The 69,146-nt window shown below is 41.6% G+C and overlaps 4 protein-coding genes across 10 annotated transcripts; 2 read left to right on the top strand and 2 right to left on the bottom strand.

Annotated features, from left to right (window-relative positions):
- Positions 1 to 10,216: 10,216 nt before the first annotated feature.
- Positions 10,217 to 15,650, bottom strand: mzt2b (mitotic spindle organizing protein 2B). Of its 6 annotated transcripts, none has more exons than XM_062413450.1 (5): positions 15,554 to 15,650; positions 15,154 to 15,363; positions 14,883 to 15,043; positions 12,240 to 12,377; positions 10,217 to 10,964 (listed from the first exon to the last, which is right to left on the bottom strand). In XM_062413450.1, the coding sequence occupies exons 2-5, from the start codon at positions 15,327 to 15,329 to the stop codon at positions 10,816 to 10,818; spliced, it is 624 nt and encodes a 207-aa protein (XP_062269434.1). In that variant the 5' UTR covers positions 15,330 to 15,363; positions 15,554 to 15,650; the 3' UTR covers positions 10,217 to 10,815. The 6 variants fall into 6 exon arrangements, with proteins under 6 accessions (XP_062269434.1, XP_062269436.1, XP_062269433.1 ...); XM_062413452.1 differs by having other exon boundaries at positions 12,240 to 12,374; positions 15,449 to 15,585; XM_062413449.1 differs by having other exon boundaries at positions 15,449 to 15,585.
- Positions 15,651 to 16,206: 556 nt separating this feature from the next.
- Positions 16,207 to 23,526, top strand: trim23 (tripartite motif containing 23). 2 transcript variants are annotated; one of them, XM_062412620.1, is made up of 11 exons: positions 16,207 to 16,346; positions 17,098 to 17,260; positions 17,916 to 18,037; positions 18,113 to 18,391; positions 18,470 to 18,652; positions 18,728 to 18,943; positions 19,811 to 19,945; positions 20,064 to 20,193; positions 20,313 to 20,423; positions 21,586 to 21,710; positions 21,797 to 23,526. In XM_062412620.1, exons 1-11 carry the CDS (start codon positions 16,248 to 16,250, stop codon positions 21,974 to 21,976), a joined length of 1,743 nt encoding a protein of 580 aa, XP_062268604.1. In that variant the 5' UTR covers positions 16,207 to 16,247; the 3' UTR covers positions 21,977 to 23,526. The 2 variants fall into 2 exon arrangements, with proteins under 2 accessions (XP_062268604.1, XP_062268603.1); XM_062412619.1 differs by having other exon boundaries at positions 18,470 to 18,943.
- Positions 23,527 to 23,633: 107 nt separating this feature from the next.
- On the bottom strand, positions 23,634 to 27,818 carry ppwd1 (peptidylprolyl isomerase domain and WD repeat containing 1). The gene is made up of 11 exons (XM_062412618.1): positions 27,653 to 27,818; positions 27,424 to 27,526; positions 27,017 to 27,120; positions 26,704 to 26,824; positions 26,148 to 26,595; positions 25,875 to 26,065; positions 25,393 to 25,582; positions 25,122 to 25,303; positions 24,949 to 25,030; positions 24,676 to 24,858; positions 23,634 to 23,845 (listed from the first exon to the last, which is right to left on the bottom strand). Exons 1-11 carry the CDS (start codon positions 27,783 to 27,785, stop codon positions 23,702 to 23,704), a joined length of 1,881 nt encoding a protein of 626 aa, XP_062268602.1. The 5' UTR covers positions 27,786 to 27,818; the 3' UTR covers positions 23,634 to 23,701.
- A 468-nt stretch (positions 27,819 to 28,286) lies between these two features.
- cwc27 (CWC27 spliceosome associated cyclophilin) lies at positions 28,287 to 58,199 on the top strand. The gene is made up of 14 exons (XM_062412949.1): positions 28,287 to 28,486; positions 28,817 to 28,913; positions 29,190 to 29,302; positions 29,458 to 29,601; positions 29,722 to 29,820; positions 29,909 to 30,012; positions 30,211 to 30,280; positions 31,253 to 31,332; positions 31,416 to 31,452; positions 31,575 to 31,750; positions 44,732 to 44,835; positions 51,007 to 51,116; positions 51,224 to 51,330; positions 57,667 to 58,199. The coding sequence occupies exons 1-14, from the start codon at positions 28,445 to 28,447 to the stop codon at positions 57,827 to 57,829; spliced, it is 1,446 nt and encodes a 481-aa protein (XP_062268933.1). The 5' UTR covers positions 28,287 to 28,444; the 3' UTR covers positions 57,830 to 58,199.
- The last annotated feature ends 10,947 nt before the right edge of the window (positions 58,200 to 69,146 follow it).

The raw sequence follows: 69,146 nt of genomic DNA on the forward strand, positions 1-69,146 counted from the left end.
CATACTTTGCACTCTTTTATATAGCTCTTTACTCTGCATAGCAAATTCAAACAATGCAATCTGTGTTTCTCTCTACTCTACCAAGATGTCATTCAGTCCTTCTAATCGTCACCTTGAGTTAAAAGAATGGCTTGAATTGATATTCTGCACTTTTTCGCACCACAGAATTCAATATTGTATCTTTTCTTGAACATAATAAATGGCATTGGAAAACATTAATCAAGCCCCAACACTGTGCATTGTGCCGAAATCATTGAGGATGAAATGCAGAGTTTTCTTCTATTACTGATGTTGTATAGTTGTATTTACAAAGAAAGCATTGAATAGTGGTGGGATAAAAACATTTAAGATGTTTTGCATTGCACATATAAAATAGTGAACGCCTATTCACAAAACATTACATACAAATGGAAACATAATTTTAGTTGAAAATGTGAAGCAGCAAGACAAAATCCTCATAGCTGTCACGGCAGCTCGGAGACCGCTGTGCGCTCATTAGCGCGTATTGATCATGTGAACCAAACATGTTTACCAAACACTTTAATGATACTACTGAAAACTGGAACGCAAACACAGAGATTGACATGGATTGGCCCGTGTGTGGGATGGAGTGACACTCCACAGAGAGGGGGAGAGCAGAGAGAGGAGGCAGGAGGGGTGATGGCGTGATAATGGAGGCGGTGGAGAGAAAACACTCGCACGGGAGGATATAGAGACGATGGTGGCCCTGCAAGTATTGGACAGAGGTGCAGGTAAAGTAAAGCTGCAGGTGAGTGGAAGAGGGGAATTGTGGGTGGGTGAGTGTGTGTGTGTGAGAGAGACAGAGAGAGAGAGAAATAGAGGAGGGGGGAAGGCAAGCGTATTAAAAATGCAGCAGTGGGGAGCAGGCCGGGGATTCACAGTAATTAGATGACAAAACGGCAGCGGGCTGGAGATGAGAGAGAGGGGTCACACACAATGCCACTGCCGCCGGGTAATTTGTAAGTGTCAATCACTAGCCTGCCAGGGGAAAAGCGAGAGGGAGAGAGGGAGTGGGATGGTGGGGAGAGGAGAAGGGGGGGGGGGGGGGTTGTATAGTAGGGGGGTGGGGTTGGTAGCTGCTAGCGTGCTGCAAGAGACAGGAGGGAAGGAGGTTTTTTTAGGGGGGGGGGGGGGGTCAGGGGAGAGAGGAGGAGGAAGTGAACATTTTAAGATAGAGACAACAGTGTGAGAGGAGGAGAGAAAGAGATGAGCTGACATGTGGGTTTTATTTTCTGAGACTCGGCCTGAAAATAAGTAAGTACAGAGGTAAAATAATGTTATCGCATGAACGTTAGTCACAGCAATAGATTTAAAATGTTGAGACATGAGATTCATGTCACTCCTGAAGATGCCCTTTAAAATCAGAATCCGGATCAGCTTTATTGGCCAAGTGTGTGCGCACCTACAGGGAATTAGACACTGGTTCAGCATTGGTCTCAATGTTCCCACAAAGTGAATGAGCATAGGCCTACAGTGCACATTAACAATAGACACGTTATACAAAGAATGATGATTGAAGAATTGCGCAAAATTCACGGTCAACATTGTTCATGTAGTCTTCCAGTAGAAAAAAGTGCGGCCATAGACCTGGACATAGTTTTAGAAAAGGATAAGCGTTTAAAAAACATATATTTGTTTTGATTTTCTTCCCCACTTAAAGGTTTGCTTTTTAACAGAGACAAATGAAATCCCATTCACCTCAGTTATGTCGACATGCAGGCCGAAATCTCTCCAAACCTGGTTGGATCCTGCATGAAAAGATAACACCTCAGGGAAGTGAGGAAATCTGATTATGATTCCTATTACCTATTATCTTTTTATGTATGTATTTGGCAATTGGGTGAACATAAAAACAAGAAGCTGAAAGATGGATGAGACATCAGTGAACGACTTGCATCAAAGGTCCCAGGCCTGATTTCAGAAGCACAACACTGCAGTTGCTCAGCTCGTCCTGCAGCCGTGAGAGACACCGAGATGCCACCACCTTCATTAATAAACTGTCAAGTCTCAATTTAATTGCAGGTGCACCGGCATGGACGTGTTTAGATCACTGAGGCACAGAGAGAGCTGAATGGATCTGGCATTAACCTTAACAGGATCAGCAATGTATGTAAATATTCATCATGTTATAGGGTAATTATGTGGCTTTTGCCGTGTGGTTTGATGGACAAGTGAATGTGCATGTGTGTGTCTGAGAAAGAGCCCTTTCATTCTTTTCACAGTAGGTACAATGGGGTTGGTTGTTGGCATATTTCCAGAGAAGCTGTGTGTGAGGTGCCAACACAATGGCCGAGCAGACAGCAGTCTGCTGGGGTGCACGGCCAACACATACACAGGACAGCCTACAGTGTAACCCTGATCCTGGGCACATGCATGCAAATCAGTGTAGATGCACGCCATAAAAAAATGTACATAATCTGTCTTTGCACATGCAAAATACTGGTATTGTGTCAGAGAGTGATGACATGACATGACATAATGCCACTGACATCCAGCAGATTCCTCAGGGAAACACCATCCTGCAGGACCAGTTGGCTCTTTATCTGCAGCCATGCACACACCTGAAGAAGCCAGCTCCTGCATACATGCATTCACAATCCTATGGAGATCACTGTGGCTGTGGCTCAGGAGGGGGATGGAGTCGTCCGCTCACCATTAGGGTCTGCGGTTTGATCCCCATTCCATGTTCGATGGGCAAGATATGCACTGTAGGAATGTGTGTGTGAATGGATTAATGGTAAAAACAGCTGAAATAGAAATACAGACCATTTCCCAAATGCTCACAGGTGAAGTTGTAGAGCCAAAACCTAATGATATTTCATTCATAGCTCTCAACCAACAAATTGATCAAAATGAACATAAGATATAACTTGTAATAAATATATAGAAATATATACTGTAGGCTTCATGTTTTTCTTCTCCCATTGATTTGCATCCAACAAGCCAACCCATGTAAAACAAACAGAAAAAGAGAAATGCCAGAAAACAATTCTAACTTAAAAGTTTGTAGACTCTAAACTGGAGGTGTATTAATTAAAGATGCATAATTAAAGGATATTAAAACCTTCACAGTTGAAATAAACAGAATGGAACATTTCTGAAATACAACCTAGACAAAGACAGACTAGTAACCCTCTGTTGGTGCCTTAATTAAAAGGAATTTGGAGCACTGTAACACACACATGCACACAAAACACCTTTGGAAGTGTCTTAATTGGGAAATGATTAAACTCCTCTTTTCTCCCCTGTTTATTCTTTCGTCGACAATTAGCACCTCATATCTACAGCACGATGATTGTTACCTCTGCTTCTTGTAGCAGCTCTCCTTCCTTTTTCTTCCTGGTGTCACTGTTCCCCTCGAGTGGACTTCATCCACGGCAAACAGCACGCCAGGACCCACGCCATAACCAGAACTCAAGATACAAGGAGATTATGAGACACAACAACTCACCTACTAACACTGTGTTATGACAAGGAACCAAAAAACGTTTTAGAACTTTTTTTTTGCTTGGATATTTCACATACTATTTATTCAGTTAATCGCTCAGTTTCACATTTTGTAAAATTATACTTTAATTACATTTTCAATGTAAGTAGGTTTTTATTTGTAGAATATAAACACTATTCGATTCATTGTTATTATATGTTCTTTTTTAGAAAATGTGAGAACCCAGGACGAGATCTAGTTGTTTAAAAGTCCTCTCAATTCCTTATGTACTTGCTGTACTATTAGATTACTACAAATGTATTTATGTATAATTTATTTATTGTGTTGGCCAAGGTCACAGCTTCAGGCTTGTTGAGTAATCTAAAAATAAATCTATCATATTTGATACGCTCATCATTTTTTTTTTTGCTTTTATTGGTAATGTTACTGTTATTCAAGTGACACAATAATCTCAGTATTAAAGACTAACAATAATACAATGTATCTCTTTGAAATGTAGTGGAGTTAAACTCGAGTAGCATGAAGTGGAAAAAAACTCAAACAAAGCTTCACATTTTTACAAAAGCACATAAAGATGATAAATGAAATCATTCAGAACTTTATGAAGATCTCCTAAATATAAAAGGGAGGAATCTCAGTCTGCCTGTGTCTCTCACGATTTTCAAAAACAAGCAGTCACCTGATCCTCTGCAAACTTGGACCCAAGGAAGTGCAGAGTGGACTGTGCCAGCCGTGCCATGCAGGAACACATTTTTTTTAAAGCCAATGCAATCGTTTGCATTCTCCTCACTATATTTATTATTATCCCTGATTTTCATTTGCATAAGAAAAACATTATAATATGGGGCCTTCTCTTTATCAGTTATTGTTAGAAAGACCACAAAATCATGCACACCACTGCCGATCATGGAACGAGGAACAAGAGTTAATTAGGCAGAATAAAAGGTAGCTCCAATGAAAACTGTTTTTTCTGCTGTGACAAACAGAAACAAAATGTTCCCTCACCTACAGGGAATTGGGTTGAAGGCAGAAAACTCAGAGGCAGAGGTAGGTACATCAAAACATGATTTTTGTTTTAGTTATTGTTAGGGTTTTAATAACTTTCTCCAGAAGTAAATCAGAAGAGCCAGCAGGACTTCTTTTTTTATTTCATTATTCTACAAAGGTCCGATCCTGCACTAGAATTCCAAATAGGCCTCAACATTGCAGCGGATCAAGGGCTGATGAACATAAATTTGTGAAAAGAAAACATGCTAGTTGATGTTAAGTCCCCCAGTTAAACAGCAAAGTTACATGTGGCCCTAATAGCAGGGGCTGGCTGTTTGACACAGCTTAGATGCACCTTCCTCCTGTAATCCTGAACTACAGGGAACGCAGTCATTTCACAAGAATATTCATCCACGATACAACTCGCAGGCAGCTGTGCAGACTGTCTGTGGCTGTGTGTGAGGCTGTGTGTGTGTGTGTGTGTGTAACCTGACAGCCTGCCACACAATAGGGGTCCAAGTGAGTGTGAACTCTATTCGTTCCCACAGCTGCCATTAACAGACGGAATGAACAGCCTCTTGCTAACAAAGTGAATAAATAAATAACGCTTAAGAGGCCATGTTTACCTCCTCAGTCTCTGTCGATTAGCGCTACTTGACAAAAAGCAGGAAGAGCTTTTAGTTTCTTATTCTCTATGTACGTGTGGATTAACTCTTTGTTGTCAGTTAGTCTCTTTACACTTAGCCAAGTAATTACGCTCACTCTGACAATGATGTTTCCTGGTGGGGACTGTTTTGGTAAATCAACAATAACTACGTTGAAGAAACTTACTGTCAGACCACAGACAACAAGACAGCAGCCAAGGTATCGATACGCATCCAGACAGGTGTAAGACCAACTTCACCTCTTCACCACTAAATCAAAACAACATGAACTCAACTGAGGGAGCCGGTAACTTTTTATAAATTTGTTATTGTCTACAAATCCCATTAAGATATTTAATAAAGTTTCATTCAAATATTAGCGGTTCATAATTTCCAAGGAGAGCCGGACACTGAAGTGTTTATCAAATGTTGCTCAAACACATGTTAATAGTGCATTTAATGAGGACTTTTTCTGTTGTTCTGCAGCAGGACGGTGTGTGTGCGTCACTAAGTCCAACTAAACTTCAGTGTGTGTGTGTTCATGGTGATCAAGCGAGATGTGTGCCTCATTGCTCTGACTACACAGAGCTCTCCGGCACAGGGGGATAAATTATCATGTTGCTTTGGATACACTGACAATACTTGTTAGTTCATTAATGGTTTTAGTCTTTTTGTGAGATTTGTTGCCAAATATAGAATATTACCAGACAATGCTTATTTTTTCCCCAAGTTGAAGTTACAAATCTTGTCAAATAAATGTCTCATCGAGGGTCTGTTGGACAGTGCAGGTGACGCTAACATTATTAGGAAAGTCTGGATTCCATTTTGTTTTATTCTCCCATTGGGGGATTGAGAAAATGTATAAATGAGATTTAGAAGATTTTACAAAATGTATATATTTCTGATTACCACAACGAGGCAGCTTTGCAAGTGAGGCCTTGAAGGTTCAGTCAAATTACAAATGTATGTTGTTATGCATGGGGTCTTCTAGTTTTTAATTTATTCAAGATGTCCTTCACTGAGATTTCCTTCTGAGAGCAGCAGCTATAACTGAGAACACTGAGGTTGAGTCCTTGGTATGTTTTCTAGGAATTTGAGGCCAAAATCTAAAGAAAGATTTTCATAATTTCTATCTATTTTTCTAGACAGTTCCAACCTTGTTAGACATAACGTTTTGGCCTTAACTAAGTAGCTAAATAAAGGGTATAATATTTCAGCATGTTGAGTTGTTTTTTTCGCTCTCACACAGAACAGGAAGGCCTCACATACAACTCAAGGTCCACCAACTGTATTTTTCAGAGCCTTCAACTGAATTGCAGTTTTGGTCTCAGCATCTCATGCTTATTTAGCAAAGCTTTAATTGCAAATGAGTCCTTAGCAAGTTTCCCTGAGAGAAGTACGTACCGTGATTACTCTACCTGCAGAAGACACAGAGACAAAGCTACTTGTTTTAGTTTAAGTAAGGTTATTTCTGCTGTGTTAATAAGCACTTACAATGATTTAAGTTCCATACAAACTACTTGAAACACACAACTGAAGAAATAAAATATGAAAGATTTAAGCAGTTAAAATATTTATAGACTTTATGAGAGATTTCAAACCATGAACTGAGTATCAATTAAATGTCTTCACAGCAAGATGTTTGGATTATCCAGACTAACAGACCTACTGTTACTGGAAATAGTTGTTTCTGGTGAGTTCAAACTTCGTTCGTTAGTGCTATGACCTGCACATTTTTTTGTCCGTTGTTTTCAATTTGCCTGCAGAAATGTCAGAGGTGAATATTTAGAAAAAACAAAGAAATATCTGCGTGCGTGGTTAAATACAATATATCACTAACAGTATGTGGCCATGATTGCTTTTGGAAGAAATAAGAAGTAATAATGAAGTGGCATCCGTGGTGCTTAAGATGCTGATCCAGCTGCGAGCGAGGAGGGAATGATGGAAGAGGAGGATCAGCAGGAAAATGTTTGGCTGAAAGACTGTAGCGTGCAGCCGAGAGTCAATGGAGATAGAGACAGTGAGTGGAGGGAGGTGGAGGGGACGAGCAAGGGGGCGGAGGGGGGGTGCAACAAGATGGAGAGAGACTGCCTGCACACACTGTCAAGGCAGTTAATATAAGGTGTGGAGATAAGGCCCCACAGACAAACATTGACCAAATCAGGCATTTCAGCAGCGCAGCCCGGACTGTCAGTCAGCCTGAGAGACAGACCAACAATCAGCACTCTGCCTCTGATAAGGGCTCTGCTGGGCGGCGTGCAGGAAATAGCCAATCTGCGGCGAGCCTGGCAAGGAGGGTGATGGCGAGGAGCGTGGGGGCGGTAGAGGAGGAGGCGGAGGACGGTGTGTTTGATGATGGAGAGTGACGGGGTTAGAGCAGGGAGTGAATGTAGAGAGACAACAAGTGAGGGGGAAAGTGGCCCATAAATTTGGAGAGAAATGTGGTCCAAGGGTTCACGGGATGGGATAATACCCGGGAGAAAGGGGGATGACAGAGAGAAGAGGGCCAAAAGTGGATGATATTCCTCCACACAGCAGCCGAGTGCTCCCACAGAGAAAGAAATTCAGAAGGGATTATAAGTGATGGGGGGGGAGAAAAATAGAAAGAGAGGTGTGATACCGGCTCTTAAAATAGTGTCTCTTCCCAGTTTTTTGTCACCTGGGAACAGCTTGAACAGAGAGTGTGAGAACTTGCTTTAGACCAACACCTTACATTAATGATTTGCCAGCAGCTCATTCTTCAATGTGCTGTTCACCCTGCCTCGCGCACAATAGCATCATTTCATCGTCCCTGTTGATTAATGGCGCGTGTGGTGTGTCCATGCCCGAGCACAACTTCACATGTGAGCTGCATCTGAGTGAAGGATAGCGCTCCCCGGTTTAATAGAAGAGTCTGCCTATGAAATTCCCTCATAAGAAAATGAACACATCCCAGAAAAGCTGGACCCAGATGCTTATGGAAATCCGAGGCAGGGGAAGGCCGTGTCAGGAGCTCGGATCCACACTGGCCCCTGTGGGTCGCCGGGGGAAGTTCAGTCTGGCAGTGAGTTTGAGGGAATAAATTCCCAGCCGTTTACCTTTGTCAAACACATTTAGGTTCCTCCGAGCAAAACAGTGGAGAGCACAAACAGCTGGCGAGTATTTATTTTCGGAAGTGGAGTCAGAGGGGTGTCTGAGCTTCCTTGATCATGAACCAAAATGCCAGCACCATGACCACTGATAACAGTGGGAGTCGTAAACAAGCTAATCACAGTAGGGCCCATTTGTATTCTCGTTTGGGTTTGCACGTGTCGATGTGCAGGGGGAGGGCGCCGAGGGCCAGGGGAACAGGCGAGGGCGCCGGCGGAGAACGGGGACGGGGACACGGATGGAGGGTGGGGCGGTGTGTGAAGGGGTTAAGTTCCCTCCCTGGTTGCATGCTGCTTTCCCTTGCTCTGTCAAGCCCCATTAAACCTGCTACACCACAGCAATATGGTGCCATCAATTACAGGCACGCTGCCATCAATGCAGAGCGCAGAGGAGAGGCAGGAACATATAAACAGGACAAACGGCCACATAAAAGCCCTGCAGCTACATAAAGCCCTGCAGCCTGCCTGCCTGCTTTTCTCACACACACACACACACACACACACACACACACACACACACACACACACACACACACACACACACACACACACACACACACACACACACACACACACACACACACACACACACACACACACACACACACACACACACACACACACACACACACACACACACACACACACACACACACACGCTCCTCTGTCTGTCTCGGCATCACCTCTGAGGTATAGTGTGTCTGTGCATGAGTGGATGCTTTGTCTCAAATGCACCGAGTCGACATATACAAAACGCATTCCTCTGAGATTAACTTTCATTGACGATAGCTATCAGCTTTCTGGAAAGGCTGAGAAAAGCAGACTTGGGCCCACTAAGGGACAAGCTCAATTACAGTGTGCTTCTACTGCCCCCATGTGATGGAAGTGAAACAATTCAGAACAACGGACACGCAAGCCTGAAGATCCAGATCTGCTCGCTGAGTTTTGTTGCTGAACATGTTCATCCTTTTATGGCTCCTTCCTGCATGCCTCAAAGTAAAAGCCTGGTTTTATGAACATGGAGATTGGCAGCATGGATGCGTAGTCTCTGCAGAAGTGAGGAGTCAACGTGGAGAAAAATGGCAAAGTGTCCACCATGCTGAGGAATCCATCGCAAGAAGAACTGAGGATGCTTGAGAGCAAAGGGAGGAATTACCTTGTGTTACTATAGAGTATGCAATAAGGTGCTCGGCCGGTGTATCTACAACACTTCTCACTATCATGGGCCAGAAAAGAAAAGAAAAATCAATGAGACCATGAGATTAATAGTCGGATCAATAGCAGCGAGCATTCCTCGAAAGGGACACTTACAGATGGGTGTCTCATCTCCATCACAGAGTAACCTGCCTCCCTCAAGGTTCAGAGCCGATTTTCAGCCATTCAGGAATAGAAAGACATAACAGCTGCACTCATCCGGCGTCTGAGAGGAGAGACACTACCACTGCACCGAGATCTGTGAAGGTAATTGTTGAAGCCCCATCTTTCTTTGACTTTTGCTGTTGGGGTGTAATAATGGAAAATTACATATTTGATAGTTTAATAGGCCAAAACAAATATTAAACATGCCAGATGCATTATGGGTAACAGCTCAGATAAAATCTTGACACGACTTGAAAAATCCACATCAAATACTGTTTTGGCAACCAATTCAATTATAAGTGCCCCAACAATCCCTGACCTACATTTACATTAGGTTTATGTGATTCCAGTGATTTTCACACAATCACTTTAATTATTGACTTGGATGTTACACTCTCTCAGATAATATAGAATATACACAGAGTTTGATGAAAGCTCCATAATTCTCTGTGGAGCTCAGCACTACAGGGATAGTGTCGCCAAACAGTTATTATTAAGGTATTTTTCCTTAAAACTTGTCTGGAGTGTGTAATAGTATCAGAATTGGATTCTGTTGAGTTATTGAGTTATTCAGGGGGATTGGTGCATCTCTCACAAATAAAATAAAAAAGAGGCATTTTAGACATTCAGAATGTTTATCATTTATTGGATTTATCAAAGATTTATAGAATTATAAAAAGCAGCACATTGAATAACAACATTATAATTTTTCTTTAAGCCTGTTGCATGTTAGAAGGCGACAAAAGGCTTGGCTCACTTAAAGTAGCAACAGCCATAACAATAATGAGTAGGAGACACTCAAAACTTTCTTATTTCTTATTATGTTAGAATTTTAAAGGATGGGTTTACCCAAAATGTTCCATATTTTCTCACTTAACACTATTATCTAGTCCTGCATTTAACATTTTTGAAGGTTTTTAGTTATCTGTGGCTATTCACAGACCTCAATGTGAAGCGTTATCATTGGAACTATGTTGAATCAGAAAATGAAAAATGGCACACTGAGATCTGAGGATTAATCTGGTGATTATTTCTGAATATACAAATGTTTTAATTTCTTAAATTTCTAACTGTTCTGTTCAGCTCCATTGAAATAAGGCAGAGACAAATAAACCAGCTTCTTATGGTTGGGGTAAACCAACCCTTTAAACAGGTTACACAGTAAAAAAGAAAGTTAAGTTAAACACAAAGAAAGGTATTTACAAATGGTCTCACATTGAACTGGGTCTCATGTGGAATTGATCTGAGAGGAGGAACTGCTGCTGCCGGAGCTCTTGGTCTTCTGCCCTCTGGTGGCGCTGGGCTGCCGCTGCACTCTCTGGCTTGGGCCCTCTCTGCTCTTGTCGCTGTGGCTCGCTCCAGCTTTACTGCGCACTGCTGACAGGAAGAAAACATATGATGAGATGAAAGATCGGACGAAGGAGGAGTTATTCTTACTGCAGCCTTAACTTTATTCCAAGCAGCAAGGCACCTTCGAAAATGTAAAGGACAATGGCGAGGAAAACAGATGAGAAAATATGCATTTCACATAAGACGTCAGAGAAAATGGTTACAGATTCTTTACCTTCTCTTAACATAGCACATCTACATTGCACACCTTAATCTAGCATGCACCATGAAGTGACTAGAAAGTGGTTTTAGCAATTATGCACTCTGATGGCTGAGTCTGAGGAGATTTATCTTGGATCTGTATATCTCTTCATTCAGTATGTAATGTCAAGAAGGCTTAGTAAAAACTATTACTCTTTTATTACAGTAAGTACCAAGCAGCAACAACCAGACGGAATGGGGAGTTTTTAAGAATTTTCCAACTTCATATCTGGTGTAATAAATAATTTTAGATTTTAAAATTCTTGTTCAGTTCAGTTAAGACACAATCACAAAAGTTTAGATGATTTGTCTCGAGTGAAATCTCTCATTTCCTTCATCTTCTTCTAGTTTTCCGGTGTGCACCGGCCAACAGAGATCGATTATTGCTTTTTGTTTTTTAAGCCCCATTATTTATCTTCTTCACTCACACAGACAGACAACTCCACCTCAGAAGGAAAGGACACTTGGCTGCCAAAGAAACATTTAGCAGTCCAGTGTGTTAAAATGTCCTAACGTTCAGAAATTGGAGCAGAAAAGTGCAACTGTCCAAATACTTTTCTGAAATTTGTATTCTCCCCAGGAGATTTTTATATCCAGTATATTGTAAAAGCCTAGCTTTCACTGAAAATCAGACAGTTGAATTCTATTTTCCTCAATTGCTGTGAAATATTCAAGGAATTCTATTTTTTCTGTTCTGTTCAACATTCATGCAGAGAGACGAATTTTGGAATTTCTACATCAATTCAGAGTCCCACAAATAAAGCTTTCCGAATATAATGTCATTTCAACCATTAACTGGTATCGGAGGATTTCTTTTCGACTTCCTAGGCACTTTCAAAACAAAATAAGAATGAAATGTGCAAACATTTTCAATCCACACACACACATGCAGGTACACACACATGCATACAACATTTTTCACTCTGCACAGTTATGAGATGGGAAGAGCAGTCAAAACACAGAATTAAGTGTCGGCACAAACCCCGACATTTATAATAAGAAAGGAAAAAGGGCAAGCAAGCAGACAGATGGAGGTGAGGGACACAGTGCACCAGAGGGGACCTTGAGAGTGAGGAGAGCTAGAGTCTTGGGGGCCGTAGACCGCAATCTTAGTGTTGACCCTTGTGGCTCTGAGGCCAGACGCTGAAGGGGGAGCGGCAGGAGGCTTAGGGCTCTTTCCAGAGACCAAAGTGTCCTCTTCTTCAGGAAACAAAAGGGACAGAAAGAAAAGGGGAAAAAAACAGAATTCATGGGGAATAAAAAGGAACTTAGAAAGCAAAGTGGTGCGCACACAGTGGTGATCATCTTATCAGACCTTCTACTGTATAACCTTGGTCTTCAGTTCACCGCCATTCAAGTGCAAAAGCTCATTATGGGGTGAAGTGAAGAGGGAATTTAATTAGTTGGGGGTGTAGGCGACGCAGAGTGAAGGACAAGAACCCTCTGCTACAGTACGTACTGTACTTCAACGGAGGAATGTGAGCGTTTCACATGCCTGAAGAGGGACGGGAGAAGCAGAGAGCACAGGGAGAATACAAAGGTTAAGTGAAAGGAAAAGTTCGTCAGAAAAAAACCCTGCATTAAAACATTCCGAAAGTTGGGACCGTTACTTCACAGGGATCCACTCCCTCTGCAGCACATACCCAGTGGTGTTTCAGCCATTTGTAGCCGGGTCAGATATGAAATGACAATGGACTGAGAGTTTCCAGTTGCTATAGTTCATCTAGTGGTGAAGTTGCCTGTTGCAGCCGAATCCCCCTCACCTCACCCTCCCCCATCCAAACATGAAAGAAAATCTGTGGCAGCTTCAGTTGTCATGAAAACTCAAAAAGGTGTTTAGTTTGTCCAGTCTGTAGAGAGGACCTGCTCCTGATGTAAATATAAAGTATTTTAATATAAAGGGCCCATTCTAGGGTAAAGAAAACAACAATTAATACAAAATAAATAATTACACCCAGGTGAAAACATGACTAGGATTGTTTCATATTAATTTTCAGCTAATAGATCCCTTTCACCTAAATCTTACACACTGGACCTTTAACTACGTCCGGTATTATCATTCCACCATCTCGAGTGCCAGAAATCAATAACCCTGAGTTGCAGTTAACAACAGTCAAAATGAATTCTGTTCTATATGGGAAAGTATGAACAATACCAGTCTCCTAGACCTCTAACAGGTTAAAGAGAAAGCAGCCGCCATTAAAGCTTTCAATTAAACCTATAAAATTGCGCCTCTTGACTGGGAGAGGGTGTAGATGAGACCTTCAGTGGGAAGGTCTGAAGGTCTCAGTTTGGCAGTGGACCAAAACGTAGTCACTCATTTGCTCTATAGAAAGTAGTGAACTGATCCAACATCACATCTCATCATCATTATTTATTCATTATCATCATTATTTTTGCATCTTCATATCTATAAAATGCACTTAAATAAATATTGAGTTATTTTGAAATAAGTCTTTTGAATGTGATGGCGTAGTTTGAGCATTATGGAAAGAACAGGAAACCTTCACATTACTCTGACTGGGAATGTGTTCACACATTAAATTATAACCAGGATGATGGCAGCCCTGCACTCACAACCTTTCAGCCGTGTTGAATTTGAGCTTTGTAATCAGATTTACATCCTACATAATTAGCTGAATTGATTGTGTTGGGGCCCAATACTTTAAATGATCTCTACATGAATTAGTCATTAAGTAATTGATTTGACATAACTGCCAAGTGCTTTAACAGCTTTTGATGTGATGTCATGTCTGATGTTTTTTTCAGTATCACAGTATCAAATAAGTCACAATTTCTCCAGCATGGATTTACAACTACGCTACTTCCACCTGTGTATATTTATATCTGCCGCTCGTAAATAGGGCTAGTAGTGTATACCATGTATATAAAGAGGTTAGTACAATGACACATTAACGCAGCAGTTGAGATGTCAGTGCCCGAAATGCACAGTGAATGTGAATAATGAATAGGTTCCATTTCATTTTACCAGTGAAAGGTGGTGCTGTGTCGTTTTGACAAGCGGTTGTTGCACTTATTAGTTCCACTTGCTATGACATGATATTTTTTTGTGAAACCCCGTCTGTGGTATATATTTAGAGTAAGTACATTGACACATAAGCTTCAAGACCTTCAAAATCACCCAGTCAAGACAATTCAGGCTTCAGCTGGGATATTGGTACATTTTGTTATTCAAACACAAAGGTCTAGCAAACCAACACCCCACCCCCACGGATATTTAAACTGTGAATACTATAATAACTACTATATATGAATAATACAACACAAATGATCCACTAGCGAAATGGCTCTGCTGCAGGGCTTTAATCAGGATGACGCCATATCGGTTTTTGTATTGAGTTTAATGAAAAATAACATCCCACCCAAAGCCTTTATCACTATCAATCATGTTTTGTTTCTTTACAATTGACGTTTATAAGTAGCCAAAATATTTTTCTGTAATCCCCAGCAATCCCCATGTTTCAGCAATCGGCCCCTTTTTTACAAGTAGATATGTGACTTAAATGTTCTGATATTGATGCGCAGCCCCGGATCAGCCCCGGAGCAGTTTACAGCATGAAAAGCTTCAACCTGAGCAAAAACCTCCTCCGCCACAATACGGAGAAACACCTTCTGGCTTTCCACCTGCGATGCAGTCAGTTAATTGCCACTGCTCCCACTGCTCCCAGCTATCCAGACACTCACCTCTGGGCTCTGTGGGGGCTGTGGTAATGGTGGTGTGGGAGGCAGCTGAAGTAGACTCTCCGCCGCAGCTGTCGGCCACTCTCTGACCCGCACACATGGCCTTCAGTGTCTGGCAGACTGCTTGAGGAGCCACGTTCATTTTCAACAGCTCCACTATGATCCTGCGAGAACAAGAGGAGGAGCATGAGAAACAGACAAACAGCCTTTCGCCTCAGTGTATTCCTCCACACACACCACAGGCAGCTTTCCTCCCGGGTACCAGTGCGCTTACTTGAACACCTCTTGGTCAATAGTGAGTCCTGCAGCCTGGGTCAGTTCATACAGCTCCGCTTCCTCGGGACTGAGCACCTTCTTCTTCTTGATGGCATATTTCTGCACGTTGGAGGTGACCACCAGAGCGGGGGAGTCAGGGGCGGAGGGCAGAGTCTGCTGCGGTTGTTGAGACATCAGTGGTGGATGCCTGAGAGCAGAGGACGTGTGGCTGTACACCAGGCACAGGGAAACACGGGTTTAACGTTGAGCACAGTGAGCTGGGCGCCCAGAATGTAAACATGGAAGAGATATACCTCAACCCCCTCAACGAGTATCATCAATCACATGAGAAAAGACCGGAAGCACATTGTCATAATCACAGTCAAAGTTGTTTTAAGTGAAAATGTATAAATACGCACTGAGAGACTTGCGATGAGTTTCCACTCTACTGCTGTTCTTGATCAGGACGGGGGGACGCGCGAAAAATACGTCATAACCACATGACCAATCGCGCTGCATGGTGGGACTTGTAGTTCGTACTGGTGATAGGGGTTCAAAGAAGTTATCGTTCCTTTTTACTCTTTAATATGTCTCTATGGTAACCACAGACTGTGATGGTTTCGTATAAAATTAATGTTCTGTTTTCAAAAAATTGAATATAAGCCCTTTAATAAAAAAAAAATATCTGGACTATGTGATTCTTTAGACATTGATTATTCATTGCTCCCTTATTTCTATTATTTCTATGAAAATTGATTATAAATAATTTAAGCTGATGAATTGACACATTCATCAGGACGTCAGCTTATTTTCGCATATTTACGATTTGCTTCTTGTTAGCGTCGACACGACTAGTTTGCATTGCGAATGCGTAATAGAAGAAGCTTAGAGCCAAAATTGCAGTTTCTGGTTAGGTTCCACTTATGACACCATTGATATAATACCAAGATACAATAAAATTTCACATACAGTAAATTAAATTTTTTCGGGGGGGGGGAATAAACTGAGTGAGATATCGGTATTGTACTGTGATGGGGCTTAGGGAACGAGACCGGAAGTCTTTGCGGGATTGTGCTATTGGCCCTGCTCAGTCCTCTGCGCTGTCGTCCAAGAATGGCCGCTGCCGCAGCAGGAATAAACAAGCAGGGCGCTGTGGCGACGATGGAGACATGCACCCGACACGGGAGAGCAGCGCATGGAAGCACCGTCAAGGTTGTAACTCCTTCACTAATGCTCACAGCTAGATGGAGGAATGTGATGGCCATGTTGTTTTATCATTTAGACTCGAGGGGTCGACTGCAGGCTGCCTTCGTGGCTGCTGGATTTGGGTGAAGGCTGCTGCGTTGGCGTTGGTTGCGTCGGATACAAAAACACTCATCCGCAGTCGATCTGAGCTGTGTTAGTGAACATGTATGACCAGAAGAGCTCTGCGTGTATCACCGCGAACTGATGTGCGAGCAGTGTTAACCCACGGGCTGCTGTTTGAAGCTGCTGACACAGGTTCATCTGCACTGACCGTGCCTCACCGCAGCTCCTCAGTAACGTGATCGGTTTGAGAAGTCGCTGCTCGGTGTGCGTGCAAGTTACAACCTGCTTCTCTCTTAATAGTCACATGCGATTTATTTAAAGATCACAGCAGAAGGGTTGTGGATGCAGTTGACTGCGAAGGTCTCAGATCTTCTCTGATCACATTGAAGTTCAGTGAATTATCTCACCGTGATCCATCTCAACACAACTCACTGTAGATGAACTGAAGATTCCACCTATCAGCCATCAACCTCACCGACTGTCTGTTAATCACAACGGGTCCATGTAAGGGTTGTGAAATCCGTGCCAGCTATTAAAACACTCCTCCCCTCTAATGTCAGAACTGGTTCTACAATAGTAGCTGATAAACCCACACAGACCTAAGATAAGAGGGCTTCTCTGGAATTTAACCACGTTGTGTGTATTCATTTCCCAGGTGCTGGAGTGTGGCGTGTGTGAGGACGTCTTCTCTCTCCAGGGGGACAAGGTCCCTCGTCTTTTGCTCTGTGGACACACAGTGTGCCACGATTGTCTCACCCGGCTGCCCCTTCATGGCAGAGCGGTCCGCTGCCCCTTCGACAGACAGGTCACTGAGCTGGGTGAGAAAGAGGATCTCCTGTTCCTATAGTAACGTGAAGACATATTCATGTCCTGTCTGAAATACATGCATGACCTTCATACACCTGTCATGTTGAACAGGATCATCTTGACCCATTGTTTCCATATTTAGAAGTTATTGTTAATCTTGTAAAGACACAGAACAATAAAGGCACAATGAAATGTATAATGCTTATACATGGAAGCTAAATCTGAGATTGTTTGTCTACCAGGAGAAAGTTCGCAGGATTTGTAGTGCATCTCTCCATGACTCATCATAAAGTTGATTAAAAGGTGCCTAGAGGATCCAACTTGGATGGAATTAATATCTGCGGGTTAAAGCCAGTTCATTCATGGTTTTACCAATTTTTATGTAAGGATCGTTCTCTGGAATCAACAGACCCATGTTGGAAAACACCAGTAAATTAAGAGAAGAGCAGAGCTCATAACAATGTTGTAAAGGGGTTTATTCAGTACTTGTTCATGTTTTAATAGATGTGTTATTGCACTGGATCCACACCGGAAAAAAGAGCAACTCTGCACAAAGGAAAACTTCTACATTGCAATTTTTTCACCCATCCTTTTCTCTGAATTGAGTGTGAATACCATTTTGTCCTTAAGTCAGTGTTTTATTCTCTTCCATCTGTTTTTTTTTAGGGGACTCTGGAGTTTGGGGCCTGAAGAAGAACTTTGCTCTGCTCGAACTCTTGGAGCGGCTCCAGAATGGAGCGTCCAACCAGTCTGGGATGGCGGAGGATGCTCTGAAAGGCATGGGAGAAGTAAGGAAAAGTCACCAAAGTCCCTGAAAGCTTTGTTTAAGACACCTTTCATTCCCAATTCCTCTTTTCATCTAGTGCATTATACGGTGTGATGAGGACGAGAGCCACACGGCCTCGATGTACTGCACCGTGTGCGCCACCCACCTGTGTGCTGAGTGCTCACAACTCACCCACTCCACTCGCACCCTGGCCAAACACCGCCGGGTGCCGCTGGCGGACAAGCCTCATGAGAAGACCTTGTGCCCACAGCATCAGGTCCACGCCATTGAGTTTGTCTGCCTGGAGGAGCCCTGTCAGACTGGGCCTCTCATGTGCTGTGTGTGTAAGGAGTACGGCAAGCACCAGGGACATAAGGTAGTTGAAAACATGCTCAAAACGAATATTAGATATCATCACACGAAGACACATCCTCATCCCCAGCTTTCTTTTCAGCATGCCGTGCTTGAGTCTGAAGCTAATCAGATCCGTGCATCCATATTGGACATGGCCCACTGCATCCGCACCTTCACAGACGAGGTGTCCGAGTACTCGAGGAAGCTGGTGGGCATCGTGCAGCTAATAGAAGGTGGCGAGCAGATAATAGAGGACGGAATTGGCATGGCACACACTGAACATGTAAGACAGACAGCGGCCTTCTCAAATATGAGCGATTTAGCTTCTTTCCGGTATTTATGTAATTCTCTGCATCAGGTCCCCGGCACAGCAGAAAGTGCACGCTCCTGCGTGCGAGCCTACTTCGCAGACCTCCACGAGACTCTGTGTCGGCAGGAGGAGATGGCTCTGAGCGTGGTGGACGCTCACGTCAGGGAGAGGCTGATCTGGCTGAGGCAGCAGCAGGAGGACATGACCATCCTGCTGTCTCAGGTGTCCACCGCCTGCCTCCACTGTGAGAAAACTCTTCAGCAGGTAGGAAGCACAACAAACGTTTTGTCAGCGCAAGAATTAAGTATACAGTCTCGGGTTGATGTCTAGTAGTGATGCACGAGTCGACCCATAGAACATGCATTGACCTTCAATGCTAGGCTGTGATTACTCCACATCTTTCTTTCTCTCTCTCTCTCTCTCCCTCTGTCTCTTTTATACACACACATATGCACTATAGGGTGCAGGTTAATAATCTACATTTCTAAAATATAAATCATATATATTTTCTCTATTACTTTGAATTGGCCGGGGCTCTTGTCAATGGCTGAAATCACTCACTACTCTCTGTATGGGGAGGGCGGCACTTATAGCGCTGTACAAATGTTTAGTGAGACTTTTTTTCCCCTATATATCGGATTCATTGTTTCCCACAATGCATCTGCGCTCATGCTGAATGAAAGAAAACGGCCAACAGATGAAAAGAGAACTTTTTGCTGTGAAAATACAATTGTGCGATGTCTGAGTAAAAAGCATCAAATGTGACACAATAAGAGGAAGTGGCATCTCCCTTTGTGTTCTAACATCGGCTCTCGGACATTTGGGGTCACACATACAGCCTCTCAGGAGTTCAGTGCATGTCTGAAAGCAGCTATACAGTATTCATAATATAGTTAACCTACATGTTTTTTTCCCTTACCTATTATGCAGAGTAATTGTTTATACATTCCTGCCAACTGTTTTTGGTCATAAAGAAGAGGCTGTTACTAATGACACGGTGGACTTTTTCATAGAAAAGTGAAAAACAGGGATAGAGGGTTGGGTTAGCTCTCATCAGGTGCAGGTAACAAAAAACCTTGACCCCTTCACTCCCTCAGTTCACGTTCAGTCCTGATGTCTTTTCTGTCGCAGGACGACTGCAGAGTTGTGCTGGCAAAGCAGGAGATCAACTGTTTGCTGGAGACACTACAGAAGCAGCAGCACCAGTTCACCGAGCTGGCGGATCACATTCAGCTGGATGCTGGCATCCCAGTCACCTTCACCAAGGTACATGCCGTCCACCACTCAAGATCATCCCTGTCCCCATCGATCAGCCAAGAAATCCTGTTCAATGTGAGGGGCTTGAATTGTACGCTATGTAACAACCTACTCCAAATGTCTCCAGGACAACCGGGTCCACATTGGTCCAAAGATGGAGATCCGTGTTGTGACGCTGGGGCTCGATGGAGCGGGGAAAACCACCATCCTCTTCAAGCTGAAACAAGATGAGTTCATGCAACCCATCCCTACTATCGGTAAGTGCATTTGCAGCATAATGAATATGTATCAGTGCACTTGTTTAGAAATGTTGTGTTATTTTTCAGTCAAATCTCCTCAACATTGTCTAAATCTCATTATTTCCCCCTTATTTAAGGTTTCAATGTAGAGACAGTTGAATATAAGAACTTGAAGTTCACCATCTGGGATGTGGGTGGAAAACACAAGCTCAGACCCCTCTGGAAACACTACTATCTCAACACTCAAGGTACTGGATGCACTTTACGTTCTATAAACATAAAGTTATATATTTGGTTAATGTTGCACAACAAATGCAATATATTCTGCAGCATTGAGCACATGGAAAACAAACATTCCTGTTGATAGTTGACTCTAGACACATTTTTCTTGAATAAAAATCCACCCTGGCAGTTTGTGAGCTCAACACGTGTAGTTTTTTTTAAACTTCATATATGTCTTTCTTTTCAGTAACAGGAAAACACTGTCAATTAGGTCTTAATAATGCTGGAGCGTGTAGTCTTGTCTGAGAGCAATGGCTCGAAGTAGGACTGAGCTCACTTAGTCAGCACAATAAATAAAGCAGTGTCACCGTTTATTCAGCGAAATGGAATGCAGCACACGATTTTTACAGCAAGATTAAAAAAAATGCAGTTAGAGGATGTAATACCTGGCACATTTCAGTGAGTGATCTCAACATGTCTATTGAGTTGTAGACAGATTGGTGCTGCAGCTTCAAACTTCACATTCACAGTGAATATGAAAACGCACCGGCTCAAGCTGTTTTCTATTATACTATGTCCCTGACTCTTATTATATTATTATTATAATTCAGTGTATGCGGAAAACTGAGAGGTGTAAAAATACTTTACCTCATTTTGAAACGTACAGGTCAAGGGGGAAGTCAGCTGAGTAGGGGGTTCTTCACATGGAGCCGAGAACCCATTTGCGTTAAAAGAATGTGGCCACGTGATTGAATCTCAAAATGTGTCTGGTGTGATTTACAGCTGAACTTAGCACTGTTCACTTTAGATTGGATCAATGGATACCAGGTATGAACAGGGTCAGTGCCGATGTTAATGGAGGTGAATTAAGTAAAATTTGAGATATTTCAGAAGATAAGTAACTTATACGTTTGACCTGCTGGTGGCACTAGAGGAAAGGGGGAGTTAAGAAAGTCAGTAAGGTTGTTTTTTCTGGGTATCATGAATATTTGCACACGTCACAGCAATCCAAGAGTCATTTAGATATTTCCGGCTGAACCAATGTGGTGAACTCAGCATACATTACATACTAGTAGCTAAAGATCTTAGTTTGGTATATTTTTTCATATACAAATGATTTCAACCACTTGAAGATGGTTTAAAAATGTGATCTGATGAACCCTAACTTTTCTGTATGTGCGTGTGCAGCGGTGGTGTTTGTGATCGACAGCTGCCACAGAGACAGACTGATGGAGGCTCACAGCGAGCTGGCCAAACTACTGACAGAGAAGGAGCTGAGGGACGCCTTGTTGCTCATCTTCGCAAACAAGCAGGTAATGGACTTCAGACTCACAACCCCCGTGTGCCTTTATCCTTTCTTCTGAGTTGATCCTCAGTTTTTATGATGTTTGTGTTACAGGATGTTCCCGGCGCTGTCTCAGTGGAGGAGATGACGGAGCTGCTGAGCCTACACAAGCTGTGCTGTGGGAGGAGCTGGCACATCCAGGGCTGCGACGCCCGCAGCGGGATGGGCCTCCACGAGGGTTTGGATTGGCTCTCCAGGCAGCTGGTTGCTGCTGGTGTCCTGGACGTAGCCTAACTGTCAGTCCCATGCCTCTCCTTACTGACTCTCCCCTAAGCGGCCAAACCCCCGCCCCTGAGCTCTCTCCATCAGTTGTATAACAACCTCCGAGCATTCACTTTCAAGAAGACACCGTGGCTTTAAGCCTTCTCTCATCATCTTTCCGTCTTTGTTCACCGCCGTGAGCAAAGACAACAAAGATGTTAATACTCTCGAGGCTCATTTAATGGGAACACTGAAACTATCAGCTATCTGAAAGCCTGTCCAACCTTGCACCAGCCTGAGGAGTAAACCCAATGGGACAAAAACCTGAGTTAGTACTCCCTCTTATCCTGCTTCAGTTCTAAGGCAGCTTAGGCACATAGTCTAACACATGTTACTTTAGCTTTTCTTTGTTCTAACCCTTTTATCGATAGCTAGTTGACTTAGGTCCAGTCAAATGTTAGAAATGCTCCATATCCTGACAGAGTGCAATGTATCTCTGTTCTCCATGTCACATGTTACTCATCTCGGCCATCACAGTGCAACAGTAATCTCAACAAAATGCAGAGTCGTCCTTATTATAGTGACAGTATTGATTACTCCTGGGAAATAACAGCAGCGCCCATTTTTAGTTCAAGGGTATTTGCAGGTAAGTGAGATGGGACAGAAAAGTTCACTTAAGGCCCTATCGAGCCCAGAGGGCCTGCAGCAGCTTCGAACTGACGATCTAATGTTTTCCGATTTTGGCCGAGTGCTCGCTTCACCTCGTCATCTGATGTAAGCAATAGCTGTCAAGTGTTTCTTGAGTCTTTCAGATGCGTGGGCATATTAATCTTTTAAGTGTTTGAACCTCTTTAAATGCCGCAGCTGGTCTGGAAATGGCGCACCAGTAAGGGTTTTGGTTTGAATGTAGTGTTTACTGTTACAAGAACAAACTGTTTACTGAACTTATTTATGAGCAGGAACAAGTTTTGGGGGTGGTGGGGGGGGGGGGACCGTGTGAGAAAATCTGTTTTTATGCACCGACTCTGCCTGTTTTGTGAAGTGTCTTGCACGCAGGATTTGACAGATGCACTGTCAAAAAAACCAGCTGCCTCACTGGTTTTCGGTTGGAAGCAAATGAAGTCTCTGCTGTTTCTTAGTCGACCCTTGAGTATTAAACTCAGAGCAAATCAACACGTCTTGTGAAAATATTCCTATTTAAACATCTCACGAGTCCTGATCGTGTGTCTGGAGTGCTTAACAAGATGGTACACCTTATATCTGCAGCCTTCAGGAATGTAATGTGAAACATTAAAACCTAACACTGACACTTGTCTTATTATTGAGGAACCATCATTTGAGTTTTTCATTTAATCTTTATTCATTGCTATGTAATGTTTACTACTTGTACCTATGTATAAAAAGACAAATAAAAAAAAATGCACGTGTGAAAAGCCTTTCCACATAGTTTGTGAAAACATTGACATTTGTTTTTGAACTGTAGAAGCACAACGCGCATTAAAACCTTTGTTACCAGTGGACTTAATGATGGCTTTTGTAAATTATTCATAATGTTCTGCTGTAAAATAAACTACTTAACCTTATTCTTCTGGCTGGCAGATGTTTTTCCCTTCTTTAGCACTGTAATCTGTTTCGTTGAGCAGGTGAGAGACTGATGACGGACCTCTAAAACATAACATCCTGACCACAATCGCGTTGAACGTCTTTAATTAGTCAATCTGGTAAAAAAAAAACATGTACACAAATATGGACGTACAATCACTTGATGGTTATGTTGATGATGCTGATGTCTTCGTATGGTTTGTCAGTCTTGGGGTTAATTTTGACATTGGAGATCCTCTGGACGGCCTCCATGCCTTTAGTACATCTCCCAAACACAGTGTGCTTGTTGTCGAGCCAAGGCTGCGGAACAGAAATAGTGGCACATGAAGAAAACATGGACTCATTGCTGGATTCATCTAGGTGTCGGTTTAAGCAGTATTCAGACAGAGCAGGAGAATAAGGCACAGAATGTGGCAGCTGCGGTGAGACATGGAAGCAGGGGCACAGCTTGACACTTCATCCTGGATACATTTATGTTCCAACACATGAAAATGTATGCATCAAGGGAGATGAGTTCAGTGGAAACCTAGTTTATGGCCAAATTAAGGATTAATGACAGTCAGCATGAAGAATGCTCACTGCTGGCACCCCTATACACTTACTGCTTCGATTTAATCATTTATTAGCATCAAAACAATGTCCTGGAGACCTGTCCAGTGTATACGCCACCTCTCAGCTATAAGAGTGGCTCCAGGCCCCGGCAACTGGCATGAAAAATTGTGGTGTTGGATCTATTGCCCATTTTTTATGACATTTTTACAAACTGGTCTGACATAATGTTCTGTTTACATCTGTATTCAGTCTTCATGCTAAGCTAAGCTATCTATTTCCTGGGTGTAATGGAATGTTTTAATGGACAAACATCATCCAACTCCCAGCAAGAAAGCTAATAAGCATGTATCCCAAACTGTGGAACTTTTCCTTTAAAAGATCAACATATTTCAGTGCTTAAAATAAGGATAACACATACTTCTTATCACTATGTACATATTACACTTTAAGTTTTTATCTCACAGTATTTGATCCTGAAGGGTAATGACCTGGTCTTCTTATTTTAACCTGTGGCTAACAGCCTGTACAGATCCAGCACATTATGCAAGAGGATCTATTGTGAACTACTAACAACTTACAGTGGGTACGACAGTGATGAAAAACTGGGAGCCGTTGGTGCCGGGGCCTCCATTTGCCATACTGAGCGTGTACGGGCGGTCGTGCCTTAGCGTGGCGTGGAACTCGTCCTCAAACTCTCCTCCCCAGATGCTCTCTCCTCCCATGCCTGTGCCTGTTGGGTCTCCTGTCTGAATCATGAAGCCCTGTGCACAAGAGAGACAAAGATTAAGACACAGCAGACAATGCAGAGATGGACACATGAGTGTGTTTGGCCTGATGAACAGAGGACTTGCCTTGATTACTCTGTGGAATATGTGACCGTTAAAGTAGCTATTCCTGCTGTGAACGCAGAAGTTCTCCACGGTTTTTGGGCATCTACAAACAAAAGACCAAAGTTCTGTTAACAACTGGTTAAATGTAAAGATAATTTCCAAATAAAACCATCGTGTGCGAGCTGAAAACCTACTCTACAGGGAAGAGCTTGATGTGGATGTCTCCCATGGTGGTGTGGATGATGGCACTGTCAGACACTCTCTTGGGGCCCTCGGCCTGAGTCGCAGCCATAACCTCTTCCTTGGAAGGTTTCTCGTTAAAGATGTCTCGGTCTGAGTCTGCGCCCTTTGTATCCTCCGGTTCTCTTTTGGAGAACTTGAGAAAAAACGATGCATTGACATAAATACTAAGCAGAAAAACAACAAAGCTTTATGATCTTGGAAGTGAAGGTCATGTAATCTCACCATGTAAAAGCGGTTCTTCTTGAAGGCTGTGCAGAATATGGTGGGGTCAGGCGTTACGTTATCTAAGGCAGGATTATCAGACGCCTTCATCTCCACAGTGGGGGCCACCTGCGAGGCCTTTGCGACACCCTGAAACAAACTCAGCTGGACCACACGAATGTTCTCCAGCTTCCCGAGGATCCGCACACATCTGGAGAACATGATTCATGAGACTTAACTTCACATTTGATATCCACTTGGTACTTTACAACAAGATGGTGGAAAAGACAAAGACTTTACGGTTTAGTCAATCAATTTATTCAACTGCGGTAAAACTCTACTGATAATATACCCATGTCAGCGAGTATTTCTACTGAACCTCCTTTTGTACTCTTAAATCAACACTTTTTACTTTTAAAATCAATTGCCACACATTTAATGAGAATGGCTAATGCTTAGAACATATGGGGAACTGGGATGCTTTTCATTCTATTACTTCCTACCTGTTGGTTTCCACATTGATGACCTTGATGCCCAGCATTGTCCCGTAGAGCACAAAGTGGCCGGTCTCATCAAAGATGATATTTGTCAACCGGATACCATCCACTTTCTCCAGCTCTCTCTCCGAAGCCATTCGTCGCCCAAACTCCATGTCAGGCAGCTGCTGCCTCATCTGTTGCAGCTCTGTGAACATCTAACATACGAAGAAGCATGTGTGATGAATGTGTGAATACACATCAGTAAAGATTCAAGCTGAAACGTGTTTTAGAGCTCACCGATAATGATTCATCAAACACCCTTGTCAGTTTTCCGGTCAGAAAACGGAAGATCCTGACTTTCCTGTCAGTGGCAATTGTGGCCATCTTCCTTCCATCAGAAGAAAACGCCAGGCTGGTGGGGTAGGTTTTGTTTTTTGCAAATTCATACAAATCTGTGTCTGTTTTGAATTCCCAGTCCACATGTCTGGGGAACTTGAAATCACTTGGAAGGCCGGTCCAGTACTCCAGCATCCCTGCTTTGTCTGCAGAAACGATGACTCTGAATTTTGGATTTAGGCGCATTTGGGCCAGCGGCGAGGAATGCATTTTGTCGAAGACATGGAGGACTTCGCTGCCTCCCCGGCCGTCATACACAAAGATCTTCCCTGTGGTTTTTTCTGAGCAGGCCACTGTGGAAATGGCATCTCCGGGGTTATAGATCCACTCACACTGACCTGGATGAAAGCTTCCAAGACAAGAGAAAAATCATGTATTAATAAGAAGGTGTTATCACTGTGCCTTCATGTGAACTCATAACACCTGAGTTACACTTGTATTTTGAATTTAGACTCACCCCATCTTCAGCATATTGATCATGTCAAAATTGACAACATCAAATACTTTCATGGCCTGATCATCACCGACAGAACAGAAAAGAGCCCCTTCAGAACTGACTGCAATGCACTCCAAGAAACCTGCAGAAAATGTGACGATAATACCACTGCTCATTAGGGCTGGACTACATGACTTCAAATAAATACCACCATTTCCCCCCCACACACACTTTTACCTAAATTACGATTTCATTCACAAATTATATCATGTCAATCCTTTTAGCCCATTACATGAAGACTGTTAAAAAAGTGACAGATCCATTCAGTTCATACCGAGATGACTCCGGAAATGTTTGACAAACTCTATTCCCTCGTCCTCTCTCTTCTTCCAGAACTTGACATGGCCGTCCTGGCTTGCTGTGATGATGAAGTCTGTCCTGAAATGAGAGAGATTAAGAGGAAGTCCTTGTAAATCTCTTTGAGGAAAATCTGTTATTATAGCCTTTATAAATAAAAGTGTCTTGACCTATGTTACTGTGACAATTGTATGGCTACTAACTTATGTAAATATTAACAAGAACATAAACACTATTGCATGTAAGCCAGTGCTGTGCCCCTCCTCTAGACAGCTCCATATAATGGGTAGATCCAGAATACTATGGAAGAGTGCATCGTGAATGAGTAAAGGATCTGAGAACTTCTACCAGCACAGAGCTAAAGTTGACTGAAGAGTGACTTACTTAGTGCAAACTATGTGCGAGATCACGTCTCGGTGCATGTAGCTCCTCTCGTACATGGCAGCTGAAGGCAGGTTGTCCAGGTAGACGCGCTCATATTCCAAAACTGAAACGCAAAAACAGAGATATTCCACAATAGCCGGGGAGCTCTGGTTAGCATATACTAGCTTCGATTAGCGGGAGTGTGACAAGAACGCAAAGTACCGAGATAATAAACCACCCGCAAACTAACCTTTCCTTTTCTTGGGTTGTGTGGCTTCGTTGGGCATCGGCCCAACCCATTCTTCCTCTTCTTCATTTCCTTCTGCCACCGGACTTTCATCTGCTTTTCGTTTTAAATCCACATTGTTTTCTGACTCCGCCATCGCTTCAGATCCTCAGCGCGGTCCTATCACAGTTACGGTACTTCCGCCCGGACGTACTTCTGAATTCTGTCTTATTGCTGTCAATAGCCTCCCTTAATTTCTCACACAGTTAATTACAGCCCAAAAAATATTTTCACCATTTTACTTATAATCATTAAAGGATTTTAAAAGAAAGTTTGCATCAAAGATCATCGGACAGATATCGAGCGGAACAAACTGCTTGACTGTTTCCTAGGGTTTGTTATCGTGGAACACATGGGTCCAACCAAAAGTCAATTATAGGGGAGTACGCGATATAGTTTGGGATTTACCTGTTAGTAGCACGTTTAAATAGCGATACTCATGTAACAAAATAATTGAATAAAAATAAAAAATATATTTATTTTGGTTTTGGTTTAGATTATGACTGTTGTAAAGAAGTACGCATGATAAATGTTTGTGATCGTTTTCCTTCCGACTCCCCCGTTATCTCAGGAATAAACAATAAGCTCACTTCGGTAGCCAACATGGCTGTAGACAGAAAAGTGTGAAGTGTGACACTTGTAAACCAAACTAATCCAACAACAGTAGCTACCGTGTCATATTTTCAGTGTCTGTGAGAAGCAGCAGAAAACCCACTATTCTCCGGCATCAACGGGAAACGCCGCCGAAGAGTCAGAATGAGCAACATTTACATTCAAGAGCCTCCAACGAGCGGGAAGGTGAGCGAGGCTTTCTCATTTTAAATGCAATAGCTGTCTTGAGTGTGTATTTTTAAGAACTACAGTAAATATACTCTACAGCTCGTCACGTTCAGGACGTCTGTTTTTCTAAATGTAGCGACGGGCTATAGTCCTGAAAGTTTGAATTGTAATACAATCACTGGGACCCTCAGCTCATTACCTACAGCCAACGTTCCTTGTGTCTGATGGGATGTTTTGGTTGTACAGCAGTTGATTTGTCGTGTAGACCACGTGCAGATTGGAAAATATAGTCACGATTTCCTCCTGAATTCACCCACCGACTTCTCTCTCTCTGTGATTTTTCCTCAGGTCCTGTTGAAGACCTCAGCCGGTGATATTGACATTGAGCTGTGGTCCAAGGAGGCCCCTAAAGCATGCAGGAACTTTGTGCAACTGTGCATGGAAGGTAAAAATGAACTAATGTTTAAATCACTGCCAGACAAATGACTCCCTTAATTTTCTGAGGTAAAGCTGCAGCAAAACCATTCACCCTGCAAAAACCTGCCGTCCCAGTTTGGAGAGGCCAGATTTGATACTAAACAATACTGCACACATGTCAACAGTTATTGCTCTCCAAATTTAATTACATTTCACATTGTCACATTTTCTTTTCAGGAAACTCTTCAGGTATTATGCAAAAATCATGTGTCTTTATGAAAATGATAATCTCTCTGTCAACTAGGTTACTATGATGGTACAATATTCCATAGAGTGGTGCCTGACTTCATCGTTCAAGGTGGAGATCCGACTGGATCAGGGACAGGTGGAGAGTCCATCTATGGACGGCCATTCCGGGTCAGACTGCTTCTCTACTTCATGTTCTATTTATTATTCTCTATTATAAATGATAACACTCACAGATTCATGAGTGTAAATCACTCGTAACACATTAATTTGCTAATCCTGATGATCAATCACACATCAACCTGTAACCTTTTTGTAACTTTTAGGATGAATTTCACTCCAGATTGCGCTTCATTCGAAGAGGTCTGGTTGCCATGGCAAATGCCGGGCCTCATGATAATGGCAGTCAGTTTTTCTTCACCTTGGGACGTGCAGATGAGCTCAACAATAAACATACCATATTTGGCAAGGTAAGTCTCAAGAACTAAAGTGATTCACATAAATGTTTCTGTCCTGAGATAAATGTAATGCATTTTTCAACAGCTTTGTCCGATTCTTGTAAATTATCCATTATCCAATTCCAACCACAGGTCACAGGAGACACAGTTTATAATCTGCTCAGATTAACAGAGGTTGAATGTAACCATGATGAAAGACCTCTAAATCCCCATAAAATAAGAACTGCTGAGGTATTTTCTTCTTATTAACTTGATAACTTCTTACTTTTGAATCTCCGTGCGTGAAGCACTGACACACAAAATTGTTTGTCTTTTCCAGGTGCTTCATTCTCCTTTTGAGGACATTGTACCTCGTGAAACTAAAAAAGGAAAAAAGGACAAAGACAAAGAGGAGGCAAAGAAGTCACAGTCGAAAGCGACAAAGTGAGTGCTGAGATTTCATCTGTCTTTCGGTCTCTAACAAAATGTTTATGCTGCGGCTGCTTGAACAACAAGCAACAGTGCATTATTTTGTCAATTTCAAAGTGTCTTGATATGATTTGCTACATTGTTATTTTTACAATATATTTAAGCATTGTTGTTATTTATGCTTCTGTTCAAAGAGTGTTTTGATGTTTGTAGGAACTTCAGTCTGTTATCTTTTGGAGAGGAAGCTGAAGAGGAAGAGGAGATGGTGAATCAAGTCAGCCAGGTACTGAAACACAACAATTGTCTGTGTCAGACAATAAAACGTTGTCTTCCTCTGCAATTAACATTTATGACAGATACAACTTCAGGAAATGTCTGAGTAATATAATTACTGAGTAAACACTCTGAGCATATTCATTGCTTTGGAAATACCAGTTACTTTAGAAACTGTAACATTTGAGAGCAACCACACATTTGACAAAAATACTTTTGGACATACACACATTTAAAGCTTATTTAAAATGATTGAATTGTTGTTGGTGCAGAACCTAGGCTGTAAACTCTGCGCAATGAAGCACGTAGGTTTCATGCAGTTATTGTAAAGTTTAGTTAATAGTTTGAACTTGGTCTACATTTCCCTCTAAGTCATTTGAGGTCCTGATTGATTAATCTCAGTTATTGGCCAATGATGGTGATGATCTGGTGATAGAGGGATATGCAAATATTGCACAAGAAGAATAATTATGTATCAACCCCATTTGATGAGTCTAGCTGGGCGATTTTATTTTATTGTACGATCCATATAAGTAAATAAAATGTCATCAGACAAGACAAGCCTACTACTAAGACAAACTTAAGGCAAAGGTCACATTATGTTGTCTCTGCTACTCACTAATGGGAATTACAGGTGCTGAAAATAACCTCACTCATTATGAAACCACATTTAAATCCAGAAGATACCGATGCTTATTTTTATCAGAACCAAATTGCCTAAACTCATAGTTATCAGTCCTCTAAATATAGAGTTAATATGTAAAAAACACGCTCTATCTCACAATGTTAGAGAAAGTGACCCCCCCCCTTTCATTTGTATCTGTGCTGAAAATGATGGGTTCTTTGTTGGCCCATTTCCCATACATCCACCAGTTTCCATGGTAATGAAACAGGTTTTAAGGATTTTATGTTTCATTGAAATTCATTTCTTTCTTTCCAAATGTGTAAAAACAAAATCACTTGCTCACCAATGTCTCATAAGACATTAAAGGGGAAAAGCAAAAGCAGCCACGACCTTCTGAAAGATGATCCAAGACTGAGCTCTGTTCCAGCAGTTGATAAGTATGCACAATCACTAATTGATTAATAATTATGTTAGCCCTAATTTTTCCCTAAAGCATTCCTTTATATTCATTCTTTTAAAGGAAGAAAAAGAGAGAGACAACTGGAGATACTCCTGAGGTGAGTCAGACATTGATAGTAATGATAACGTGATATCCCATTACTATGAAAATGTTAAAATGTCTGGTTTGCTCCACCAGTGTCACTTAAATTGTATTGGGCCTTTTTACATGTTCTTGCAGACAGATGACGACGAGGATGAGGATGCTGTTGAAGGCGACATGGACGCAGATGAAGAGTACGACTCAGATAAGAAAGAGAAGATGAGGGAGCTGATCAGTAAAAAGCTGAAGAAACTAAAAGACGCAGAGAAAGCGGCAGATCCCGGTGAGGAGCGTGGGAAAAAGACCAGTCGCAGGTAATGACCGCATAATTCTTTACTGTGCTCGAACTCTTAGTCTGAGTCATTCTGTCCCAGGTTTTGACCTCACAAAGAAATATAAACTACGTAAAACAGATGGGATGTTTATTGAATAGTCTGTCTGGCCACTGCACTGGCCATACAGCACCAGCACTGTCATGATGTCGCTCTTGTACTTGTAATGCAGCATAACAACCTGACAGGGGCGGTGTTGAACTGTGCAATTCAGGGAAGTGAGGAAGCACATTGAGAAGCTCTCCGGTCTTATGTTACAACAAAACCCTGAAAATAAGTTCAGAACAAGGTGGTTTTCTCGACAAGCAGAGTTTGTTTAATAGATCTAGATCAGATGTATCATGCCTGAACAATAATCCAAAACCCAAATATGTTCATATATGATGAGAAAAAGCAACACATTTGAACTGGAACCCAGACAGTGTTTGGCATTTTCTGCCTGAAAATGTTGAAGAATTAACCCTTTCAAAAGTAGCTGATTTTCCCTAAATGGTCAATTTTCTCAGCCAATCATCTCAGCTCCCCACTGAGTATATTTAATAGAGTTCAGATACACTAGAACACATCTAGAAGAGATGAGAGTGATTTGTAAAATGTTCAGACAGCAGTAGGGATGAGACAAACCCAAAACAATCATTAACATGTATTAATTGCTGCTTCTTGGTGCAGCAAATCCTCCCAGAACAGCCATGTTTTGTCTGCTGGTTTCTCTGATAAGGTCGCGGTTGGATTGATGCGCTTTCTACCATTTAAAGAAAAAAGTAAGCATGTACCACCTCTAATCTAGTTTGCTGTTCATTAACAGTCACATTGGAGAAGTGTTCCGATTATATTGAATTAAAAAAACATCTGATACATTGGTTGACACAAGTTGATTGTGTTGATACGCACATTAAAAACTAGAATCACAGCTTTGTAGATATGTCTCCATCAACGAATGTAGTTTCTGTCTACATCATTTTGATTTCCAGATTAATATAAGGTCACCATAACCTTTGATCACTGTAATCTGATCAGCTGATCTGTGTTTAGTGACAACGGATCAAAAGTTGAAGTAAATCCCTCCAGTTGGTCTTGAGATACCACATTCAAGAGGTCACTGTGACCTTGCCCTTTGACCACCAAAATATTATCAATTAATCTGCGAGTCCAAGTTAACAGGTGTGACAATTTTGAAAGAATTCCTTATATAAACAAAAACCCCATGTTGTGTGATTTAGTTAACAAGATGTCCGTTAAACTAGTTAACTAAACACTGTTTCCTTGATCTACGTAAATTGCCAATCTACAGAACAACTTCATTCGCCTGATACTGGTCAGTGCGCACCAACCTTCAACTGAGGAGACCACAGCCCTCATTTGTTAAGATAAAAACCCTCAATTACAGCTCAGACGATAGCTAAGCCTTTGACAATCTTTAGTAAAATGTAATGAAGAAGATGGACCACTCTCTTTGCTACAAATCTGCTTCCTTTGCTAACATGGACACTGGGGAAGAGTGTGAGGACATATGTGAAACACCAGAGGCAAGTCAGGAGCTGTCTGAGGAAGAGTAGAGCAGAGAGCTGGAGCTGCCTCAGACCGAGGGAAGATGCAGCGGAGAGGTGGAGCATTTAGAGATGAAGAAAAGTGTGAAAGTGGAGGACAAGACAGAGGAGAGTGAACACGCATCTTCAAACAAGTAAAAAAAGAACAAGAACAAGAAGCAGAAGCATCAGCAGAAGAAGAATAAGCAGAAGGAGATAGGAGACAAAGACCTCACGGTTTCTACTGAAACCATCCTATGTCGTGTTAACAATTCTCTTGAATCCACTGGCTGTCGCCGTCACAGATGAATAAAAAAGTGATTAATCAAACCTTAGTTTAAAAAAAGAGGAATTTACACGTCCAATATGTTACTTCTTTTAGGGTTCTCTTATTCAAAACAATTTAAAAAAAGACCTAGTTTGATGACATTGTGAAGCAGTGTGGGATCATGGGACATGACTCAGGTTTAAGTCATGTTCACTGATAAGTAATATATAAAGTTTTATTCACTTTACGCAAACAACAATTAGAATTTGTCAGAACCAGCTAAAAATGTCCTCACAATGGGCAACAGTACATACTGTTTTTCCAGATTGAAGGTAACTTTGACCTTGGACCACTGAAATGTGATCGCTTTACCTTAGTCCAAGTGATAACTGATCAAAAGTTGAAGAAATCCCTCTAAGCAGTCGCTAGATATCATTCAAGAGGGCAAAAAACAGTTTTTGAGGTCACCGTGACTTTGACCTTGACCTTTCACCATCGAAATGTTATCAGTTCATCTCTGAGTTAAATTTTTGATGCGGACCGCCAAACCGAGATCAATAGAAATAACTGAACTCATTACTGCTCATCTGTAGTTATTCGGCACATTTTCAACATATAAGATATATATATATATTTCTAATTCATTATGCATAGATGGACTGAGAAACCGTTTATCATATCTTGTTAATCCTTTAGTCTAAAATATGTACCCATAGCAAGGACAACTAATCAATATTTTCTTTAATTTAAATAGCCAGTTATTTGGGTCAAGTTCAACAAATATGGATCTTACATTTCCCATAGTGCAGCTCAGCTGCATATTTCAAGATGACAGCATCCTTTTAAAACATCACCTCAAGCTCGTTATACACGCTTTCTGTAAAAACAAATCTAGGGCTAAAGCCCAAGCAGAGATAACCCCCATGACATCACTATGACATAATCAGGATTATTTTCTCAGACTCCACAAAGCTCCTCCAGAGCCACAGCAGAGTTAAACAACAGTTTTCACAGGCTAAACAGTGCTAAACTCAACTTGCATGTCAAAACAAGACTTAAGCAGTTCTGTTGTGTAAACGGTAACCAAAGTTCACACCAATCGGCAAAACCCAATTAATGCATGTATACGTCCACCCTTATTTTATGAATACTAGTTATTTCATCAAGATAGACACTCTGTGTCCCTATTTTTCCAGTGTATTTCAGTGTCATTAAACCATTGAGACAATGTTATCAAAAGAACGGCAATAATATTTTTACAGTGTTTAAAGTTGGAAATATGGAAATATTTCATGTATTTATTAGAGGAAGATGATATCCTCCCCATCACTCCACTGATGGTGTTGCCTGATGCTACGATTTTTTTATATTTTCAATGGATGAGAGTCTTCAATATTAATAACGTGCTTCATGTACCTTATGATTCAAGACATCCATTTGCACTTGCAGTTCTTTGCAGTTTTGTTTTTCCACCTGAGCCGAGTTTGCTTTATGCAATATTTTCCTATTTTTGTCTGAATTTCCTGCAATTCCACAACATTATTTTACGTGCAATTTGAAAATGTGCACATTACATAGCATTTCATTTAGCTGACTCATGTATCCAAAGCGACTTACAATAAGTGCATTTGAAGGCTGGGGTGTAAGGTTTAACCATGTCCTGGATCTAGACTGGGCCCGATCCATTCGCATTACAGTACGCCGCAAGTGCTAGTGTCTTGAAGCGAATGCGAGCAGCCTCTGGTAACCGTTGAAGGGATAGGAGTAGTGTGAGCGAACTTAGGTAGGTTGAAGACCTGTCAGCGATTCTGGATGAGCTGCAGAGGTTGGATTGCACCAGCAGGTCGACCAGCCAGGAGGGAGTTGCTGTAGTCTAGGCTTGAGATGACCAGAGCCTGGACCAGAACCTGCGCTGCCTTCTGAGTTAGAAGAGGACGCATTCTCCTGATGTTGTGCAACATGTATCTAGGAGCGGGGTTGTTGCAGTAATGTTGACGGTGAGGGAGATTTGACTGTCGAGTGTCCCACCCGGGTTCCTTCTGGACTGGGTGGGGGCTACCAAGGAGGTTTCGATAGTGATGGTAAGGTCATGGGTGTGGGAGCCTTTCCCTGGAAAGAAGTGTAGTTGGGTCTTGTCAAGGTTGATGGAAACCCACCTACAATATTGTCACCCCCACTTGTGTCTCCACCTCTGGTTCTGTCCACTCACTTTCACACATGCACACTCTCAGTTGTATCTCAGTTGTGGCTCACTGGACCAAAATCTGTGGACCTGCTATTTGAAACAAGAATGGTGGCACCCCACGCAAATTACGTACTGTGCTGAAGTAGAAGCAAACAGTGGCTCTTTCTAGGGCAGCAGTGTTTGAAATGACTGTGGGAGTTGAAGGTGACGCTGTGGGTGATGCAACATTAGTATGAAAATGACCCGAGCAGAGCAGAGCTTGTCTTTCATCTCTCTTTGATGCAATGCGTTGGCCAGTTATCTCTGATTCATATCCTCTTAACATGTAGCCCTCAACACACATCATCATACCCTTCTCTCATTAGTGCTAATGGGATATGGAGCGGGCCCCCAGTCAGTGTGTGTGAATGTGTGTGTGTGAGAGTGTCTCCTGACTGACAGCCAGCCCAATGCAGGCAGACTGTAGTATATCAAACACAAGCGCAGATTGTTTTGCTACAAGAACTGTAACCCAACACAGTGGTTTGTCTTGGCAAGGAATCAAAGAGCAGGCTGGTAGGTACAGTGTTAGTCCGGGACAAAGGGGGCATTGTTGCAGGGTGAGCTCTGCTCTCCCACTGTTGCTTTGGGCTTTCAGCTGCTCTGTGCACAAGGAGGAACACCAACTGGTAGCTCGTCACCTGGGGGGAAAAAGGATAGAGGATGTTAGAAGCATCCACTTTTCCCAGTTCTGTCACATTAACTTTACTAATGCAGGACTTTTGTTGTTTGTTCATTCATTTAATTCCTTCCACACTCACATGTGCAGCATGTAACGTGCATGTGTGAAGGACAGTTCTTTAGTCTGCAGCGTGCTCAGGCCTCAGTCAGGGAAAAGTTACGATGCTGGCTGCATCTTTCTTTAAGTCAAGGCTGCGGAGACAACCTTGAAATTAGGAGTCTCCTTGAAACCAAAATAGTTTTTACATCAGGACTAAACTATCTTAAGAGCTCTCCAGCAGCCAGACGATATTCCACTGAAATATTCCATGATTGCAAAATGCTTGGACCTAATCACCTTCATGAGCAAGTTGCCAAATGATTGGCTGAGAGGATTTTAGACTTTAAAGATCAGTCACAACTCAATTAGAACAGATCCTGTTTGTCGCTGTGATGTTTGATGTTGTTTGTGATTCTGGTTAAGCTTTTATGCTCACAGTTTGACTCTTCTTTTATGTTACTACTGATCAAATCTGGTTTTGCTACGTTTGAAGTAGGCCTCTTTAGGGGGGGGTCCTTTATAAGAGACAGTACTGAATGAAGTCCCAAAAGCAGCGTATGTGGTAGTCGCCACTTTTGTTAAACCCGACGGGGCATGACTGGAGAAGCAAAACGCTTCCATATGGCTGTGGGACACAGTGTGAGCAGCTTCTGCCAGCAGGGCCTGGCTCCCTCTGCTGTCTCCGGTAATCGCTTTTCACTTAGTGCAGACTGAAGATAATGACAGAACTGCACTTCTTGTGAGTTATATCACTTGTTATCACATACTTAGAAATGGTGTATACAGTATATGACAGCAGACTTTAATAGTACAGGTGGAACTTTTTAAGAGGGGTATTAAAAATCAAGTTGCTATCACGGTTATCATGCAAATGATGTCCCTTTACGGTACCTCATTAAATTAATAAGGTATGTGTGTGAGTGAGAGAGAGACAGAATAGGGCAGGGAGATATGTTAGAGTATTAATAGTGCTATTGAGTTACTTTTTCCACTTCCTTAGTTACAACTAAACAATTAAATGATTGATGTTTTCCAGTACAATATTTTTGACACAAATTCTTAATTTACACAGAAAGATGTTAGAATTCAACAATTTTTTTTATTGAGGTATTAATCGATGGTGGTGGCATTGTACTGGACTGAATATCTATCACTCTTTTGGCTCATTTAAGAAATAATCCAAATGATCAAAGCAGTGAACTGCTGTATCTCCCACAGTCCCTGATTACATAAGCTATAATGTCCAACTGTGCTTACTGATGATTGTTGTTATTGTGGACTAATCTGCTAATTATGCACGTCATTGGCCCAGAGCCTCTGTTGGCTTAATCAAATCGTTATTAGTGTCCCATCATTTGTCAGACGGACATTCCAAAAAACAAATGCATTCAGTTCAGTGAAAACAGCAGTGAAGTAGACAATATCCAATCTGGAGAAGCTGCAGGCAGATCAGTTTGTAGGTTTCAACAATGAATTAATCATGAAGACATATTTGCTGCCTAATAATCTGTCAAACAACTAATAAATTGATTAGTCATTGCAGTTTTGCATCTTTCATCTTCTATAATTGGTCTTTGTTCCCTTTGCAGGGCTTTATTCTGTCCTTGTTGCTGCTGTCACTGTGTATTAATTGGCTGCACCTGTCTCACGCTTTGGTCTCAACCCAACGCGCTCCTAGACAAAGGTGACGGAGATCATGAAAGCATTCGCCGCCACTTTTGTGCAGAAAACTGCTTGAAATAATCCAGTTCTTGGCAACAGGATTGTGTATGTTTTGGAACCTCCAGGTGTACACGTCTTTGGCCCACTGTAGCATGTCTGCAATGCATGTCTAGGATGTGGGAGTTTGAAAATGAATAAAAAACGCTTGGACTCCGATCAAAGTCAGCATGTGAACGTTTTACTCTTTACTGCTCAAACAAGGGAAAAATAACTGAATGTAACTGCTGTGAAGAAGCGATACCCGCGATACCCTCGATACGCTCCAAGATTCATTTCTATCTTACATCCTGACTAATTATGAGAAAGGCTCTAGTACATAATTGTGAGGCAGATGAACCACCCTACCAGAGGAACCTTGGACCACTGCATGGGTAATGTGTTGGTCTAGATCACTCTGCAAAGTCATGCAAATTCCTGTGTTGAGGTTGGATTCCTCCACTCCAGCTCACAGTTCTCCTTGGCTTGTTACCAAGCCATGGAGTCCCCCCTGAGGGGAGCTCACCCAGCCATCTTGTGATTCTAGCACATTCATCCACATCACTTGCTCAGTCATTAGACTGGTTTGAGTCCACCATAGCAGGCAGAAGCTGCCGCCATCCTTGAAGGAATATGTGGTAAATTTGACTTTAAAATACACACTTCCCTAGTTACAGTCATGCAGTGTCTATATATTAACTGAAGATAGTTTGATATAATCAGTTACTACATTTTTCAATGTCACTTGAAGGCTGGAAAATCAGACTAGAGAGACATCCAAAAAAGGCAAGTACGCCTGTTTTGTGCATTTTGGAAAACTACAGAATTTTTGATGAACCATACAGTCATCCCTGTACTATTTTTAAGGTTGTCGAATTCCTGTGTCAGCCTCAAACTCCTGCCAGACACTGGAGTATTAAATGCAAGGCTCTGAATCATGAGAGAGTTCTTGGTCTACTGCCAATCACTTCATATGCTTTCTTTATGAAAAGTTAATCATCCACAGCTCTCTGGGTTTCACTCGTTTTTTTTAGTTATTTAGTCTTTTTTTTCGGAATCAGTGACAGTAGCTGGCAGCCCCCAGGTAGTGCCGGGCCGCAGGGACTGGCAGGGAGTCGCAGAAAGGATTCATTTCAGTCTGTTTATCTGGCAGCTAATGATAACAGCCGAGTCGTTTCATGTTATTTTTTTCATCGATGGTGGATGTGTCTTCTGGGTGGCTTTCAGAGAAAAGGGTCAGATTGTGAGTGCCAGGAAGAGGGTTCACTCCATGAACTCCTCTTACCTGTCATCCCTCAGATGTTGCAGTCACTTGCACTGAATGTAACATTGGTCTCAACATGAATGCTAACTGCACCTTGACTGGACTGGTTTGCAGTCTTAAATTGTTTCTTTTGTGTTAAGGGCAGCTGTGGCTCACGGTCGTCCATGAAAGTCAGCAGTCCGATGCCAGTCTTCCCTATTCCGCGTGCCGAAGTGTCCTTGGGCAAGATACTGAAACCCAAATTGCCTCTTCTCGTAGAGGAATTGCTGTGTGTGTGTGTGTGTGTGTGTGTGTGTGTGTGTGTGTGTGTGTGTGTGTGTGTGTGTGTGTGTGTGTGTGTGTGTGTGTGTGTGTGTGTGTGTGTGTGTGTGTGTGTGTGTGTGTGTGTGTGTGTGTGTGTGTGTGTGTGTGTGTGTGTGTGTGTGTGTGTGTGTGTGTGTGTGTGTGTGTGTGTGTGTGTGTGTGTGTGTATTTAAAGCGCTTTCAGTGGTCATCAAGACTCGAAAATATGTATAAAATATATAAATACAGGCCGTTTACCATTTAAGACCATCCTACATTTTTATTAACCACTATCTCGTCTCCATCTTGTCATTTTATAAGTTGCAGAATGAAAACTTGAAGTGGGTTGGAGAGTGAAAACCACAGTGATCATTTCTCAGAAAACATCTGTAGAGCTGTCCAATCAAAATCAATCACTTATGTAAACAGGATCGCACTGTAGCTCAACATAACTGCCAATGAAAACAGTTTTATAAGGGAAGTCTGTGCATTTAACAGACTTACTAACTGCTTATCCGTTATTAAAGTTTTTTCCATCTCCATTTTTTTCTATCCTTGTAGATGTATGTACTGTGTGGAGAAATATATGATTTTTACTATTTGTCTATTTTAGAAACGAGAAGTAATGGAAACAGTTAGTTTTTGTGCAGTTGGTTTAGTAGTCATGTAACTCGTGGCAGTTCTTGTGTATAAATATTTATCAACAACAAATCTCTTTGCAAGGATGAGTGTGTATGATGCAATGTGCTTTGATTTATTAATTTGTACATGTCCACTAAGTACACAACTATGTTACATAGGCTTTAAGCTTGAATGTGGCCTGGATGAGGTGCAGAAGGGTTGTGTTCAAGATAGGTGAGCCTCAGTGCTGTATATTGTTTTCTAATGTTAACCCGCTCCTTGGTAGCATTAGTCAAGTTTTGCCGTTTTCATATAAACCATTGATCTGACATTAGTTAATTTTTTCAAAATAAAAAAATATGCAATATATGAGAAAATAACCAACAATATTTTTCTCTAGAATTAATCCGGCAAATATTAATTAATCAATTATACTTATACGTACTTATCGGTCACAGGTAGTGTGCATTCATATATTTTGGGGGCGTAGCTTTGACAAGAGGGTTGATGGGAGGGATGTATCAGTTGCATGTGTTCAACGTGGATCCTGCTTTTCCAAGATTACCAACCCTACCTTTAATGTTAAGAAAGTGTGAATGTCATTACACATTGATAATGATGTTGGTATTATCCGCAAATATCACTGCCACTGCCGGAGCAATCTGAATATATAAATACTCTGGATTTCAACAAAACGTGATTTATCCAGTTTGGTCAAAGCAAAAATAATTTGCAGTGCCGTGATGTGAGGGTCCTGAGGAATTTTCTGAGCCCCAAGGTGTGTCCTAACAGATGTTGTTGGGACTTTTCCTGTCCTTTCTGGCCTCTTTCTCATTATTGGCAGCGGGGTTGTGGAGCCGATTGTTTGGCCGTTGCCCTGGATACGTCTCTTGTTTTCTGAATGGCAGCATGTCAAGGCAGGCAGAAAATGATCACTCAGTCCAAAGCGTTCCTCTCTGCAGAATATACGTGTGTCTAAAACCTCGCCTCTCAGTCCTGGAGAAGAGGCAGCTCTCTGTTCAAGTAAGAGCCTGGAGTCATACTTGACACAGAGTTAAATTAACACACAGGGCACATAGAAGTCATGCCCAGAAGCCTCCAAGGAGAAGATGAAACAATCAAAACAATGTGTGTATGCAGTGGACTTTATATAAAGGAGATTGCCAACTCAACAACTACAATAGCTGTAAAAGAAATATCAGTATCGACAATTGCTTAGTATTTATTTCAAGTTTTTTCAGACAAGTCAGTTCAGGTCATTTTGAGATCATAGTTTGTGTGCAGAAATCTAATATTATATAACCACATACAGCAATCATTGTTCTTTGATAATTCAGTCAGGTTTGGGCCTGATAATTGGAGAGCAAATCTTAACCAGAAAGTTGCATTACGCAGGATTTCCACTGTCACAAAAAGCCTAAAATTCAACATCATGAATTCAATTCAATATAATGAATTTTAAGCCTTAAAAAGTCTAAGATATGTTAAATATATTGTGTTCTAAGTATGTATTAATTATTTTACCATTCATTTAGTCATTTTTTAATTAGAGAATTGATCACAGTACACTGTGGTTGTGGGAAAGAGTATGGATACCTTCTGTCTGTAGTTTGTTTGTTAATGTGGCATTTCGGTGGTTACAGTCTACTCAGCTGCTTCACCTTGCCTTCAATTATGGGGAATTGTAATTAATTTTGGGCCTCATATTATTAGAAATATGCCTCTGCTGATTATTCTTTTATAATGTCACTCACACTAAATTAATTAATGTTTATGCTGACAAACACGTCTAACTGTTGTACTCCCAACTGGCTAAGATGTGTAGTATCCTACAGAACAAATTGTTCTTTATAGTCCTTCAAAAAGTTTAGGAGATGATGATGACGACATACTCCAAAGAGAGTGCCTCAGCATAACGTTACAGACTCACTGAGCTCACCACTACAGCAGTATTTACACATTACAAATAGAAGAGAAAGTGGCCATATGTAGTTAATATCGAGGCCAATATTCTGTCCTAAATCAAGGTGTAACAAGTAAAGAAAAAAAGGATTCACCTCTTTACCCATGTGATACTGTGAATGACAGTTTAAAGTCTTTGAATTACTATGTTTTCGGGCCCACCTCAGGTCTGTCACATCTGCCTCACATTACCATACTGTATGTAAAAATATGTCTCAAAAAAGAGGAGGTTTGTTGTCATTGCTTCTAGACAGAGCTGAGCAGGAGACTTCCTCACACAGGCCAAGTCTGACCCTGCCAACCACTTTTGCTCTTGGCAGCTCAAGTCTGGATTCAGCTGCAACTCTTTTCTTTTTTTTTTCTTCGGGAAAGGAGAGGACTAACAACTGCATGTCTGACTGATTCCTCATGTGTATCTTCAGGAGCAGCGGGGAAGCTAACGAGCAGGAGACATGACATCAAGTCAGCCACAGCTGCTAATATTTGTAAAGGCACTTAGAGTTAAAATGTCACTCAGTTTGATGCCTCCATGCTTGGCCACAGACAACGTCAGATAACATGGGTGTTGGAAAGCTACAAGCAGGAGAATGAAAGTTCCAGATAAAAAGAGAGAGATGGATATAAATGATTGTCAGTCCAGAGGAGCAGATGTAAGAAACAAAGGCAGCCATTGTTTGGTCTGGAGACGCCTCACATGTTTCTAGGCCAGGGGCCCAGACTGTGCAGCTTACCTGTGCTTTGTGGCTCCGTAAGAGAATGGGACAAAAACAGAGCTGTCAGGCAGTACAAAAATATTATCATTTCCTAACATAACAGATCTGCTCTGCAACTGGCAGTAGGCTGAATCATGTGAAAGGGAACGATAATCAGCATCGCTTGCTTCTCTTCAGACTTGCATTTAGCCTTGAATGTGCTGGGCTTCGAGCCAAGAGATGCTACCTTGAATCAAGGAAGCGAAGATGTGCTTTGGCCTCCCCCTGTCATCTAGTTAAAGGTTTTATAAGGGTTTGTAAAGGTTATGGCGCCTGTAATACTTAATGTAGTGCCACTTTGGGAAAGGTATAAAGTTTTTCATTCCTGCTGTCACTAACAGCACCTGACAGTTGTGTATTTCAAGTATCACAAGACGTTTATGAAGTTAACTGCACACAATTAACTGCAATAACATCCCGAGGCTTCCAAAGGGTTGTGCTCTGCTTCATATTCACTGTGTGCATGTGCTTTTGTACAAAGTCACTGGGACTAAAGAATCTGATGATCTGATTTGACCTGAAGACTTGATGTGAAACTCAAACAAGACTTTCAATTACGTTTAGACTTTAGCAGCATTAATTCATGACTAATAAAATGAATTGAGTTGCAGTATTTTGTGTGTAGAGTGCACGGATTGGGACGGAAAACAAAGGATCTCAATGTTGGACTTGACTCAGGACTTCACAGCCCAGATTTTGTACTTTCTTCTGACCTCAAAACCTCTGTAAAGATTCCAAATGTTTTGTTTGCGAGAAATGTTCAAATAGAATTGCACTTAGTAGAGCACATACCTCCTCCAAGTCACAGTCTATTAAGCTGCACCAACACACACACACGTAGATATTAATTCCCTTAATTAATATGTGTGAGTTTTACCATAAAGTGAAGAAAGATATTCCCTGGGAAAATGTTGTGAAACACTCTATCCTGGATCCACTCCCTGATCCAGATCCACCACGAAATTAAACGGGTCATCCCTGACCCATGCCACATCCTTTGACCACGTTGTTTGGAAATCCATGTAGGTTTTAATCTTATCTTGCTTGTAAACAATCAAAGAAACCAACAAACAGACTGAAGTGAAAAATAACTTTGTCTGGGGGCGTAATACATTTTAAACAAGTTCAAAAATTATTAAAAATAATCGGAAAAGCAGGAAATAAGGTCACCAGAGTAATTATATACAGTATATTACCACCACTGAGTGACAACATTTTAATAAGTTAGAAATCTCTTCAACTGTCAGAGTAATTTCCCTTGATCTCCATTGACGATTACTTGTCCCTAAACAAGTGTTTCTTGTTTTTCTGACTTGAGTGTGCTCAACCTCAACATCCCTTCTGGCACTTTCCAGGAGCCTAACCAATTATTTTGTTATGGCTCCATCAAATGAATTAACATGCGTTAATGTCTTTTCTTCATTCTGACACCTCCATGCCCACATAATTGGCCATGCACATTAAAGGTAGAGAATCTAAATGTTTCAGAACAATTCATGGTTTTTTTAGAGATCAGGAACAATCAGGGTGTTTTTGTTTGATGATGTTTATGCATCTTTTACAGCAGGAGCTTGTTACAGGTGTAAGTCTTTATAACGGTAGCAATGTAGATGTTGTCCCCTAAACCTCATTTCTCTGCTCACAGTGACGATTTACGAAAAGAGTCACGACAGTTGAAGAGGGATCTTCAAGCCATCAAGCAAAGGAAAGAGGATAGTTTAAAACCGGCAGAAGAGGAAGTCAAGGACGGTATGTGAGCATGATTATTCCCCTGCTTTTACTAATTGATGTGTTTTACTGTTCCCAATTATGCTGTGAATTTATCTGTGGTTTGCTAATATACTCGTTTACACTTCTCCTAAAACAACAAGATGTTTTTAACGAAGTTTGACAATGGATTTTCTTTTACTGCAATAAGTGTGAACAAAGTCTCTGAGAAGGTGGTCTGTGCTACATTCCCTGCTAATGGACACAGAGACAGGCAACCCCCTTTGATTTAGTCAATTAGTTGCAGACGTCTATTTCCCCCCCCCCAAGTGTCTGCATTTTTGTGTTACAGCTCGCAGGAAACTGTGTGGGTGAAGAAATAGTTGAGTGTCCGCTGTAGTTGCACTTTAAACTGTTTGTGTGTTTTTGAGTTTACTGCCTTGCTAAGTGTCATTCCATAAAAATCTGCCCCCCCACCACTATCACCCCCCACAGAACTGCAGTTTGTCATGATGTCGTCAATCTTTGGATTTTTGCTGATGCTGAAACAAACCACTTAGGCACAGAGGTTAGCCTGAGGTTGTGTGTGTGTGAGTGTGTGAGAGTGTTGTTGTGCAACATACACAATAGTTTTCATGAGTGGAGTTCTTCGGGGACCAGCCTAACTATGGGATCACTACCAGACAATATTTACTGGAGCCCATGACGGGATTTTGTTGCTCAAACGTTGTTTTTGTCTCTCCGAACACTGATGGTTTTATTTATTTCACCGCAGACACTGAGTCCGCTCATGGCTCGCTGCTGAATGGCTCAAGGTTTTGGTGCTGCTTTTAGGTTAAAGAGCACAAAACACAATCCTTAGATTAGCTAAGATTCTGTTGGTGTCTCTGACTCGACGTGTTGCCCATCGTTATATTTGCAGAGAGTTAAAAGTTTCTACAAACAACTCAACCGATCCAGTTATAAACTCAAGTGTTGAGGTCGTAGCAGCACCACATAGTTACACCAAGTGGCAAATAGCCTAAGCTCCTCCATTATCTTACAAGGTATTGAGCCTCTGCCAGGGACCTTTGTTTTGGGCTTCTGTGGTAGCTTAGCCACAGGCAAGAGTTTCTTTTAAGAGTTCCTCATTACATTTCGGTGTTGGAAGCAAAACTTAATTCCATTAGATGTAATTCTTAGATGTCATGGGCCAAGGGCTGCTGCAGGGGAGACGGATGTCTACTCAGTTTCCATAAATCTCGGATCTCAGCTCGGCCCCAGAAGAACACTGTGGTGAGGGCTCGTTTTATCTCGTCCCTCTGGTGAAGCTGCACAGATGCATTAAGGATCACATAGACACTGACGTCCCTTAAAGCTTTACTCATTCTCCTGCTTCCACTCTGACCGCTTTGTGAAGGTCAGCCACTGATCATTTCACTCACATTCCTCTACATCTGGACAGTGTAGGTTTGAAATAGAAAGGTACATTTTCAAATTTCCATTTAGTTACTTTCTAAAATGTCAGAAGATTGAATAGGATGACAATTTCTACTTGAGCCCTAACCCTAACCCGTTAAAATGTACATCCACAAACTCAATTTGAGATACTGAACCACTGAAAAGAAAGAAAAATGTGGTATAAAGGTATTTTTTTATCTAATCTGTTTTTTGGTATAAATAATAGGGGATAAGGACTGAAGTTGCACCTCTTCTGTGGAAAACAGTGTAGCTCCACGAGTCTAAACCAGTACTGTGTCAACAGCTGTTGCTGTGATATGCGGATCCTAAAATGCTTTGGACAGATAGAATCAGGAGAGCTACAGCTTTCAAACAATGTATAATTTGTCAAGGTTGTGTGAAGTTGTGCGAGTCTAACCCAGACCAAAACACGCTGAAAGAAAAGCTACCGAGGACAAAGGTTCCCACGGTTGGGACACTGCATTTCTAAAAGCTTACATAAAGTTTATAACATAAGTATACAGTATATAAAGCATACATATATAATAAAAGATTACATAAAGGACTTAAGCCCATGGAGAAACATGTGATTTATTCCACATAAAAATCGTCCTACTTCTTCTATTTTGTCATTCTAATACACAGGTCCATTTTATTTCCCACGGGTAGCCATCACTCAGGCTAAAGCCCCACTGATGCAAATGCTTGATCTTTTTCTCAGCTGTCTGAAGCCTTGACGCTGCTTTGTGCTTTCTTCACCTGTAACCTCACCCAGCAGTAATGTCACAGGGTTCTAAGGTACACCTGTACATCACTGCAGCAAAGTGAGAGTTCAGGGTGTTCAAAGAGTTCTAGGAATTCCCAAAAGTACAATTACAAACTAAAACTAAACTAAAATCTCCAAACTGTCTATTTAACTATATCACACACACACATTAATGCTATTGTACACAATCTCCTTCTGATGACTAATGTAATAACTAATAGTAGTAATATGCAGGCCTCTGCAGTTTCCCACTTTGAAAACCTTTTGAGTAATTGTTAAAGCCTTCTCTCAGTCCTGCTCCTTCAATCTGAGGAGGTTTATTTCTTGCTGCAAGCTGAATATTTTTGTATTTTTTGATCACTTGTTTTGTTCTCAGCCTGTGGATACATAACATAAACATAGTAGAGAAGTATAGAATCATGATTTTTTTTTTTCTCTGCAATGGTACAATCTGTCTATAGTTGCAATATTATATGATATTACATGTTATATGGTCGACATTCCTGCTTGAAGTCAGTCCATGTCCAATCCCCATCCTTGGATGCAGCCCTCCCCCCTCTCCATATGGCTGGTATGTGCATAACAGTCCTCTTGATTTTGGAGTGCAAGGGAAAGAGTCTCTTCAGAGTTTACCACTGGCTAAAGTACACATTTCATTTATTTTTTCTTATAACCTTTTTGAATTATTTTTTCAACCGTCGTCACTTCACTTTTCATCACATAAATTACAGCATGTTCTAGTAGTCTGGTTTTCTCCTTCTTGGCATGGCCGCTGGGTACCACAGCCAAAAATAAGAGGGCCATTCTGAAACCACTGTCCATTCTATACCCAACCTAAATTAAGTGGCGACAGTCTTTATCCCATTTAGATATTATACAGGTTCTGCTCTGAATGTTTTATTACACTTGTGCCAGTCATGTTGTTGATCTAGAAGAAATCTTGTGGCAGAGTGGTATTTGAAACGCCAGTTACCCCGTGATAAGGTTTAGCATGTTATTTTGCAATTTCAATATAGCACTTGACAGTTTTTGACAAGTTTAGCTATTTCTAATTGCTCGCCTCTGAAATATGTCCGTAAACAGTCTCCTTTGTTGCATAATTGTGGATGATTTAGTTGATGCTGACCTTAAAGCACTACCTGACAAAGTTTTTTGATGTTTTTTTGATTGATGAGCGCGGTACCGTGCTGCTTTGACTTTTCTGTAAAAGCGTTGTTTAAGAGAGAAGGCGACCCTTTTATCCTAGGCGGGAGGCGTTAGTCGTGCACAATAGCCGTGGGTTTCTACGACATCAGCAGCTTGATTTGTAGCTCCCTTGAACCCAGGTGACAGGAGAGGGGAAGAATGCGGTTAGAAAGGCCATCAAACCCAAAGATGGTAGTTAGTGACAACAGCTGGACAGGGTGATGTGTGTTCACCATGTAGGACCTCGGGGCATCATCAGTCAGCATCCAGCATGTCACAGGCTGAAGCGGAGCATCAGAGTGGGAGAGGGACGGAGGGATATCACTTGTTGGTCTCATAAATCACGAGAAAAAGATTTGCCCCACGAGCGGCAGTGCAGACTTCTGTGAGGACACCAAGGGAGGTGGGGAAAGTGTGGAACTCAGATTTCCACGGCTGCGACTGCTCAGTATTTGGAGTATTCACAGCCAAAAGGCCCAGAGAAATAAGAGTAATTACATGGCTTTCTGAAATGATAAACACCCCGTGGAACTGAGGCTCTTTGTTTTTTCACTTACGTTTCTCCTGAGGTGAACTTACTTTTTCCTAAAATACTACTATTTCTCCTCAGAAAGCTGTGAGACTTCTGGTAAAGAACTTATAACATGAGTAGAATTTCTCCCACCATGGAAAGGGCCATATATATATCAATAGACTTCACATTTTATATGTAATTTTTTGTAATGATGACTTTTTTATATATATATATAAGGTGTTACAGAGGTAGCTTAAGAGGAGCCTTTTTTTCCACTTTGCTTTACTTTTGACAGATCCCCTTATTTCCAATGTTTAGGCTAAGCAACTGTCTCCTGGCTGTTGCTTTATATTTAGCACACATATGTGAGAGCTTTGTCTATCATCTCATCTAAAGCTCCAAAACAAATCAAATAAACAGGTTTCCCAAGATCTTGACCTCATCCTTTAATATCCAAGTGTCTGTGCAGCCTAGTGAAAATAGACTTTCAGTCTAGAGTCTAATGGTATTACTGATTTAAGTTCATATACTGTATTTGTCTCTAATAAGATTTGTTTAGTCTCTGGTTGGCGAGCCAGACTGTGAGAGCTGAGGTCAGTTTAGGGTTTCCCCTCCAAAAGATTTTCTGTGTCTTATGCTTTGTTTTATGTTTTTTTTGTAATTAGTAGATATTGTAAATCACTGCACTTGTCACAGCCAGGCTTATATTAAGGGGTTAGGGCAATAATCATACATTGACAGCTCTTACTAAACAACAGTGTTTTCTCTGTTGCATCATTTGTTTTGTGCACCTGAATGTGTCAGAGAATCCAGTGAGGGGGTGGCCCAGCTCGGCCCGAGAGGTGATGCTGTCCCAGGGGGCGCGTGCGTGTGCGTGTGTGTGCGTGTGCGTGTGTGTTTGTGTGTGACATCACATTTTGTTGTGGAAAGAAAGGGCTCCAGCCGACTATGCTCACCGTCTGCCACTCTGTGACTTCACTGCCCGAGTGTCTAAGCCGGGAGATTTACAGACGCACATTAACAGCATGAGACACCAATGTCAGCATGCGGATTGTCTCTCTACTCAGCCATGATGAGACCTTTTCAGCCATTGCATAGGACGACAGTGGGAAGTGATTCCTAGCGCTGCCTCCAGTCCTGTGACTTTACTCCCACTTTGTGCATGTGATAAACCACACAGATCATAGCAAAAATATGGTTTTAGATTGATTGTTGGCTGAAGAGCTAATCTGATACGGACTTGTTGTTCGAGCCCTACTTCCTACATCGTAATTCTCAAACAAAAAATATTTTTAAAGGACATTCATTGCAGGATCGTGAATACATTTTTTCTCAAAGCAACGTAGTCACTTTCGCGGAATCTTTTCTCAAACCAAGCGAACAAAGTGCACATATGCTCATGCGTCCTGTCTCGGTTGAGGATTAAAGGGGCCTTACCTTGCCTACCCCTTACCCCCGGAGCAATCGTTGCATAAGGTTTGTGTATAAGGTAGCAGCAGCAATGTAGGTCATCCCTGAGAAAGATAAAAGTGAGAGGTTACTAGGTTGGGCATTAGTCCACTACATCTTAGGGAATGTTGGCAGCAGTATGGATCCATGCAGAGTGTGTCAACCGGAGATCAAGAGGACTGCCCTGTGTGGCCTCATCTTTTCACCTTTCTTATTATCATGTTTTGTCACTGTCATAGCTTGACAAGCTTCACTTCCTTCTGTCTTTTCTCTCTAAACATGTTTTGCCCATTTTTAGCAGCTCATCAGTCAAGTGTTGCACAGCATGGGAGGCAGGGGTATTTCTATTTCCAAGAAGTTGTCAACCTATTGCATCGGATACTCATCCTGATTAAGGTCTTTTCTTACTATAGTAAAATAGTTTTGAGGTCATTTAGGTTTAGGAAGGTTGCATTTCTGTGAGCACAATATTTCTCCTTTTTAATTTAATAAAATTAAAAATTAAAGATTGCCCATAAAAACAACTTTATGGTCAGTAAACTATGGCCTAACTCCCTGCTCCACGGAAACCATAAATGTGACGAATGACATTTTTTACAATGTGTATATATGTATATATATTACAAATTGTTTGTTAATTAAAAAGTAGATTATTTAGGCAGGACGGTTTGTTATGGTTTGTCAGAAGGCAACCCCGACTACAAGCTCCCAGACTTTCTGACACACAGAATCAGCCTGATAATATTCTTGAATGTGAAAAAACAACAGTTCTAAGGACTTGATTTAGTATACCTGGCAGTTATGATGAGTTTAGATGAGTTTATTATAACCAGCCACGATGTCTCCCTTGTCTGTCCAGCGGACACAAAGCCAAGCAGTGAGGCGGTCGCTGAGTACCTGGAGGGAAGAAAGAAGTACGATGATCTCAGGAAACAAAAACCGAAGAAGAGCACAAGCAGAGAGGCAGAGGTAAGATAACTGAACTCGAAGTCATTTCAACAGACTGATCTGGTATCCTGCTATAGTTGATTTTTGCACCGTGAGTTCGAACAGTGTCTGTTGTTTCTGCCCTGCAGACACTGGCCCTGCTCAATCGCTTCAAGGACAAGCTGTCGTCAGCCATCACCGAAGCTCCAGCGGACGTAGACGTGGAGGAACTGGCAGAAGATGATGACAAAGGATGGTCAGTGAGCCTAGATCGTCTGTTTTTCCTTTATTTCATCTATCACTCTTAGTATGTTGGAACGTATTAGTATGTTGGAACGTATTTACCTGTTGATAAAGAAAGTGAGACGTGCACATCCCCGACCACAATTTTGAGGTATGACTTTTTCCTGGATTTCTGTCACAGCGAGTAATTAATACAGGAAGTCATTCATCAATCCTTTAGAATCTTAAATATCATTGTTGACGCTTGAACTGAAATATTGGTTTATCAGAGATATATTGTTATAAAGAATGTGTCTAAGAAGTTTATTGCTCTACTCAATTTGAATCTCGGTCATATTAAAAGAGATGAATCCACAGGATAGATGTGAAGATGTTGTACACTCCTGATTAAAATCAAAACGTTTGATCAACTGATTAACAGCCTACTTCAGTTAAATTGTTGTTTCAATAAATTGCCTGCTCACAACTTTTGGGCTCTTGTTCCCATTTCTTCTTTTTGCATTTTGAAACTCTACTTAGAACCTTCCTAAGATTCAACAGTGCAAAATGCAAATTCAGGCAATTTTTTAACTGGTCTTAAAATTTTGATCAGGAGTGTATGTCATGGGTTTGCCAACAGGTTATCAGATGTTTTAGTGTCTGTCTTAAATATCTTCTATTGGCAGAGCAAATTTGGACCATTTTTGCTCTAAACAATTTCTGATGATTAATAATGTTTTTCGGTAACCAGGGCTTGTCTCGGTTTTGTAGCTCAAGAAAAAAGGAACCACTGTTGGAAAAAACTCAGAAGAAACTGATGTCAAAATGGTCTCAAAAAAGAGCGGCAATGTCAATTCATCTTTCAGGCAAATAATCATCCGATCGTCAAGTCCAATTCTCCAAAATGATTATTATTGTTTGCTGTATTTCTTAAGTCCTTCAGCTTTACGTGAGTACAAAACTAAATCACTGCATTAACCTGTTTGAGGTCAGCTGGCATTACTTAGGGAGAAGTTTACTGCCACAGCCCCGGACCTCCACAGCCCAGCTGAGTCAAAGGAGGAGGTCATGACTCTGAATTGAGATTATTTATTGTACAACAGCTGTGTTTGACATCAGATTTTGATGCTTACTAACAGGTCAGATTTATAGGCACCGTTGACTCACACTGCTTTCCTTTTCAAAGTTGAACACTTCTTACTTGTAATTATTGTAATTCCATTGCAGGCACATTTTTGGGAGTAGTTTATGACAAACATGCAGCGAAGAAATGCCGAAACCCCTGGAGCAGAATACTGCATCACCAAAGAGAGCAGAATAAGATCGCTCAACTTTAAATCACTATTCACCGTAGCATATATTAGTAGCAGAGTACCAGGGGCTCCTGCAGAGTTCAAGAACGCATTGTTTTATAGAGGATGAACTTCAAGCGCGACGAGTTGGCACAAAAATGCCTTTTTCATCAGCCTCTGCTGGTTTACAGTGTTATTCTATTGATGCACTGGATTGTACGAGGTTGTGAAAGAAATCCTTTATTTTAATAGTCAGACCACCATAAATGAGACAGTAAACTGGTCACAAAACCTCTTTCTCTGCTGGGAACGATGGACCTGACCTTTTGTCAGATCGAGAGCTTACCCCAGATTTGGATGAATGTGTGTGAAATTTCAAGTTGTGTGTGTGCGTGTGTCTGTGTGTGTCAAGGTGGGATTTCACCCCGCAGCCACCAGATTGGCCATCAGGAAATTGGCCCTGACGCTGTGTTTTCCTCTCATATTCTGTTTTTCACCAAAGATCTCAAAGTCTTACTACACGGAGTGAGGGTTTGAAATGAATACCATGTGTTTGAATTTGAGCAAAGTGTCTGTGTGTGAGAGATGTAGAATAACAAAATCTGTAGTTGCTATTAGTCTCGAGAAGCCCCCTTGAAGTCTGTGTGTGGGGGCCCTAATGAATTTGAGAGAAGCCTTGGCTGACGTTTGGAGCCTCCCCTGGTCGCAGTCGCCTCAGTGTGCCCCCCACCGCAACCACCACCAGCAGGTATGGTGAGGAGGGAGGGGGGGACAGGGGCAGTAGCATAGCTGTCCTAGAAAAACACTAGTGGGAAGTCTGTGCCACTTTAGGAGCACTGTGAGCAGAATGTGGGTTACAACAGATCAGACATTGGAAGTCAAGTCTGGGCCAGAGGAGGTAAACTATTCCATCTGTGTCTGTGTCTACACATTTTGCAGCCCCCTCCTCCTCCTCCCCTCGGTCTGCGCTATAACACACACACAACCTCATAGGGTTCACAGTCTCAATGCAAGGGGCCGCCGCGGCTCTCACTATCCCTCCTGCACTCCTTAATCTCCATCACCTACTTGAGCGAAAAAGCCAGAAAAATAAACAGAGGAGCTTCTGTTGCCTTGCATCATTAGAGCACAGAGTGGTTTTGATAAGGCCTAAATCCTGGGTTTCCACATCACGTCTCCGAGCTGTATGGGGCTCCGAGGCTGTGCGGCCGGCGGACTGTCATCACCGAGACTGCTAGACAAATTATCAGAGGCGGCCCGCTCACGCAGCAGGAGTCCACAGGGTCTGCCAGAGTCTAGCCATGACATTCTAGATGAGCTGTCACAACTCCTGCCGATTTCAAATGAACACAGGCGAGAGTGCAGAGAGCGCACGCACACAAACATACTCAAAGTGTGCACTCAGCCAGAGACGGGAGCAGACATACCGCACGCTGCACACAGTCGACGAGGCATCAAACCCGAAAGATCTTAAAATACACAATAGAGAAAATACAGTTTCTTGACTTAGGAGAGCCAGTTTCAAACGCATAGTTTTTGTTCAGACAAACACAGCACAAGGTTGTGTCATTAGATAAGAAAGATGATTAACTTTAAAGATAATTTTGAAAAGTTGTGACTTGTAGCAGTATGAGTAAACCCACTGGGACTCATGTACAGTACTTAAGTAGAGTCAGGAGGCTTTCAAAAATAGTAGTTGTTATTGGTCAGTTAGCTTCACATGAAATGCTGTGAACAGAAAAACCTTTATTAAATTATTATATGTTGCAACTGCCCCCTTTAAAACAGGACCAGTTATCCTCTTCCTCAATATGGGTCAGACTGGGGATCGAACTGCCGACCTTCAGGTTGGAGGACGACCACTCTACCCCTCAGCCACAGCCGCACAGAGGAAAAAAGGGTCTCCAACCTGAGTGGCCGTGGTGATAACGTTTCTAAAACGCGACCGATGCAAAATTGAAAAAAACTAAGAAGACAAATATCTCAGGAGAAACAAGTCGTGCCATATACACTAAGTAGTGTTTTTGGTGATGAGGGGTGGTGTCGACGTGCTGTAAACAAAAACACTTGACTGAACGAGGCCTAAACGATACGAAAGTTGTTGCTTCATCTAAACTGGGTTGAAAAACATGTTCTTCTGGTCTGTGAAGATAGTTCTTTATGACTTATTGACCAATCAATGTTCTGTCAATGACATCTTCAAGGATCACTCTTCCCTCCAAAATTCAGTATTCCGCTAAATGACAAAGAGGAGAGCAGATAAACAATTGAAGGGTTCCCGTGTAGGAGTCGGGTTGGGGACCCTTTTTCTCTTTCCTCTTCCATTATCTTTCGAACAAGGCCCCAAAAAAACTTGGAAGAACCACTTGATGCTGTATCCAAACAAGATTAATTGTTGGGTTAATGCTAGAAAAGAACAAGTATGGCATATTTTCCGACCACATGGGGAATCAGATATGTCTGACGACCTTCATAATGTTGCACTCGATTTTAGAAAGTGTCGAAAAGTGACAGTAGTAGTTATGTCACAAACATAAAAGGAAAGCCAGAGAGAGAACTTCAGACCCTGGCTCCTCTCTCAACTCCGCACAGTGGGCCAATTGCTGTGGTCATGTGGTTTCGAATATTGGATTGTCAGTTTCATGAAGTTACAAAAATGGTCGTAAACCGAAGCATTAGACTAGCTGACATTTTGGCAAGATGATGGTGCTAAATGAAAAAAAGTCAGGACATCACCAAACCGATTACAATTTGCCCTGGCATGGACTTGAATGTCTGAACCAGATTCTACGGTGACCCATCAAATAGATGTTTTATTGTCAATATGTTAAATGCCATCCTTAAGGTGGATTAAGAAGAAGAGCAACATTAAAATGTTGACCCAATGATGGCGCTAGATGAAAGGCCAGGAATCAACAAAGTCATCAGGCATAATCCTCTGGGCATCATTAACTGTACAAATATTTATGGTATGACGTCCAGTGGTTGTTTAGGTATTTTGGTCTGGACCAAAGCAGCGTACGGAGCGACTGACTCTGCCATGCTGCTTTCATGGCCAAATATTTCCCCCGTCCACAACAATATCCTTCACATTTCACTTATATCCAATAGCTGATCTTAGACCTGATCGTGAAGATGTAATCTGTGACCGTAAAAAAGGATCCTAACAATTGATCAGTCACTCCTGCTTTGTTGTTCAGATTTACTGTGAGTTTTCATGGAGCAGCTGAAGAAATCCCGTCAGTGGTAGAAACTGTGTTTTATCTGTGAAGAGTCTGACAGCGATATCTCCTGTGAGGAATGTCCTGATTCTTTAATCTCTCTTCGGGGGAACAGAAACTGACTTGGGAAATGAAAGACACATGACTGTCTGTTCTCTTGGGACTCTGGCTTTCACTCAACCTTTTTTTGTTACTGCTAAGATGTCTCAAGAGTCTGAGCCTAATACTGTGTTTCCCACATTTGGTAAGAGGACCCATTCAGCTCCACTTTGCTGCAACTTGAACACCACTATTAATAAGTCAGTCAATCAAAATCATGTTTGAACCATTTGGTCTGGGTACCCCAGGGTCTTTGAAATCCTACAAGGCTTAAAATCTGAGTTCATAACAATGTGACCTAGGTTCAACACGGCTTTGCACTGATAGAAATACGAAATATTTAAATGTAGTTTTTTGTCGAGTCGAAAGGACAACGCTCTGCAGTGTACTGATTTATTTAATCATCATAGCCTTTTAGAAGTCACTAAAGCTGCACGTATTAATACTTTTTATTATAGATTTTACGACCATATGTTAAAGGGGTCGTAGTGATGAACTTGACCTGCCTCTGCAGTTACTCAGATCTCTACAGAGTACCGAGCCTCCTTCAGCTCCTTGTTTAGGTTTTTCAGACGGAGTCTCATCAGTGTTATCAGCTCTGTTGTCAGCAGGCAGGAAAAGCTCTGATAAACACTGTACTCTACATTCTCAACACTAAACTGAAGAGCATAACGTATTTCAGGCCAGGCATAAAAAATGACAATAGGAAGATTATTTTCTTTTGTTGCATTTCAACGATTGAGTAGAAATATTGAGAATAACATTTCAAGATTAAATACAGTTTGTTTTATGATTATATCAAACTGCTAATGTTAGGGAATCTGACTGGCTTTACAAGATGCCTTGTGTACATAAATTGGTGAAATTGTTTCCCAAAATTGGGTTTGCTGACAATGAAGAGCAGAAGTCTTTTTGCTTTATTTGGCCCATAAAAACGTTGGAAGAGGTGGTCTCATTAATTAAACTGAAATAGCGGCTAATAAACAAATGCAAATATATAAATTATTACATTAGTGGTTGATGAACCAGAGGAGTTGACTCTATTTTCAATATTTTGACTTTATTCACCACATTTCAAATGTATTCTCAAAAAGAAAGCTTCCCCTGATTTCATTTAATTTTATTCTAAACCCTTGACTTTGTGGCCAAAATAAAAAAAGTCTTCCTCATCTCATTTGGTGTCCTTATGTCTGACCCCAATACTCATCCCTACTAAAAAGCAGATATGGCAAATGTTGTGATTAACCAGATCCGCAAAAGAACCAGTTGTTTCCCTCAGGAGTTGGTGGAGACCAAACCCAGAGCTGAAAGGAGGGTGAATATTGTACTTGTAGCCATCAGATAGACACAAGCATTAAAATGAATTCTGTGTTTGTTCATGTCTGTTGGATGTGATTTCATCTCTATGAGTTTCTGATAAAATTATTATTTTACTGTAATTTTTTATTCTGTTCTTTCCCTTTTGACTTCCATCTGCAGCTTTCCCGTTTTCATCTTTTTTGGCATGAACATGATAATGATTATCATTATTTGCATCTGAAAATATATTCCCAGCGATCAGAATTCATAAAAGGTTTCTCAAATCCAAGGTTTTTCCCATTTGTCGGAAGTAATGATGAGGAAATCAAAGTGCTCGAAGCAAAAACAAGGGACCAGGCTTTAGGTAAAAGGTACAGAGCAGGGATTTAGTGGTTCCTTTCCCGCAGTTCTTTGAACTCTCTCTCCTCCCTCCCCCCCCCTTCTCTTCATCTGATTTAGGATGGCCCATGTTTTGCAGTTTGATGAGCAATCCAGAAAAGTCAAGGATGCCACCATTCAGGACGAGGACACTTTTGAGATCCACGACCCGCGCAACCCTGTAAATAAACGAAGGAGAGAGGAGAGCAAGAAGATCTTGAGGGAGAAGAAGGCCAAGAGGTGAGGTCACAAGGTTGGAGGTCAGGTCCTGCCCAAGCTGCTCATACAGCACTCTGCTTGTCCGCTTGTCCACCACTTCAAACCTGGCTTTTGTTGAACAGTCTCCTGGCTCCAACATCTGGATTGAGGATACTGACCTGAGCGCATACCATTTCTGTGATCTGTGATGGAAAGGCTTCTTCACCCGGAACAGCTGCACACAGATAAACGCTCAGTTACTCAACAGGATTAAGACTCTAGTCGCAGTAATGATTAAGGTCGCGACCTGATTTTGTCTAATGTTGTTTATGCCATTCTCCTTCTGTCTATGTCGTCTAAAGCTTAAATGTGAGCGTTAGACTTTGTTAGAAAAATAAATAACATTGTAAACACCATGTAATGATCTGACTCGATTCAATTAACATACATCAAACATACACAAAAAGGAAAATAACAAACCTGAACAAAAAGAAGTACTGTGGCATTTTAGAGCCAAAAAGATAACAAAGAAGCAATTCATTTTACTTAGCAACATTAGCTCATCCCCATCACACCAGAGTTATAACCAGCATCCATTGTGTTCCAGTTCCTCCTGATGTATTAAACTACCCAATCAGTGACTTGTGTTAGTCCGAATATTAATCACACTTTGTCGACAGTTGACCCAGAAATGTAGCCCAATAAAATTATTAAATGAACCTCATATTTTCCTAAAGATGCAAAAAAAGTATCTTTCTTCTATAAAGGGCCCATCATTTAGATGAAGTATCAAAGTGTAAAATCTAAAATCAAGTGACACTGAAATAAAATGGCAGAAGATAAGAGATCCCTTTAGGCAGCTCTTTGGGAGGGATTTCATTTCAGACACGGTTTCCTACACTGAGATTCTTAATCTCTTACATTGATCTTTCCTATTGCGTTAAACACATCTGGTCTTATACCGTGAGAAGCAAAGTTGCTGTGAGGCTTCAGGGTTTCCGTTTTTCTCAAGGTAAAACAGCAGCACCCCTTTTGTTCCCTGTGAATTATTACGTTTTGAAACAAAAACAGGACAGAAGTCTATTTAGAGATAAGTGGGTGTTCATGTGTCACCTGGTGCATCTTCTCATGTCGCATGCATCAGAAATGAGGACACCCCACTTCATAGTAGTGGGTTAAATTGGTTCAATATTGTGGCAAAGATGTTTGTGCAAGTGTTAATAAGTGAGCTTTAGACATAATGGTAACAGGTTAACCCGTTTCCAGGCTGTAGGCTGAGTTGAACTTACCAGCTGCTGTATTTATATTCAACAGAGTTATGAGAGAGGTATCAATCTATCCAGCTAACTCTGCTTAAGATGCAAATAAGGCCATTTTCCAAACTAGAAGAGCACTCATAGGGCACATACCTCCGTCACTGTATCCATTATCTGATATAGTTGAAAGGAATGTTTTTTACTGCACAGTAACCCTTAATAAATAACAGTATTTTGATTCACAAAAACCAAATCATTATCTGGATCCACATAACACTTCCACCTGTTCATTGATATCAGCACGCTCCACATGACAGATTCTTCTTCTTAAAGATGTCACAAAAATGACGCTCAGTAACACCTATCTCTCTTTCATGTTGAAGAAAGTGAATACAAAATCCTGGGTCTACCCTTTTTGTTCCTATCTGAACCAAAAATCGAGGGGGTGTTCCTGGGCTCAAAACGCAACCTTCCACCGTTTCACGGTTAACCGTCCGATTTTTTTTTGTTTTTGCGTAATCCTACTATCCAACAAAAAAATAAATTAATTCCTTTCACTCTCGTCGACACTGGAATCATCACAGCCTTCATTTGCTGCTGAAACACAAAAATGTTGAAAGGAAAGGATAGTTGATAATCCAGTTAAATATTCATCATCCATTGAACAAATAAGAAATTGTGGCTGCACTGTTGTTTCCCCAAACAAGCTATTTCATAGAATATGCTTTAATAAATGCCAGTTTAGTATCGGCGTCACTTGTGGCCCGGGCACTGTCTAACAATACTTTCAGTCTGCATTGGACTTCTCATGGTTTAAGGGAGCAAATAGGCATTTGTTTTTTCCAAATAAAAAACATCAAACAATTCCTTTAATTCACCAGAGATCATTGCATCACTCGCCTGCTTGTTTTTGTCGACAGTATCTGCCACACCGTCGTCCTCATGTCACCACTGAAGCAGTCAGAGCTGAGAACGATTCAAACCAAAGACTCCACCTGCCTGTGGTGGTTCCTGGGGGTAAATGATCTGCCACTGCCATGTGTGAGACCAGGAGCTGTGTTTGGCCCACACACTATTTTTTTACTGCGCTTCTGGGATTATGCTTACATTTTCATTTGGAACAGGAAGGAGAGTTAATTTTACATTATGAGCCTGGCCTGGCTCGAGCTGCTGCAAATCTAAAACAGGTGATTGAACTGACTCGGTGCTGCTGGGTACAGGTCAGGGTGAATTGTGCCACCGATGTATAACGGACAGAAGAGCTGAAATGAAAGGATGGGTTCACATTTCTTTACTAAATCTGCATCAAAATAATCCTTTCGTGCCTGTTTGTGATTGTCGCAGACCTCTGTCTGTTAAAGAACTTCACAAAACTCAGTAGAGGCAAATTTGAGACTTAAACAGTCTCTAAAATATCATCTGTGTATGTCTTATTAAAAGCTAACCTGAAGAATGCATCTATATATGTATTATTTATATTAATCCATAACCTACACAATTGTTGAAGGAGCATTTAGATCCTTCAATACAGTAAATGTACGCCAATCTGCAAAAATAAAAGTCCTGAATTTATAATGTTCCTCAAGTCAACGTGTGTGAGTCTGATCAACTTCAACTTACCTTAAAAAAAAGAAAGACTTTATAATGCAGACAGATGACTGGATATCATTACAATATTATTGCATGTGTTAAACACAATTTCACTGTATAATATGGATTCATCTAATGATCCGTTTCTTGCATTAATTGACAAATTACTGAAACATATTCCAATATGCATGTTACAATTACAAATAGTTAGAAAATCTTCATATGATACATATAATCTCCTTGTGTGTTTAAAGTGTAAGTATGAATTTGTGAACAAGCTTGTTGTCAGATAGATTGTGTTTACCCTTGAAATGTGATGTATTAGTACCTCACAGTTTAGTACAATACTTGAGTAAATGTACTGACTGAGTTGTATTCTACCCCTGCACTTTCATTGCAGTTGTTGGAATAAAGACTAATTACAGCAAACAAAAACTTTTTCAGTGTCATGTCACTTAATCTAAATCCTTTAATCTTCAAATATTCATTTTCATGAAGGTGTACAGAATTGCTTTGTCCACTTAGGGACCAGGGAGGTGTAATTCTCCTCCAGCACCAGCAGGAGATCTCTATAACGTTCCCCGCTGTCACTGTGTCCGGCTCGGAGCAGGAAATACCACTGCTGCTCACGTGTCTGCCAGGGATGAGATGGGATGGTAATAGCATTATCATGCTATTCTTCAACCACCAGCTCCTTCTGCCCTTGTGGCTAAGAGCTAAATATAGACAGCTAATCCTCCCCATCTCATGGAAATTCAACTAACACCTCTTTTGTGACATGGATCACTTTTCTCCTCCTGTCTTTCCTCTTGTGAAACCAGAAGTGACAGTACATCACACGCTTTCAGCCTTTTTACGTCTTCCTTTTCACACTTCAGGTTTAAATGGTCCCTGGATTTATGTAAGTCATGTGTTGAAATAGGTGTGTGTAAGCACATGCCTGACCCCTGAACTGTGGCCCAGGCCATGAGTCCTCCCTCCACAGCTAATTCCCCCGGGTGTGATGGACGGAGTGTGCAGAAGAGCAGCGCTCGGTAACCTAGCGTGCGTTCACTGGAAGGATATTGATGAGTTCCTGGGATCAAAGTGAAGATGGTTTAGACAGTCACGGCAGATTTTCTTGGTTAATGGCGGGTCATTCACACGTCCAAGGACAGAGCAAAGAGTTGATTTGTCTCTGCTGCAGGTGTCTTCAAAGCCCAACTGCTTTGTTCTCTGCTTCGGTTTTAAAGGAGAAGTCTGATTCCATCCTAAAAACAACATGAGTACTGATAAATACTGAATATATTCTCTCGGCTGCTTTAATGTAAATGATGGGAGGAATCTGGTTGATCATTAGTCACTTTTACCATTTCAGAAAATAAGCTGTGACCAGCATTCACACAGACCAAACAATCAGCCCATTCCAAACAGGCAGGTTTCAAATGGCCACTGCACTAGTTTAATAAATGACAAAAATTTCTCCTGATGAATTATGTCATTTTTTTTTTCTTTTTCTAATCATTGCTTTTTTGTGAAATATCTGAGATTTCTTTTCACTTTTGGCCTCATCGGTGAAATGAAACCCTCTGAACAGAAAGTTTACAGGGGAAATGTCTCTTTGGTGGAACTGCTAGATCTCAGCTGAATCGTGACAAGGAGCTAAGGCTATAAACTGTTAAACTGTCACTATGTATTGTGTTTTATAAGATTATCATAAATGACAATTTGAATCTGAACAATAAAGTGAGAGTACATTTTTTACTTCTGCCCACCTCTGCATTGGAAGCATGTTAGGAAGGGATCTCTTCATGACCTGTGTGGACAGACGGAAGAATTATTCACTCATTGAACGTACACATGGGGATGTGGCTGCTGTTTTAAGACAAACTTGCTCTAACATAAGCTTCTGCTTTAATATGCTTTACTTGGATACATGATGTGCTAATGTCACTGATCATATTTCACAGCTACTTTATAAGATTTATTCTTCAAACAGGCCAAGTTTCTTCTCCCTGATCACACCGCTCCTTCCCTTTTTTCCCCGCCACAGACGATGGTTTTCCAAAAGTGCTTCTCGTGATACATCAAGAGAAATCCTGCGAGAGCTCTTGTTGGAAAAGACTCAAATGATAAAGTATTACAATGTGGTCATTGTTCGGCGGTGCTGCAATGCTCTCATGTTGCTGTTAAGTTTGTGGATCTGGGTTTAAGACATAGACTTTGGGGGGGGGGGGGGCAGTGGTTGAGGAAGTACTCAAACATTTTACTTCAGTAAAAGTACAAAAACAGACAAAATGTACTGAAGTAATCATAGAATATACCTCATTAACTTTTCTACTCGATCCAAAGGAAGTATTTGTATCTTTAAAGTACTTGCTGAATGTTGCCTTTTGCCGGTGAACTACTTCATTATTTTATGTATTACTCTCAGCCTCTTCTGAATCCATTCTGAATTTCCCACGGGATTAATAAAGTATCCATCTATCTATCTACAGATGTTTTTACACCAGTGATGCTGCTGCAGCAGGGGGCGGGGTCTAATGTCACCTCCCTACTCTGATTGGCTTATCTCTTTATTGATTACTTTTAAAAATGTAACAATGTGAACAGCATGTAACAAAGTGCATTGTTAAAATGTAGTAGCCATTCCAGAGGTTTGCTGATGTGTTTGTGTGTGTAGTGGAGTAAACGTAAAAGTACCCAAAAATAAGGTACAGATACATGTACTCTACTTAAGCAAAGTAACTGAGTAAATGTATTAAGTTACATCCCACCACTGACTTCAGGAGCCATTGAGATGCCAGGCAGTGCTGTGTGATGCAGAAACTGTTGGGACATTGAAGATAATATATTCATTCCTGCACATCTTGCCAAACATGAGGTCCAAGCGAGGCCTGCCCATGAAGTTTCCAATACCACAGCAACTGGACGGGACTCATCAGGAATGAATAGTATTTCTCAGAAACGGAGTGAAACTAGTGTAAACAAGAAATTAAGCCCAGGACTACAACAAAGACCAAGGTTTAACTCAAACAAAACAAACCACAGGAATACAGCACTCTGCCCCAAACTGAAAGAATATTCAGCATTGAGTTACATGGAAGGTAGTTGTTATCGAACCCCCTGGCTGGACTTAATAAAATATTTCCATTTAAGGTCTTGGTGAATTTATTCCATATTGTGAGAGATTATTAGACAAAGAGGTACCATAAGTATAATATTGTGTTTTGGTGAGCGCCCACAAGTGGGATGCGAGTAGAAACCATAATGTGGTTTGGCTTTTCCGTGAATGTTGATTCCAGCTAGTTCCAGACTACAGCAGTGCTCATGTGGTCATACTGATTAAAGGTAATTATTGATTCAGTTTGCAGTGGTCACAGGTAGAAATCTGATAATAACTTTTTGATCAGTGATGTTTTTGTGTGGATGTTGGTCAGATGCACCATGATGGTTTTAGCATTCAGCTTAAAGTACTACGGTGGCCAGAGAGCTAAAAAATACGTGAAAATTCAGAAAACAACTTTATAAATTTGACGACACATACGCTGCACACCAGACGCAATTACAGAAACGCGCTGCAAATTACCCCAAAAAAGTAATGAGCCCGGCTGTAGGGAGAGGCGGTGGACTAGTGGCAGAAAAATTGGACTATGGGCAGAAAATATGACTGGATGGTCTCTGGTTCGACTCCACGGAGTGACAACCAAAAAAACATACCTGGATGGACAACACCTGGATCTGTTCAAAAAACATCCAAGAGGACTCCCCCTACCCACTGTCTAAGTGCCCCCGAGCAAGGCACCTTACTCCCCCAACACCTGCTCCCCTGGCGCTGTGCATGGCTGCCCACTGCTCTGTGTGTCCTGCTGTGTTCACCAGATGGGTCAAAAGCAGAGGACAAATTTCCCCCCATTTGCATGAGTGTGCATGTGTGTGGGATTAATAAATGTATCTATCTTATCTCAGCTCAATGCTTTTCTAAGTTATTGAAGTCTTCTTATCATCTCCATTACATCCCGGTGTTGTTAACACTAAAGCACAGCCTCACAGAGTTGAGAGCATGGTCGCAGTATCTTGGTATTTTTTTTAGTGTGCTGCATATTTTTAGATTGGAGCTCCTGTTCGAGTTCACAACAGGTAAAATACAAGTCGTAGAAGTTGTTCCTGTCCAGTGTCAGCACAGTAAATTGTTAACTCGTTCAGGATCTAACTCATGAGAATGGCCTTCGGAGAAACCCCCCAAGTATTCCTGCTGCTGCTGTGAGGAATTCTTCCCATCTTACTCTATTGAAAGAGGAATTTAAATCCCTAAGTTACCCCAAGTTAATAGAAAATAATCACTGTCCCGAATTTGTTCCCTTTATCAACCTCTCAGATCCTCAAGACCCACATGGAACTTGTCCCAGTCTCCTTGTTTCCAATGCACCTTGGCTGAGCACACTCTACACCTGATGAACACTGCAGTGCACTCTCTGACCCGCCTAACAGTGTGTAAATCAACAGGATCCTCCGAATGCCAATCCGAAGGGGTCGATCACACTTCTAACACGCAACAGACGCAAAAAAAAAAAGAAAACAAATATCTTGTGTTTTAAAAGTGCTGACACACACGTAGAAGAAACCAACAGGGATAGGTATGTTCAGAGGCAAGAAAAATGGTCGGTACACAAAAGGCTCACAGTAGAAACATGACTGCTGGAAGTAGGAACCGCGGTTGACAACAGACGGTTGACAACAGACGGGTGACACACATGGGGGCAGGGCAAGTCATCACACAGGAGGGAAACTTGATAGAACTTTTGGTCTGAAACAAGAAGACTCAGAGGTGACCGGAATAAAATAGGAAACACAGAATGAAATGATAATAAAGAACTTAGGCAGTTACTGTAACAAATGTAACAATAGGAGCCGTCGAAGGTGTTGTGATGCTTTAAACATGATCATGTGATCTCTGATGCGGAATGAATATGTCACATCCTGACCCTATCTCCTATTTCACCCTTTAGCTTATTGTCTTTGCCTTGTGTCATGTCACATGCACATTTACTATCTTTTTCTTGATGAACTTTCTAAGAAGGTATATATATATATATATATATATATATATATATATATATATATATATATATGTTTCTCTGGATCTTCCAGATAGATAGGCAATGGAACCAATAAGCCAAAGGCGGTTTGTGAGCTGGTTATATGTGGTGGCTTTTTCTTTCAAGCCCATATTTCTGAAGGAAAATAAATGAATTATATGAAGTGGAGATGTTTTGGGATTTCAGTAAACATGACGCAGAGCGAGGGCAGTTATTATGGTATTTTTAATATGCATGCACAGTCTTGATAAGGCACCCGCAATCATAGTTTTTGTCCCTGCAAATGTCAATTTATGATATTACCTGCAGGCAGATCCTTTTGCCTTAATACCCCTTTTTTACTGAAAAAAAGAGAGCAGAGAGGTGACACTATTTAATAAACACACTATAAAACAGGATGACTAATTCCTTCATTAAACAGTTTGTTATGTCAGACCATAAGAACAGTTACAAGCTTCTACCAGAATAGATATCAAATAGGGTCAACATCACAGTGGACCATCAAGGTCGCCGTCCATCCCTAAATGGTCTCTACTAGATGTCATCCATACGGCGGGAGTGAAGGACATGTGGGCTATGAAACAGTGACAGAAGTGGAATTTCAATGGAGCTGAACAGAGCCGTGTAGCCTTCTGTGCTCTGACTACAACCCCATTATCATTTGTCCTCATTAGCATGCTTTCATTTGTTAGTTGAAGGCAGTTGGAGCAGAGGAGGCTAAATCACGGCGTAATTCATTCTCGATGGATTTCATAATGCTCTTCAGAGAGAGGATGTCCTTAAGTATGCTGTGCAAAGAATAGGCTGTTCAGCATCTACCCAAATGATGACACACACACACACACACAATATTATCTAGCCTTAAACAACCAAGCAAAAGCTCTTGGCTTTTCTCCATTGCCTTAAGTGATTGGCTATTGATTTGTTATACACTTAATCCACTTACCTGCGGCCTTTCCCGCTGGCAGAGGACGGCACAGAAACAAAGGGACGTCTCTTAAAGGTGACCCAGCTACCTGTGTTGAACAACAACACACTCGGGCCCTGAAGGGTCAATGCCTCAGTATGAACCTCCCCCCCTGCTAACACCGTATCTGGTGTCAAAGTCGAGGTAGCTTTGCATCCGATAGCTTTCCTGAAACCAACAATTTAATGTTGGTTGGTGGTTCAATTATATGAAAGCTGCATCTAACTGAATATGAATTAATAAAAGTGAAATTTAAAGTTAGAGCGAGTGGAAATGAAAAGGCAGCTATAACAAATCCCATTTTTGCGAATCATCCCTAGTCCACCAGCATTTCTTCTGACTATCGCTTTGTATTTTTCGCTAAAGAAAAAATCCTTTACCATTTCTGTTTTTTACCAATCTCTAACAACTATTTACCAGGTGTCGTGTTTGATGGATACCACGTAACAATGCCACACTTTTAAATATTTGTTGGTTTTATTTACCAGATGAGAAGCATTTACACTAAAGCTTTCCCTTTGGAGACAAACTGGCCAATAGCTGCACCCCCTTGTTTGCCAGTGACGCTTGGAAAAACCCATCAAGAAACCATGCATAAGGTATGTTTTGGTATGGCATCTGTTTGCGCAATCCTGTGTTTGGTTCACGGTGGAGCTCTCGACGCTGGAGGAAAAACCTCTTTGAACCAGGCAATGATGCACCGCTCAAGCATTTCTCATCACATCTTTGAAGGTGTGTGAGGGAAAAAACACATCCTCCCTGTGTGTGTGTGGTGGGGCAGCTCTTGCCCTCTCCTCTGCAGCCAGCACCCTTGTGGGCTTTGATCTTATCCACAGCAGTCCGGCCTGGGTGTCAGCTGTGGGAAAAGGCAGTGGGGCTAAACAGGCCGAAGCCCAGTAGATAGCAGGTGCTGGAGCCTTGACCTTCCCATCCCCAGGCCAGCATTCCTGCCTGTCAGCCCCCCCCCCAAGTCCGTACATGTGCTGTCTCCAGCCACACCATCTGGAGCTGTTTGTCCTGCTGCACTGTGTTCAAATTGAAGAGCGTCCAAAACACTTCAAGCACTCATCGATGACACTGCAGTACCACGGCAGCTTTGATTAGGAGCGATAAACCCATAGAGAAGCCCTGGGTTATGTTGTTCATCGCTAATCCTCACACCTCCCAGCCAGAGAATAAATGCACACCCAGGCAATAGCTTTAAGTTTAGAGCTGTGGTATGTCCCCGGGTGTCTGGGGTCTCCAACTCAAAAAGTGGAGGCAGGTGAAGGCAGATGAAGAGACATTATATATCCATTTTTGGACCATTGACTACATTTCATCAGCCTTTTCATGCATCATAATGATTGTTAGTAATAACTTGCAAATAGTGTGTTCTATCATGCAGGTTGCCTGTGTGTGTGTGTTTGTGTGTGTGTGTGGGGGGGGGGGGGGTATTAACTTCTTACAAGCTCACAGCCAGTAGTTTCCATTTGAAGTGCAGAATATTGCATACAAGGAGAAATCTGTTCCCCATCCTCTGCACACCTCTTATCATAAGCAGCCTGTGAGCTCCAAGGGTCAGTGGCCCAATGTACTGGGAAATCACCTTGTCACTTATTTGGTCCAATACACATGGTGCATGTCAGGGAGACTAATATTATCACCTCGACAAGTCAACATTCAGGAATCAGAGAGTCTAACTGTTCTGTCAAATTCATTTTGTTGTTGGCAGTGCCTCACTGTGTAGTGTAGTCTGCAGGGCTGCTCTCAGCAACAATTTTCTTTTGCCAGTTTCAATTCCAATGGATTTCCAATAAATCACCACCATTCTGTTGATTCTCTGGCCGGGAAAAATACCTCGGAACAACATTTCCATTTCAGAGTTGGTGACTTTTCAAATTTGAAACGGCGGACCAAGAGTCATGATGACCTCTGAGAACCAGAGAGTCCAAAACTGAGGAATCTATTCAATCACACTAACAGACCTTCCTCTGTTGGAGGAAAAACTGCTCCACAACATCATCAACATATAAGGATGAGTAACCACACTGTCCCAATAGTAACCAACCTTACCTAATGAGTTCACTAACTGACCATTGTTTTGCCACCTCAGTGCTTGTGAAGTAATCTATGAGATCCTTCAGCGTGAAGTTCTTTGTCTCTGCAGATTAGAACAATATAATCTCAGAAACCTACAGATGGCCCGACACATGAAGCGGAAGCTGGTTGGTCCGGAGAGCTTCAATTCCCCTCTCGAATAACGAACTGAACAAATTAGCTGGGGACAATAAAGAAAGTAGAAAGACTCTCTGGAAATATTGTGAAAGACTAGCTGTAGCCCAAATAACCCAATTTAGCAGTTAGCTGCCCCGTTCAACAACTCCACCAGTGAGTGTAGGCGCTGTATCACCAACAGTTTGTAACCCAATATGCCACCAGATGAATTTCTGTGTACAACATTGGCACAGTTCCAGAATGAAATGACTTAAG

This window comes from Platichthys flesus, chromosome 19 (assembly GCF_949316205.1).
Source record: "Platichthys flesus chromosome 19, fPlaFle2.1, whole genome shotgun sequence".
In the NCBI taxonomy this organism is placed as follows: Eukaryota; Metazoa; Chordata; class Actinopteri; order Pleuronectiformes; family Pleuronectidae; genus Platichthys; species Platichthys flesus.

Coding starts and splice junctions, on each gene's coding strand:
- mzt2b (XM_062413450.1), bottom strand. CDS start 15,329: ATGTCTCAACAACCGCAGCAGACTCTGCCCTCCGCCCCTGACTCCCCC. Junction 12,378..14,882: donor AGCCCCCACAGAGCCCAGAG/GTGAGTGTCTGG, acceptor TGTTTCCTGAAG/AAGAGGACACTTTGGTCTCT. Junction 10,965..12,239: donor TAGCTCTCCTCACTCTCAAG/GTCCCCTCTGGT, acceptor TCTTCCTGTCAG/CAGTGCGCAGTAAAGCTGGA.
- trim23 (XM_062412619.1), top strand. CDS start 16,248: ATGGCCGCTGCCGCAGCAGGAATAAACAAGCAGGGCGCTGTGGCGACG. Junction 17,261..17,915: donor CAGACAGGTCACTGAGCTGG/GTGAGAAAGAGG, acceptor GTTTTTTTTTAG/GGGACTCTGGAGTTTGGGGC. Junction 19,946..20,063: donor TCCCAGTCACCTTCACCAAG/GTACATGCCGTC, acceptor AAATGTCTCCAG/GACAACCGGGTCCACATTGG.
- ppwd1 (XM_062412618.1), bottom strand. CDS start 27,785: ATGGCGGAGTCAGAAAACAATGTGGATTTAAAACGAAAAGCAGATGAA. Junction 26,596..26,703: donor ATCAATATGCTGAAGATGGG/GTGAGTCTAAAT, acceptor TTGTCTTGGAAG/CTTTCATCCAGGTCAGTGTG. Junction 24,859..24,948: donor TATTCCACAGAGTAATCAAG/GCAAGTCCTCTG, acceptor TCTTGTGCACAG/GGCTTCATGATTCAGACAGG.
- cwc27 (XM_062412949.1), top strand. CDS start 28,445: ATGAGCAACATTTACATTCAAGAGCCTCCAACGAGCGGGAAG. Junction 28,914..29,189: donor TGTGCAACTGTGCATGGAAG/GTAAAAATGAAC, acceptor TCTGTCAACTAG/GTTACTATGATGGTACAATA. Junction 51,117..51,223: donor GCACAAGCAGAGAGGCAGAG/GTAAGATAACTG, acceptor TCTGCCCTGCAG/ACACTGGCCCTGCTCAATCG.